We start from the raw sequence: 60,000 nt of genomic DNA on the forward strand, positions 1-60,000 counted from the left end.
TCTTGAATTCAGGATTTTGTCAGTCCAAAATCTTGAATTCAGGATTTTGTCAGTCCAAAATCTTGAATTCGGGATTTTGGCAGTCAAAATCTTGAATTCGGGATTTTGGCAGTACAAAATCTTGAATTCGGGATTTTGTCAGTCCAAAATCTTGAATTCAGGATTTTGTCAGTCCAAAATCTTGAATTCGGGATTTTGGCAGTCCAAAATCGTGAATTCAGGATTTTGGAAACCTAACTCTAACTCTACGACATAACTCTTTGAAAATAACTCTAAGAATAGCTGTCCCCCTTAAAACTGGAGATTTAACAAAGTTTAATTACTTCTTTTACCGTTTGAAGTCAACTCAGTCGTAAATAGCACGATTCCATACGTGAGCAAGTTAGAAATAACTCGTATGTTAAGGCTGGTTTACACATACGACGCAAGCTTAAGCACTAGCAACATACGCAGACGCCACAGTAGCGTTTTGATAATTGGTACCTTTCATTAGAACAAAAGACACTAATTAACAACAAGCAAGAGAAAATGATCCTAACCCTCATTTTCTCTTGACAACAAGTTAATGCGCCTGCGTATGTTGCTTATGCTTATGCTTGCGTCTCATGTGTAAACCAGCCTTTAATGAAACAAAATCAATGTAAACAAAGATGTTATCAAAGTGGAAAATATTTCTACATTCCGACACGTACACAACACGTTGAGGCTCATGGCCGCTATGTCTCCGGTGCCAAGAATGTTGCTGGGTACACATTCATATTCCCCTTTGTGTGAAGAGTTAACGTTTTGAATGACGAACACGCCATCTTTGGAATAACCGAGAAGTTCCCTCTTGAAGCGAAATTCGTATACAGCAGGTGGAACACTGTCTGCGCTGCAAAAGAATGTTATTGTCTGTCCCTCAAACACATTATCCATCTTTTCCACGTTCGATGTTAGTTTCGTCGCTCTTGGTTTGTCTGTAGAAAAACGAACAAACAATAGCTTATTTCCCCAAAAATTCGGCACCTTATACTGTTTTGTTGACTTCTTACAGATGTGGTAGGATGATTGAGAAAGTAACAACGTCAGCAGTCGCCGCGACTATTATTATGAAAACTATCTTACTAGATGAATTCATGGTAAGTTTTGTTGTTCTTGTTTCTTCAAAAATTGTGACTTACAGTTGACCATTACGGACGAGGTAGAAATTGCATCCTCTCCAATTCCATTGCTAGCCTTGCATTGGTAATATCCAGAATCGGCTTTCACCGCACCTTTCACAACAAGAACACCGTCCGTGGAGTTTAACAGGGAGGGGCTAGGTCTTTTCGTCCATGTTATCTTTGGTGGCGGATTTCCACTCGCGATGCATACAAGGCGCAGGTCGTCCGTCTCGTTCACTGTTTGACTATCTTGTCTCTTGATCATGCTTGGAGGATCTAAAAAGTTGAAGAAAACTATTGACTTTAAAAGGAAAAAAAAACGATCATTCTCGTACAGATTATCTTTCAAGAATTGTTGCCCCAGAATATTGTCTCTCTTGGGCAAATATTCGAAAGTGACATTTTTATGATCGCTTTGAGTATTCCTACAGAGTTGACCATGATAGACAACGTCTTAAAAATAAAGCTAGACCCTGAAAAAGTGTTTTGCACGCATTGATTAAATACACCCAGCCAATCATATAATAAGCTTAACTTTTGGGAATTGCTTCTTTTGTCGCCCTTCTTGTCTGTACTAATAGAATTAGAAATACATTTCTCAGGAAATCAGTATTAAATCTTATTAGCTAATGAGTAAACCTTAAAGTAAATAAACGTACAGAAAACATTGAGGTGTCTTGTAGCGTTTGCCGGTTTCCCTATGCCATTTGTGGCCGTACACACGTATGTCCCAGCATCGGTTCTGTTAGCATGCGTGATGGCAAGCCGCTGACCAGAGGGGTACGAATCGCTTGATACCTGGCTAATCTTTGTCCACGTGACTATTGGAAGAGGTGTCCCATCACTAGTACAGGCAAGGTCCACGTGGTTTCCTTCAGTGACATTATATCTCTTGGTCGGTGGATTGATGGCAGGTGCGTCTGGAGATCACTTAGAAATTCCAAGATCAAATTATTCCATATAATTAATAGAGAATAATAATTATAATAATAATAATAATACTAATCATTAGTTTAAGTCAGCGTTGATCTCTTGAATGATAAGCACCATTGCTTATTTTGGAAAGTACGAACGAAAGATTGATTTCAGTCAGTTGGGAAATGTGTTCTTTTTTTTTTTCGAAGTGGATTCGCCACTAACCGTTCACGGTCTATCGGGTTAAGCACCATGAACATCATAGAGGCTGTGCACTAGCTGTTTTGTAAATATTTTCTTTAATTGTGTAGACGTTGGTTTCACTAGTTGTCAGTTTGTGACTTACAGTTGACTATAATAGTGACAATGGAAATTGCATCGTCTCCAATTCCATTACTAGCTTTACATTGGTAGTCCCCCGAATCGTTGTTCTTCACACTTTTGACAACCAAAACATCCCCAACTGTGGTAAGCCTGGTGGAGTTTGATCTTTTCGTCCAAATTATCTCTGGCTGTGGATTTCCAGTTGGGTTGCACTTCAGTCGCAAGTCTTGTTGCTCTGTAACTGTGTGATTCCTATGTGTATTGATTATGCTTGGAGGATCTAGAAAGGTTAGACAAGGCAATTAGGCATTGCAAAATATTCGTTTTATGGCGTAACTTTACTACAAGAAGATGCTCTTAAAATCACCAAAATATTATTGTGCCATTGCGTTACACTTCAGAAGCAATATTCAAAATGTTTCTCTGTTTACTGTTGCAGTCATTTTCCTGCAAAGAATTTTATCAAATAGCGTGTCAGAAGGCGAAACGATCTGAAAGGCTTTATGTCAGAAAGTTTTCATAATGACTCCTTTTCGGCGAAGAAAGAAATTCGAAAGGGATTTCCCAAATTCTTTCCCGTTGGCTTTACTTTATCGACTTACAAAAAACATTGACGTATCTTGTAGCTGTTGCCGGTTTCCCGATGCCGTTTGTGACTGTACAGATGTATATACCAGCATCTGTTCTGGTAGCGTTGATGATGCTGATCCTCCCATTAGCCGAGTGTGAGACATTTAAGACCTTGCCAACTTTTGTCCACGTGACCACTGGAAGAGGCATTCCATCACTAATACAGTCGAGCTCAACATCGTTTCCTTCGGTGACATTAAATCTCTTTGTCAGAGGATTGATGATGGGTGCGTCTGCAGAGTTCAAAGTAGAAGAATAACTAACACGTAGCAAAATATTTTCACAAAGTGTTGGATACGAACCATCAAACAGTACATACATGGTTAGAGAGCTACTAATTTGCTTGGGTTGTTGAAACACCAAAATTATATATTTGAAGCACTTGAAAACCCGTTAAGATGTTTAGGATCATAAATTGGCAGTTTACTTACTAGCATCGCCTCCTTTTGGAGGCTGGCCTCCGCCTTTCCTCTCTTGGTATGTTCATTGAAACGGAAATATCACGTGGTCATTAGTAGTTTATTTTTTGTTAATACCAACCCATTTACTTCTTTTTTCTGATTTTTCAAATGGTGTATTTGACATTTTTATCGCGAGGATTTTTTCCTCGGCATAATAATCTCTCTTCCTATACTATTGGTATTACGAGATCAACAAGTGGCATGATTTTTATCCACATTTCTGGGCACCTCAGCGTACAAAAGTTACACATAAAGCAAACAAGGTTTCATGCTCGGCAAATTTCTTGGTCTTTGTTCGCGCTATCTTGGAGATTTAAGGACGTTCGCGCGAAAATCTTCCCACATTGATCAAGTTATTCCAAATACTTAATAAAGAATAATAATAATAATAATAATAATAGTAATAAAACAGCGTAGATCTCTAGAATGATAAGCACCATTGCTTATTTTGGAAAGTACGAACGGAAGATTGATTTCAGTCAGTTGGGAGATATGTTCTTTTTTTTAATCGAAGTGGATTCGCCACTAACCGTTTGTCTATTGGGTTAAACACCATGAACATCATAGAGGCTGTGCACTAGCTGTTTTTGTAAATATTTTCTTTAATTGTGTAGACGTTGGTTTCAATGGAAATTGCATCGTCTCCAATTCCATTACTAGCTTTACATTGGTAGTCCCCCGAATCGGTGTTCTTCACAGTTTTGACAACCAAAACACCCCCAACTGTGGTAAGCCTGGTGGAGTTTGATCTTTTCGTCCAAATTATCTCTGGCTGTGGATTTCTACTTGCGTTGCACTTCAGTCGCAAGTCTTGTTGCTCTGTAACTGTGTGATTCCTATGTGTATTGATTATGCTTGGAGGATCTAGAAAGGTTAGATGAGGGAATTAGGCATTGCAAATAATTCGTTTTATGACATTTTTGGATGAAAACCAATCACAATTTTTGCGTTCGACAGAACGCTTCCTAATCTTCTGGGTTGCCTGTTATCGTGTAGGTTCCCTGTGCAAGCAAGCGAAACCTGACCCGTCTTTTTTCGTTCCATGGCTTACCTTTTCGGCGCCATTTTGAATGACGTCACAATTTCGTTGCGCAAAACATTTTGCCTCGTGCTTCGTTGTTTGTCGGACGTGTTGGAAGGTTCAAGCTTTATCATTCTGCCTCGTGCTTCGCTGTTTGTCGGACGTGTTGGAAGGTTCAAGCTTTATTTAAACCCTTCGTCGGTTGCATTTATGAATTACAAGTAAAAGTAATGACATTCCGAGATGACGTTCCATTTCATTTTCCTTTCACCGCTCACCGCCTGTGAATGAGCGCGTCGGCAATCTATTTTAGGATCATACCTGATTTTTTGTTTGCCTTTTTCAACCGCCAACTCGATCTTAGAATAAGAGCGAATTTTATTGCGCCTACGGCGTATTACCTTTGTGGGAGAAAGGATTAGGTAATACGCCGCGATACGCGGGATGTTTCTGTTTAACCAGAGAAAGACGACGTGGTGTGAGATTTCATGTTAGATGTACGTTAGCGAATTTCGAAAAACACCCAGGGACGTAACAAGCCTTTCATATGATGAATATTGCTAACACAAATTATTTTAAAAATACAAGCTAAAATATTTCTTATTTTTACACCTTGAATTTTGATTACAGCGATGTGAAATGGCGAGGGAAAAGTTTGCTTTTCTGAAGGCCCGCGCCGGCGAGAGGGCATTGTTCAATGTCACGGCATACACGAAAAATAAAAACATATTTTCGGTTCTACCATGCTTAATTCGCTGATTCAAACGGTAAAGTGCTCTCCGTTAAAAAAACAAGACCTTCATTCAAAGTTTGTAAGATGCGCCGATAGAGAATACCTAAACTTCGAGCCAGGATTCGAGCTAGGATCCGAGCCAGGACTCGAGCTAGGATCCGAGCCAGGATTCCAGCCAGGATTCGAGCTAAGATGAGCTTTCTCCGCTATTTATTCTCGAATCTTTCGGTTAGGTTATGTCTCGAATCGGTCAGGTTAGGTTAGGTCTATTTGCGTTGGTTCTAGTCTAGTTAAGTCTAGTTAGGGTTAGGGTAGGTCTTGGTTAGGTTAGGTTAGGTATAGGTTAGTTCTAGAATCCTTGCTCAGATCCTATCTCGGATCCTGGCTCGAATCCTGGCTCGGATCCTGGCTCGTATCCTAGCTCGGATCCTGGCTCGGATTCTGGCTCGGATCCTGGCTTTATTCTTAGTTTATCTCGCGCCGATAATATTTATTTGATTTTTCTGGAAGGAATAGTTTTTATTTTTATAAAGCACGCGCCGGCGAGTCTGTGTCCGTAGCGTCACGCAAATTGTTTACGAAATTAAACACGTGCGTCTTATTACAGTAGTTCAGCTTTATTATGAGACAAACTAACTCCCGAGTTAGGATTTCGTGTTGGATTTCGAGTTAGGATTTCGAGTCGGTTTTTGGGAGATGCTCCAGCTGCAACGAATCGCCTTGGCTTTGGTACGTTAACCGTACGCGTGGGAACAGCCATATTTCATTGGCTATATTTTGATTACAAGTGAAGCTATGATCTTCGCAGTTATGAACGCAATTTTAGCAATTGATTCATTTCATATACCATTCATCATTGATTCATTCCTCACGGGATCATTAGAACCCACAAATGATGTGGTAGCATTTTCTTACTACTTCAGCTGTGGTTAAACGTCTTACGAGGAGCAATCAAAATTCGCTACAACTTCTCCTCTTTTATAAGAAAAAAACCAAAACAATAATAACAGAGAACCAGCTGACAGAGTACGACTGAAGTATCTACAATTTTTCTTTTCTTGTAAAGTTATGTACGCATGGATTGCTGATGTAAAATATATTAACCCATGTGTTTTTTTTTTCCAGAAAACATTAAAACTGAGCCAATTGTATTCTTTTTATCCTGAGAAATATCTCTTGTGTAAGTTTGTGTGGATCTTATCACACTTGGACCAAGCGTGCCCTTTTTCAGTTGATGTATATATTATCATGCAGTCAGGTTGTAGAAGAACAAACATCCTACAAAATACATCGAGGTCCCTTGTGGCCTTTGCTGCTTTCCCAATGCCATTTACAGCCGTACACATGTAGGTACCAGCCGCAGTTCTGTTAACATTCATAATGGGAAGCCGCTGATGAGCCGGATATGGTACACTGCCAATCGGCCCTCCAATCTTTGTCCATGTGGAGGTTTTCGGTCACTAATGCATTCGAGATACACATCATGTCTTTCACTTACATTGTATCTCTTTGTCGATTGAGTAATCGAGGGTGAATCTGCAAATTCCAATCAGACAGTATTAAATGAAAAACCCTGTCGTTCTTCGAAGAATGCCACTACAACTGTACAAGTACAAATCATAGTGGCGGGGTATTCTGCAGTTACGCCCAAAAACGAAAGTCTCTTCGTACTTATTTTTATCTTCCTTTAGAGGTCTAAATCTATGTCCATTGGATAAATTTCGGTCTTCGTAAACTTAAAATATTTAACAATTATTCACCGGTATTCACCGAGCCTGAGGTGGGTAATTGTTTTAGTATAATTACATCTAGGTGATTATTTGAAAAATGGGCATTTTCTTTAAAACAATTAATTTCTTCGTCCTTCCTCCTCGACAAAACCGCTTGCGGCCATTTTGAAAAAATACGCTTAGGTGATTATTGCGAAATTATCACCTCAAGTGCAACCAATCAGGGCGGAGAATTTTTCAATGATTATGTATAAAATACGGTGACCCGTATGGGCCACTACCTGTACAAACTTTATTTTCCTCGCACAAACTTTATTTTCCTCCTACAAACTTTATTTTCCTCGCACAAAGTTTATTTTCCTCGTACAAACTTTATTTTCCTCGTACAAACTTTATTTTCCTCGTACAAACTTTATTTTCCTCCTACAAACTTTATTTTCCTCGTACAAACTTTATTTTCCTCCTACAAACTTTATTTTCCTCGCACAAACTTTATTCTAATCGTACTAACTTTATTATAACCGTACAAACTTCATTATCATCGTACAAACTTTATTGTCCTCGTACAAATTTTATTGTCATCGTACAAACTTTATTTTCTCGTACAAACTTTATTGTCATCGTACAAACTTTATTGTCATCGTACAAACTTTATTGTCATCGTACAAACTTTATTTTCTCGTACAAACTTTCGCAAAGAACTAATCCGAAAGGAATCTGGGAACGAGCGTAAGTATTTCAAGATGGCGGAAGGTGAAGGTGACGAACGAGACGTGATCGAGCACTATTTTCACCTTGGATATACAAATGAAATCATTTGGATTTTCTCAAGCGCTTCCATCATATTAAAATAAGTTTGAGAACACTAAAAATGAGGCTTCGTAGCTTTGGTTTAAGGAGGAAAGGCAATATCATCGACAAAGCCAGGATACGAGCTGTAATTATAAGAGAGTTCTCTGGTCCGGGATAGTTGCAAGGGTATCGCTCAATGTGGCACACTTTACGAAACAAGTCATGTCTGGACCCTAGGGCATCAACTCCATGCCCCCCCCCCCCCCCCCCCCCACCTTCCTACTCCAATCAATGTACAGACATGACTTGTTTCGTAAAGTGTGCCACATTGAGCGATACCCTTGCAACTATCCCGGACCAGACAGAGAACTCTCTTATAATTACAGCTCGTATCCTGGCTTTGTCGATGATATTGCCTTTCCTCCTTAAACCAAAGCTACGAAGCCTCATTTTTAGTGTTCTCAAACTTATTTTAATATGATGGAAGCGCTTGAGAAAATCCAAAATGATTTCATTTGTATATCCAAGGTGAAAATAGTGCTCGATCACATCTCGTTCGTCACCTTCACCTTCCGCCATCTTGAAATACTTACGCTCGTTCCCAGATTCCTTTCGGATTAGTTCTTTACGAGAATGACAATAAAGTTTGTACGAGAAAATAAAGTTTGTACGAGAAAATAAAGTTTGTACGATGACAATTAAGTTTGTACGAGAAAATAAAGTTTGTACGATGATAATGAAGTTTGTACGGTTATAATAAAGTTTGTACGATTAGAATAAAGTTTGTGCGAGGAAAATAAAGTTTGTAGGAGGAAAATAAAGTTTGTACGAGGAAAATAAAGTTTGTACGAGGAAAATAAAGTTTGTACGAGGAAAATAAAGTTTGTAGGGGGAAAATAAAGTTTGTACGAGGAAAATAAAGTTTGTACGAGGAAAATAAAGTTTGTACAGGTAGTGGCCCTTACGGGCCACCGTAATGAAATCGCAAGCGATCGCAAGTCAGTGGAACTTGACAGACTGTATTACAGTACATCGATCCGAAAGTGATCAAAAAAGAAAGTATCGTGTTCTTTTTTTGTTTGTTTGTTTTTTCTCCTCTTTCCTCAGTGTTATGCATCTGCATACAAAATCTTCAACATTTTCTCGAAACAGATAGGCGATACTTACAATGAACTGTGACTCTGACTGAGGCAATTGCTTTGCCGGGTCCGTTATTTGCAATGCACTGATACAAACCATCCTGGTTCCTGTTTATATTTTTCAATGAAAGGACCGTGCTTGAGTTAAGGGTCTTCTCTTCGTTACTAGCTTTTGACCACGTTATTGAGGGTGGAGGAGTGCCACTTGCGTGACAAGAGAGCCTCACGTCATTACTTTCGTTGACTGTTTGGTTGGGCGAAAGCACAGTAATCGTAGGAGGCTCTATAAACAAAGAAAGAATTACTCATAGAGGTCATCTTATTTGGCACCGATTGATTTGTGAAAACAAATGTTAATTCGGGGTTTGGCTCAATTTTTCAATGGATAGCTTTTTCTGCAAATTGTGCACTTTCAGCATTAGTGATTTGTTCGTAGGCAGGATTATCACAACAGCTTCTGCCAATTACTGCACTGTTACTGGCATGCATAATAAACCACAACTCCAAAGCTTCATGGCCTTCTCATTTCAACCAATTTGTGCTTTCATATCGACGTCCGTCATGTCGGAATTTCTCTCCTGGAATTGTGACTCTTTACCATTTACCAGGGGCACCCAACGTCAATTTTCGGAACTTCAATATCTGTTCGGAAGACGATTTGAGATTTAGAATTTTCGGAACATTTGTTGTAAAATTTCTTGCTTACTTGCCTCTCCTAGGATTTTTCCAACATCTGAAAAATGGTATAATTGCCCATTCTTTACGGATTCTTACCCTAAAAAGGTCACCTAGAATTTTCGGGAGCCTTTTTTCTGGCTGAAATTTTCGAAACGGTAAGTTTTGATCCCTATAGTTTTCGGATCACTAGACTTTCAGCTAGGAAATCCGAACAGCTGAAAAATTTTTTGGGGACACAAATATGCATATATCTACCGTTTAAATACTAAAACACGATTAACGATGCTATGTCTAAGTGGTTTTGAACAATATTCTTGTTGGGTGCCCCTGATTTACGTTGATCGCGTTATATTCTAGTCAATCGAGCCGTGCTGGTGACAAACAACATGTTTTGATCCACGAAAACGAACAAAAAACAGATGTTTCATCTTTCGTGTCCCTCCTCTGAGTACGTCTGGCTTTATGCCTAATCTATAAATTTGATTAACATTAATCTCTCTTTAGAGCGACCAATTCGACCTTTATTATTCAGCCTTTTCGCCGCGAAGATGACTGGAAATTAACTGTTGCTTTACAAAGGAAACGAGTGAAGTTTAAGGTTTTAGATTCGGTTAAAATACCAAACCTAATGTCGTTGTATTGTGAATTATATAGCGTATGTATAAACACTGTAGGTTACGTAAGTATTGTCAGGAGTTTTCGTAGAAGTGTCTATTGTGAAGTAAAGTTGAGTGAATAAATAAACAAATAAATATTAAAATAGTAATAAATTAATAAATGAACTACCGAAACTGTCATCCTTTTCTCTGGTTCCCTTCTAACGATTCGTTTCAAGCGATCAGCATTAAAAGATGCAAGATGTGAGGAAAATAAGTGCTTCGACAGCTCTTAGAGGGGCTATGTCGCGCAAAATGATGTAATTAAATGACACCCAAAACGCCCAAAAAGTAAATTGAAACATTGCAATATCCCCTTTAAACTGTTGCACAACAAAAAAGAAATACAGCAAAAGGAAAGAAAGGAAAGTATGGATGGACACAAATGGGCAAGACTGAAACAGATTGCATTTTGGTAATCTTGAAAAAAGTCAGTCCGACGTTTTTGTTTTCTAAGTTGCTTAGAATCATCTTGTTTGTGATGTAACAAATAATTTTATCAGTAAAGGAATTCCACATTACCATTCTCAAGTTTTCAACACGTGATTAACTAAAAATGTTCACTTAACACCCTAAAATAACGTGACATAACCCTGTAATAAACTTAAAGAATTAATGAAATGTGTTTTCCCTGCCATCAGTCCTTCACTAAGTGGATCAACATTTAACTGTATACTATGATACTGCTTTTGCAACTGGAATAAACTTAAAAGCCCCGGCAATAAAAGATCAAAAGACAGAAATTCTACTGGCATTTTATTAGAAAAATCTGGCATGATAAGCATGGAAACGGGCAATTTGAAAGTGTAAGAAAAAACGCTTGATATATAAAGTTCAAGCGGATTAGCTGGAAATTCCTTGGGAACACGAAGGATGGAAATTAGTCAATTAACGAAATCCCGGAGCCGCCATTATTTCTATTGGGACTTTAAACACAAATAACAATGGAAAGAGAACACTTTTTGATACTTTCCTTATTTCCACTTAACAATCAATAGTCGTGTTCGTAAACTGTTCTAAATTTATGCCATCAATACGCCGAATTCCATCTAAAAATAAAAAAATCTGGTGGAGTAGACGCCATTTGATACAATAGGTCATTTTGGCTCAAGAAAGACTCTAGAAGGACGCCTTGATTCAGAATAGACCTACCTAGTATTATCAGTTGAGTGCAATTTACTTCGCTGTGTCCTTGCATTACATTGGCAGAAGGCCTCGTGTTTACTTCACAGCAGTACTCAGCTTTGTCATCCATTTTCAAGTTCAAAAGCATAAATGATGGTGTTCCTCTCTGCAGCAACACAACTTTCTCGCTAAAGGAATCATAAAACCTTATCTCACTTTTTTCATATTTCATAATTTTTGTCGAAGATCTACCCTGGAATTTAAGCAAGACGAAATAGTCCAGTACATTTGTGGAAGTAAGTGTGTAATTCCATTCTAGGGTGACGTTTTTACCAAGAGTCCCGGACACAGGGTTCGCAGGTGTTTTCGTCCAGGTAATAGCTGCAAAGAAGAACAGATCTAGATTGATTACGTTTCTACACCTGACATCTGCAATCTATGGTTAACATATGATTGCATTGTACTATCACATGAAAGCCGGAAACTACACCGAGATGGCGAAGATAAAGTTATTTCTTTGAAACCTTGGCAAAAGCAAAGCAGGAAACCATTTTACCAATTGGAACAGGGCAGAAACTACAAAACTCAATACTTTTTTCGCGAGATAAGATTTGAGCACCGTCCATTTTGTTGGCTCTGCTTGGTATGTTTGATTTTCCAATTCCCTTCTTTAAAGGGAATGAAAAGGTGCAAAATACTGAGCAAATTACCTGATGACTGGAGAAACAAAATTAATGATACCGTGATAAATAGAGATGTTTCTTTGTATGAAAAGAGCAGCAACCTAGTGGACCCACACAACGACACCATGCTTGACCGCTAGCAAGACGCTCGGGTTCAGCGAAAGAACAATAAGAGACACGTACTTTACATTATCACTATGCTTGGAATGCACCTTCACAGATCAATTGCTTTCTCCAATAACGACAAGCTCCGATTGTTTAATGCCCTAAATCTGCCAATCGAATTTAATTGGGGTTCTAATGGGTTTACTTAAAGTCACGAATGTTATTGCTTATTTTATATATAGCTATTTTATTCAGCAAGGTTCTAGTTTTGGTGCACAACTTGCCAGATGCATCGAATGCTGATTAACTACCCACATAAGCCATGTTTAGTTCTTTAAACGTTGCATTATGCCTTCATGATTCCGGTCTGGTCCATTTAAACCCTATTATAAACACTCGTCACAAATTCCTACGATGACATGTTTCGTTTAACGACAATACTAGAGTACCTTTAACTATCAATATCTTTGAGGAAAAATTCATATTCTTGGAAACCCCCAGGCTCCCCGAATCTGAATATGACAAAAAGACAAAAGATGAGAAGTCGGCTCCATCCTAAGGGGAGTAAGAGATGGCTTACGAATGCAAGAATAATCAAACTAGCTTTATTTCCTTATCGGTAACATTTGCTTTTTTTATTTCAGGGACCCCTGCAGTGATAAAACTCTTAACAAGTTTGTTAATTGGGTAGTCCTATTTTTAACTCGTTTCCGCTGTAACGGACGCACGGTCTTGATACACCTTGCTAAGTAAGGTTTATTGAAATTCATTATTAAATGTCTCTAGGCTCTACGTGATAAGAAATTTGCGGAATCCTATTTCAGATAATTAATTGAAAATTTGTGGCTATTTCTGCTTATCATAAATTTCGATTTCAGTCAGTGGCAGAAGAGACACAAGAGTCTCAAGCAAGGGTCTCTCACCTCATTATGATCATCCGACTTATCAGATTCCTCTGTCAAAAGAGGATTTGTGACTTGCTACGTCACAGGCCAACGGAAATAGAAAGTCGTATCAGAATGAATCACACACCTCTTAACAACCTCTCACTGATGTGTCTCTCTGCTCTGTTGTATCGAGAAGAATTAGGCTCGATTCTTTCTGTTTTATGTTGTCTTGTGCCTATTGTTTTCTAAACCAATAAGGAGAGCCGTTAAATAAAAGATAGTTCACGGTATCCTGATCCTCGTTTTTGGGAGACCCTGTAGCTTCCAGACGCAGTCTGTGATTGCAGAACTAAACAATAGATGATACAACAGAAAAAATGCGCCTATTGTAGTAGCTCTGATAACCGAAAGAAGCTACAGGTCATAGAGGGATTAATGAAAATAGCAGTGCGGAATAGGTGCTGCATACGCGTTTTAGGGCTGCGACTGGCATTTTACGCAAGGGATAACATTCTTTTTGGCATCAGTTTAGCAGTATCAGTTATAGGGTTGCAGCTCTCATTTTAACGTTAGTCTTCATTTTAACCTTTGTCTTCAGTCGGTATTTACACTGACCTATTTTTTAACGCTACAAAGTTCACTTGAAATGTTGCTTTCCAAACTGTTGAATTTAAAAAGTAAATTTTATTTTATTCTGGGTTTTATTCAAAACCCGCCAAACGTTACTCGATATACAAGTCAGAGAATGCGGTGTATTCTGCCGTAAATGCATACATGCATAGATAGAATTTATTTCTCAGTCGGATTTTGGATTGGTGACGGTGCTGGTATCTTCGAAAGAAAAAAATATTAAAAGAAGCAAATAAAAAACAATATATAATTTGTAAAATCACGGCAAATTTAACTGACCGTGCTCACTTACTTACAATCTCAACCAAAATCCAACATACTTACTGCTTCGGAGCGAGCGGAGCTCTAGCGAGCAATGGGAGGGAATAGCAACATCCAAAGTGCCCCTGTGATAAGAAAATCACTTCCTTTTTTTCATCAGATTTTAAAAGTGTGTTTACTTGACACCCGACTGGCAAAATTTTGAGGTTTGACTTTTATGTCACGCAAAATGAATGATGTAATTTCTTGACACCCAAAATGCCCAAAAAGTACAATGAAACATTGCAATAACCTCTAAGAACTGTTGAACAACATAAAAGAAATACAGCAAAGGGAAAGAGAAGCATAGATCGACACAAATGGACAGGATTGAAACGGACTGCAATTTGGGTAATCTTGAAAAAAGTCGGCCCGACGTTTTTCAAGTTTATGGCAAATAGCCTGGATAAAGTTATTAATTTTTGCTCACAATCATCTTGTTTGTGATAAAACGATAATTTCATCAGCAATTAAAGGGATTCCACATTACCATTTTCGAGTTTTAAACTCGAGATTAACCTAAGATCTCGCCTAAACACCCTAAAATAACGAGCCGAAACTTCTCGAATTCACCACTTTTTACAAAAGTGCACTACGTTTATCCACAATGCACTGCGCTACGAACAACCTGAAAAAGTCTTGCTGTCTTTTCTATTTGTCATCTCGCTTCTCAGCTCAATCCGAAGCTTTTTAAGCGAGTTATCGCTTTTTGGGATTGAGCTGAGAAGCGAGATGACAATAGAAAAGACAACAGGACATTGAGGGTAGTCATTTTTATTGCAAAAATATCAAAATTTAGGCTGAAATACCGATTACCGTCTTTCAAAAATTCAAACCGTTGTAACACAACACCTCCATATGCTGCATGGCGAGAGTCACGTTTAGCGTAATCAAACTCGGTACATACAGACATACATACATACATACATAACTTTATTTAGTAAAGCAGGTCAAGAGGAAAAAACAGGGGCACCCAACGTCAATTTGCGGAAAATATCTGTTCGGAAGACGATTTGAGATCTAGAATTTTGGGTACATTTGTTGTAAAATGTCTTGCTTGCCTGCCTCTCCTAGGATTATCGAACATCTACAAAATGGTATAATTGCCCCTTTTTAACGAATTTTTACCCTAAAAAGGTTACCTAGAATTTTCGGGAGCCTTTTTTCTCGCTGAAATTTTCGAAAAGGTAAGTTTTTATTCCTATAATTTTCGGATCACTAGACTTTCAGCTAGGAAATCCGAACAGATGAAAAATTTTTAGGGGTTAAAAATATATGCCCATATCTACTGTTTAAATACTAAAATACGTTTAGCAATGCTATGTTTAAGTTGTTTTGAACTATATTCTCGTTGGGTGCCCCTGAAAAAAGCAACTTTACAGCTGATGTGGACCTACTGTAATAAAATTAACAATACATACATATGGTAGTGATTATACTTTAGATAAATAAGATAAATAATCGCTAAAAATAAAATAAATAAAACATAAGTATGTATCAATAATAATAAAAATCGGAATGCTTATTATAAACTACTGAGCTGTCTTTTTCAAAAGTGATATTCATAACAGTATGTTTTAACTGCTTCAGTCCATTTTTAAAGCCTGTTTGATTAGAAAAAGATCTTACACTATCAGACAGGGAATTCCAGGCGATTGCAGCCCTGTGTACAAAGGAATTACGACCGAGCTCAGTGTTTGGTCTATTAACTAAAATATTTAAAGATTTCCTAAGATTATAGCTCTTACAGGTCCTAACAACTAATGAATGTATTTCCTCTAAACCTAAATTACTAAAAGCCTTATAAGTAATAATTAAAATACGAAATTTATAAAAATATTCAAGAGGCATCCACCCAACTCTTGCTAAGATATTTTCATCAGTCATGCCCTTTGGCAACTTATGAATCTAGCAGCTCTAATATTTATCAATTCTAATTCTTTAAATTTGGAGCCAGAGCCCCAAACCACAACCCCATAGAGGACAGTTGGGATTACAGTCTTAAAATACAGAGTTTCTAACAGAGATTTGGGTAAAAAACTTATACGTCTCAGCATTTTGACTTTGGTATTGAATGACACACAAATTGATTTAATATGTTGAGACCAAGGGCTCAGTTGGTTGAGCACGGGCTTTCACGCGGGAGGTCGTGAGTTCAACTCCGGCCAGACGGCCGGACCAACACTCAGGGTCTTTAAATAACTGAGGAGAAAGTGCTGCCTTTGTAATTACATCTGCAAATGGTTAGACTCTCTAGTCTTCTCGGATAAGGACGATAAGCCGGAGGTCCCGTCTCACAACCCTTCAATGTTCATAATCCTGTGGGACGTAAAAGAACCCGCACACTTGTCGTAAAGAGTAGGGCATGTAGTTCCCGGTGTTGTGGTCTGTCTTCTGTGATGTATCATGGTTGGGAGGGTAAATTCTCAGAGATATTAGCTACACCAAGCTACTCTAAAAATCCGAGGGTAAAAAAAATAATCGTGCTGTATTTGCGGCACGCATTTTTTGTTCATTTCTCTCGCCAACTCGTCAAAATGGCCAGTTTGCAGGTTTTGACGACAACGTGAACAAACAACAGTGAATCTTTCTTTCTCTCTCTTTGCTTCAAATCCGTACGTACCTGTCTGGTTAAAGGATACTTTGCCCATATTGTACAAGATAAACATAATGGAAACATCGTGAAACACATAGGGTAGCTAAAAGCTATATTTTTAAGTGACGTTTTCGTCGCCGTAGCCGTCGTGGTTTCCTAAGGAAGCTTAAGATTTTACGACGGCGACGGCAACAGCAACTGCGCAAAAAAAATGATATCATTGGTTAAAAGAGCATAAATAATCGTGCTGCACGTGAAGCACGGATGTTAGCATGTCTTCCTGCGGTACTCCGCATAAGGACGAGGTGAAATTACCAAATTTGAGGTTCTAACGACAACGTGAGCATGCAAAAGAGAATCTTTCATTCTCTGTTTTCACTCTGAAACCGCTCGTACCAATTTAGTTTTAGGATACTTCGCCCAAATTGTCAGAAGTGAACGACATAGAATAACAGCAAAAGAATTATGACAAAACAAAGTGATATTTTGAGGTGACGTTTTCGTTGAAGTCGCCGTCGTAGATCTTAAGGTCCCTTTAAGCTCCCTAAAAACGCGAAATCCCGGCCAAATTTCAGGATAGGACGACAACGTGAACATACAACGACGAAGCACTCATTGTCTAACTTTACCTTAAAATCGTTCGTACCCATGCATCCAGTTACAGGATAGTTGGATATATCACAACCTGAACAAAGTAGCATAATCGCCAAATATACTTACGATAGCGCAAAGTTACAAGATTTGGAGTGACGTTTTCGTTGCCTTTGTCCTCGCAAACTCTCTAAGTGATTTGGGGGAAGCCAGAGCGTAATAATCAGACTTATTTCATGTAGAAATAATTTTTAGATATGGACCGAAAGGTGAAAAGCGTCTCTGCAATTGTGCCCAGGATTGTTGAATAGCCCATTTCCGAGTTGCTGCATGCCTCAGTTTCAAAGCGAGTCCTGGTGCACAATCATTCAAACGGAAATGAGTTGCGTATTTTTATGCAAGTCAAACTTATTTCCCTTACAACAGTTGAGCACCAAGACTCAGTTCGAAACCGAAACAAACTGCAACTCGAAAATGGACTATTAGGCCCATTTTTTACGCAGGACGCTTATTAAAGCTGATTTATTTTCTCAGAACACAAGTCCTAAGCGACAATTAAAACATTGATTAAACAATGAATACACCACTTGGTGAAGAACAAATAAGCCATTTTCGATATATCAATATTCACAAATGGCTACGAGGCTTTATAGTTAAATTTAATTATTGTTTTATTTAGAAATCTCCCTTGAGACCTGTGAGACAATGAAAACAAAACTGAGCCATGAAACTTGATCATAAAGCCTCGTAGCCGTGCCTTAATGTTACGGACCTTTAGATTCTAGGACGAGGACGAGAATCAGTACGAGATTTGGCTGCCCGTTTTCAGCGAAAATACTTAGAAGATTCATAAGCCGGACGATAAATCTTATGTAGGTTGCTCAGTTATTCTTATTGCTGGTAACGTAGCCTTTGTGCTGATCGAAATATGCCAAAACTGCTACCGCATTGTTGACTTCTTTTGACACGACGACATTCTTGAAAAACCTCGTACTAAGATGACGACGGTATCACGTTTCCCCAACCCCCCACCCCCAAATGACGCTGGTTTGCGCGCGCTCACTGTTGTTCTATAAGAAAATCTCGTACTTGTAGTCGTTCTCGTCCTAGAATCTAAAGCTCTCTATTGATATATCGAACTCGGCCTATTACCTCCAAAAAGTAATGTAATGAGGCTTCACAAGAGTGTATTTGAAAAAAGTGTTGTTATGACATGGGTGGGCTCCCCAGCACGGTCACAAATGAGTCTATTTTTAGAACACCCGTTCCCGCGAAAATCATGTCCCTGAGAGAACATGGCAGAAGCAGTCACGCGTGAAATGGCTTCTTCTGATTGGTTACAATTGACGGCCCTTTGTTTGTTTCTCGCGCAAAGTGTATCTAAAAATAAATCGATTTGTGATTGTGCTGGGGAAAGACCGCAAAGTGATAGATCAACACTCTTATCTAATTCACTCTTGGGCTTGAAAATTTAAGACCAGAACAAATAGAGAATTCCAAGAGCTTTCAAAGCCTTGCGCTTTTTTCTCAAAATTCAATTTTATTTTTTCCTCGCTATAACATTATTGTTAGCGTTAATATACAAAACATTTTTTTTATAAAAATATTTAACAGTGAAAACACCTAAGCATCTCTTTTGATAGCAATGATAGTGCTGTAAATGATAGACTCACGTTAGAATTTAAAGTAATTTACCTTAAATTCCTTAAATACAATATGACTTAAGTTCCTTTAAACTAACTCGGAATTAAATAATGTTCAATATTTATAAGAAACGAGAATAGAAAACACCAAAATGCTCCTCTTAATACTTCTTCCGTTAAGGAGAATGGAAATACTAATTAATTTTACAAGAAAATCAACGTTTTCTTGAAGTCTCAAATCTTAAATTGCTTCTTCTCAAGGGAGGCTGAAATGATTCTTGTAAACAGAATATAGCGCTAAAAAAAGCCAAACAGAGTATTTTGTTCCACCGGCAGGTGTGTTTGAATAACTAATCTCTGTCAAAATGCCCGGAATCATTTCAAGTTCAGTTCAGCAACTTGTGCATTTAACTGCATTGCAGATAAATGAACTCGTGTTTTTTGAAAGAAAAACTAGAAAAAGCGGTTTCATGTAAGTATCGAAATTGTAACTAACGAACTTTTTCAGCCTTCCTTTAAACAGCTTGGAAGCATGAAAAATATTTGTTCCACACAGACCGAGAAAAACTAGTCTATTTCTTTAGCAAAATCTGTTTTTCGTCACCGTTGTGTCCTAGTATTGTTTTTCATAATTTCCTCCATCCAATTCCTGAAATAAAGAACATTCGCAAACACTCCTGGATCCCCCTGATCCATACAACCATTTTCACTCCAGCTCGTAATACCGAGTAGGAACCAACGCCCGTCGCGCTCACAGGTCAGCGGTCCTCCGCTGTCTCCTTTACATGAACCTTGACTTTGTCCTAATCTCCCAGCGCAGCGCATGTCCGTTGTTACTGGATTAATGTTACGGAAATGCGTTTTACACACGTCGTGGTCCATCAGGGGAATGTTAGTTTCCTGAAGGATGTCCACCGACGATGCGAGAGATCCTGGTTGTCCCCAACCAGTGACATAACAGCTAGTATTGGTTGGAAAGTCTGTGTTCGTGAGGCAGATGGGCGACACATACGCATTGAATAATATCGGTTCTTTGAGTCTAATGAGAGCGATGTCGTTTTGTAGCAGGGAGAAGTTAAAATTTTCATGTATAAAAATCTTGTCCACTGGAATGTTTTGTTCTCTTCCTTCTACGAGATCTCGATGGTGTTCCCCTAGTAATAGGTAATCAAAAACAGAACGTTTCACCAAACGTCTTATGCACTTTTTCAATGTGAAACCTATTAATGCTTGATACAAATTTCGGGTTTCTGTTTTCTGCTTGCCTTCTCGGTCTTACTCGACTTTGCGAGATCAGCAGAACAAAACAATCCTTCATCTTTACCCGGCTATAATGATATGATCTCATATATTACCAAACCAGAAGTCTGTAAGTTTCGATCCGCAATGGATGTCGGCCCATCAGTTTAAGGTATTATCTATTTTTACAACATCTACAGTTGTACTGCTAGATTTTTTGCTTGGAGAAAATTGTTGCATCATGGTAGCGTGGGGTTGCTTCTTAGTTATCGTAGCAATAAGAGGTGTTGTGGTCTCCAGACCAAATCGAACTGGCCATTATTTAGCGGGACACTTGATCTAGATTCTCTACTTGCACAAATCCCGTAATAAACCCCCAAAATTTTGCATAATCATTGTCTGCAATTTCTCCTGGGACATAAGGATGTTCCAAGAGAAGTCGAAAAAATGCCTATGCATTTTTTCTTGGGGGGAAGGGAGGGAGGGGGGGGGGGGATTTAAAGAGGTGTATTATGGGATATGTGTAAGTAGAGAATTTAGAAAATATCGTAAGCTGATGAGCCAAGGCAAAATGAGAGAGATCAAAACTTCTGTAATGGACGTTTGGCCTTACTACATTAAATGATCAACCATATTGATTCGAGTTGACCACACAAACGAAAAAGATATTTTTTTATTCAGTCACTACTGAATAAAATTCTCAGTTGGTGTTTAAGAAAAAATAGACCGTCCCCAAGTTGACTTACAACGAATGTATAATATAAGACTCCCAAGTTGAAAGTGCAAAAATTCTCTGAAGAGTTTGTGTCGAAAGTGGTCCATATGGTAAAGGTAAACATACACCTTATTTAACGTCGGTAATTCCTTTGCCCTCTAGAGGGTATTCTCCCAGGAAGCCGACGGAACAGTATATGTCAGTGCTAATTGCACGTGGGGAATGGTTGGTAGAATTATGCAAACGTTCTTCCTTGATAAATCATGGTGGCCCGGGGCTGATGAAGTCTTGGTGTTGATGGTGATGATGTCTTCGTGTTGATGACGATGATGGTGATGATGATGATAACGACAACTAAGCAAACAAAACTTACCAACAGTGACATTTAAATTAGTTGCCGCTAGTAACTTGTGTTGCTGTTGAATACAATGCGCTGCAGTGACAATCCAGAAGTGACCCAAGATGGCGCCGCCACAGATGTGAGGGAAGCTTTCCATGTCGTCAAAGTATCCAATTTGCACCTGCCACGGCCACTCCCCCGGCACAGCAGCCACGCCTCCCACTATCTGAGGTGACCAGGAAACGTACATTCGCTTGACACCACAGGGTCCTGCAGCAAAAGTGGTCGTAAAAGGATTCAAATCAACGAAGCCTTTAAGGATCTTTTTCAATAGGCCGCGTTGGGTCATTTCACAGTTAGGTACGAAGAAGAGGAAGCAAGAGACCGTATTCATAAATGGCGGCAAAGAAATTATTCTCTTGTCTTTGTGTTAATCAACCTCACTAGTCTTACTTTGCAGCAAAAAGTCTTTTGGATTTTGTTCGTGCTAACGAGGCTAGTGAGGATGATTAGCATAAAGACAAAAGAATAATTTCTTGGCCACCATTTATGAATACGGTCTAGTGAATGAAGAACCTAGGTGTAGAGAGAGATACTCAGCCATAGGCTATATAAACTCAACGCGTTATTTCTTAGGACAAGCAAGTTACATAATGTTCCTACTCCGCTTCGCTCACCGTCCGCACGTGAACCAACTATACCATCATGCATCACTGCATGTGACAATCAACACTAGGCCCGGGTACTCGGTGGATGATCGGATAAACGTCTAGTTTATGCCTTCAGTAAGGAATACCTTGTTGATTAGATGGAAATTTCACGTCACCTCGATTTTTCAGCAAGGAAGAAATCCCTCCAAGGATTCGGAGGATCCTTCTTCAGTTTGCTTATTTGTTGTCTAAAAGGCCGTGGTGATTCTCAATGGCCTACCTAGAAACCGGTTTAACTTTTAGCCACGATTAGCCGTTAATGCAACTATAAAGGCTTTACTTTATAGGGTTATAGGGTAAAAATAGCTTTACTTAATGAATGATTAAACGAATAAACGTAGTAACAACTGATCATTTGAATATTCTATTGAAAATAGACTGAGTAATTAGATCTACAGTTAACAGAAACTAATGACAGCTAGTCAGTAACTATAGTTAATAAGTAATTCGTTCATAACTGTGTGTCAAGTTGTAAACCACGTCGAAGCGAAATAAAATGTTGTAGTTGTTCTTGTAGTTGCTAAAAACAAGCTTGTATGGATAATTACGTATTGACATATTCACAACCACGCTGGTTTAAATTGCAGAATAATCACAGCTTCTCCGTTTTATTATTTCAGCCTGAGATTACTCAAAATTCTGGCCTTTTACGAAAACTCTATTAGCAAATGTTTACTCCGTAAGAGTGGTACTGCCTAGGTGGGAATTGAAGCAAGAAAATATGGTTTCAACTACGTCGATCAGATCAAAGAGGGTCATCAAACGTTCATGATCACGGAGGCCTAGTGTAAGACAAAAACAAAGATATTTGTGTAACTGGAGATCAACAATTGGTGGATGACTTGCTTATTACGTTCTCTAGCCCTATGGAGACAAAAACAAAAAAGTATGAACTCACCCACAAAGGATACGTTTAAGGAAGTTTTTTCTCCCCTGCCATAGGCGTTGTAAGGCACACAGACGTACAGCCCAGCATGTTCTGAAAGCGCACGTGTTATGTTCAATACACCAGACGATGAATTGGAAATCAGGCTCCCATTGTGGTAAATTTTGTACATAGTAACCGGAGGATTGGCATCTGCAGTGCATCTCAATATCACGGATGCATTGATTACTCCAATGTTATCAGGGATGGAGGCTTCTAGTCTGGTATTTAATGGTTTATCTGCAGGGATGAGAGGATTTTAAGGCAGGTTAGTACTGCTCTCAAGCGTAAAAAATAGGCCACGTATAAAACACTCGTACCTCTGCCTAATAAAGGTCTCATCCTCTATTAGTTTTGAATGTTAAGATGTCAACAACGAACTCTTACCAATAAAATAGCAAGTCTGTCCAGTCACGTGACCAAATAAAACCAACAATTCTCAGTTAATTTAGTCTACACCATAGGCCCAGTTTTAAAAATACATTTATCGCACCTTATAGCAGCTAAGCTGAAAAAGTAGATACGTGTGGTCCTTCGGAACACTGATAACTCAATTGAACCGCTCAGCCTTAATAAGTCTAAGAATTGTTTAGTGTGTGGTTACATAGTAGTGAAAAGACCGAAGAATAGTCCTGTAGAGAGATTACGACATCGTAAGTATAACGTTTTGTCACGTGATCGATCTTCAGTCAGGTTACTGCTGGTGTAAATCACTCACTACCAGTGAGACTGATAAAGCCTTAGAGAATAAGCCGAAAATATTACTTCATTATAATGTTATATTACTTTATGAGTCGTAAACGTTTATCAGTGATGCAGCTCTCTCAAATCTGAGGCATTCGCTGAGGGGAATGGTCCCTGCTAACACGTACAATTTTAACAAAAGAGTTTTAAACTTATTCGGAGTTTCGAAGCTACAATTCCAGGCAGAAGTGTTATAAAGTGCACCGTTGCTTGTTGGTTGGCAAACATATAGGGGGTATAAGGCAATTCTCACTCAAAACAAACTGCCATTGTTCCCACATGGTAGGGGAGGAGTGCTAGCCATCAGTCCCACAACCTTGAATGATGTCTGGAATGGTAGGATACTCACGCAAAATGGCCAGTACAGCAGAAGTCGTGTCAGGAAGTCCCAATCCATTATCCGCCGTACAGATGTACGTTCCCTCATCACTGTGACCAACATTTTGTAGAACCAGCTGCTCACCGGGTGGAAACACTAAACTACTGTCTTCTTGTTTACTCCAAGTGATTTGGGTTTTGAGATCCTCGTAGGGAAAAAAGGATGTTGCATTGCAGAAAAATGATGCGGTTCCAGTTTCGTTTATGGTTACGTTTTGAGGGAAAGAAATAATAGAAAAAGCACCTGGGGATAAAAAAGGTTTATTAGAAGATAAAACATTGCAAAAACTTAAGCATACTGCAAAAAAAGTATGGACTTCTCATTAAGCACCAAGTAGTATTAGTCATCCAGATATCCATGCATATGCTCAAGAACTAGAGTAACCATAGCTTGATCAAGGTCAGTCTAAGACAACAGATACGAAGGAGATCTGTTCCATAACCAAGTTATTCTTCTCAACAAATAGTTTCTAGTCAGTGGTAACATTAAACATCTTGTCATGGAAACAGCTGTTGACCGTGGAAAAACAATTTCCTGTGTTCTCAAGCGGAATTGATCTTTCCAATCTTGCAAAAACGAAACTCCCATTTATAACACTAGACGAACTAAACAAGGATAGTTCCAGATGTGAGTGGTATGTTTTATCAAGACCCTGAGATGATTCAAGCAACCGTCACCTTGTTATAATCACGAAAAAAAGTGGTTAAACCTTGCCCTTTCCTTGACAGATTGATTCCCGTTTAACTGCAAGGAGCAAATGGGAACGAACACAAAGCACATCCCAAGTGACTTGTCTAAGTGGACCTTTGGATAGGCGTCCAATTTAAATGCAACAGATGTGTGACCCCTCCGAAAGAAAAACTGTTCCGGGAATCCCCCAATTTGTATACCGACTGATTGAACGGAAAGGGGAGGGATGTGGCTAGAGGGTGTCTTTGAGAAACTTTTGTTGGTTAAGTGAACGCAAGAGGCAGGTAATACATAATTTGACATCCGATTGCTGCCTCATTTTCTGAGCCAAGTTTGTCCAACAGTGTGGCTAGGATGCTCCATCAATGCGACATCGAAGTCTCGAGGAAATAACACCATTTATCCTACCAAACGTTCGTTATAGTGTAACTGTTAAGTACTTACCAAAAACAGTGACAACCACGGAGCTGCTTGTCCCATTTCCCAGACTGTTGACTGGCAAGCAAAGGTACGTTCCAGCATCAGAATAACTAGCTTTCTGAATCACGTGCTTTCCTTTAAAACTGGTTCTAATCAGCACACCGTTTCGATAAAACCGGTATTGGCTGACAGGTGGGTTGGCGTCTGTGGTGCACGTCAGGGCAATTCGACCATTGCCTCTAACAAGGTTGTTTGGTCTATCGGTCGATAGTCTTGTCGAGGATGGAGCATCTACGAACGAAAGAGAACATGTTAAAGGTCATAATAATAAATGACAAGAATCATGACCACTTTAAATGGGATTGTTCGTGCAGAATAAGTGAAAATTGATGAAATGCTGCCTTTTCAATGAAACGCTGCGCACCCAAGAATAGACCCTTTTCATAAATGGCGCCTAAACAGTACTTTGTACATTCTTAGCCTCGTACTTATGTTTCCAGACAAAGGATTCTACACATGAATGTGAGGCTTAGGATGAACATTGCCAGTTATGCAAAGGGTCTATGAAACTTAAGGACCCATGTTGACCCAAAAGACATTGCCCGCTTGTGAAATAGTTCCAGCGTTTTGCTTGAGTACTCGTCGGGTGATTCTGTGCGAAATTCAACGCGGCGCAGAATGCTTTCGGGTAAACATGGGCTGTTAACGAACGATGGTGTATTATTCACTAAACTTGAAAAATTAATTGGGTTTTCGCCTTTGTTGTTGTCATAATACCACGAACATTCAAATTTGGAAAATACTGTTAAATGTAGCCAAAAAGCCACAATGCAAACAAACTTGGAGATTAAACTTTCCAAGCATTGCATAAATTTTATTTCAAAGCATTTTTTTGTTAACTATGAAAGCATTTTGAAAACTTTTCATCATTGAACATTCCATTGCACACCGATGGTCTAACTAGAATTTATCTGGATTAATACATTATTGATAGGAGGGCAGCATGACCCATGACCCAAATCCCGATCTCGGCTATTCCCTGGCTGGGTCAGTGTTTCCGCATTAATCTATACAACTCGCTATGCATACGCATACATACGCATACGCATACATATGCATACGCGGCCGACAGAAGGCTTGCTTTAAGAGTTGTTCTCTCTAGCGACACAAGCACAAGGATAAGTAGCTTATGCTAAGTGAAAACGAACGTCGACATAAGCGTTAAATCAACGAAGGCCCCAGCCATTTTGTTCACATGCTCAGAAGTGGGGAATCTGCAAGGAGTGTCCTTTCATTGGCAAAACACAGCCAAACGTAGTAAATTTCCGTGTGCTTGTGCCATGCTTCGTTTTCACAAGGCATACTGTAAGGCGAAGGCAAGTACCCATAAGGAAATATTTTGATCTTTGTACTTGCCCATGTGTGTATGGTTGCGAAGAGGACGTTTTCACGGTGAAACAAAAGTTGTTATGCTTGCGCGAGTGCTTGCGTCGCTAGTGAAAACCAGGCTTTAGAACACTACGGTGTATAAACAAAAGAACTTCACTTGTTAATTGATCTATTGATTAATTGAGCTGTCCTTATGTGGTACCAAAACAAAACGAGACTATTTAACTAGAATGCCAAAAACAAAACAAAACGATGTTTCCGATCATTTTTTCGCAGGTCCTTACAGTTCGTTGCTTAGTTGAACGTTCTTTCAATGTAAACAAACAAACAAACAAACGAGCAGAGCAATGACGAACTTACACAGCACATCAAGGTAAGCTGATTTAGACGCCGGCTGTCCCACTCCGTTGTTAGCTTCACATCTGTATTCCCCACGATATGATCGGTCAGCAGCTCTTATTGTTAAGAGGTTCCCATAAGCTACTATTACACCATCTTTGACTCGTATCCAGGTGAGCTGTGCTGTTGGTCTGCCTGTTGCATTGCAGAACATTGTCACGTTCTTCCTCTCAATTTCTGTGACAGTAACATTCTGTGGGCTGTGGACTATGGTTGGCGAGGCTAAAAACAAAAATATCCGCTGATTACAGGTTGGTCTAAAAACAAGGACTGATCTTAACGTACGATACGATGACAAAAATTCTCGGATTTAAAGGCCCACCTTAAACCGACAGGTTTCTCGACCGTTTCTGTTGGTTATGGAAATTAGCATTGTGGATCGTAGTGATCTGACTGGGTCAATTTCAGCTTTGGCGGGATATTTTCATATGTGAAAATTGTTCCACGGCGTTAGTTTAAATGAAACGAATTAAGTTCTGCTTTTCATCGCCAAAAGAAAACAGCTTATAAAGCACTTGAATAACAAGGAAGGGCTTTGGCAGTTTCCGTCCAAGGCATTGACTGATGAGACATTACAGAATTTAAGCAAGGACAAAGACGACGCGGCTACAAGAACGTTATCATCAGGTACTCGCATCCTCTGCATGACCTCCAATTTAGTCATGTGTCGTTGTCAAGGCGAGAAAAGCTAAGAATTGTGACAAAATGTAAAACGCACGAAAGTGGCGTACAAAGGCTTTGTTTTCGCTAATTAAGCCAAATTTTTTGTGGCGTTCTCGTAGCCTTCGTTGTTTTCCTTTCTTAAACTCCCTACTCCGCATTGACTTACAGAAGTCCAGCTCCACTGACGCTTCGGCGGTTACGTTCTCTCCACGCACGCTCACTGCTGTGCACTTGTAATTTCCAAAGTCCGATTTGGCGACGTTTTCTCTACGGAGAATATTTCCCGAGGGATAAACTTTGCTGCTGTCTCCAAACTTAGACCATGCTATTGTTGGTGGTGGGTTTCCAGTAGCATTGCAGAAAATCTCGAAGGCTCCGGTTTCGTTTACGAGCTGATGAGGTGGAAAAATGGTAGTGATACTCGGTGGCTCTAGAAATATCAAAGGAACAACATTAGGAAACATTCAAAACGTACTGACTCTAAGCACACCCGGCCCCGATCATAAAACAAATAGATACACAATGTAACCTCGATGCCCTGAACTGAAAATGTCCCGTGCCAAACATAGGTGAAGCTAGCTTGGGCACACGGGTTGGTAAAAGGAAAGGAAATGAACTTTATTTAAGTGTCTAGTCGTTCTAGCGCTGGAGCACTAATTGGAGCACCAAACGAAACCCACATATGACGCCGGATCTGGGAATCGAACCCGGGCCACAATGGTGGGAGGCGAGTGCTCTAACCACTGCGCCATCCCTGCACCCAATTCCCAAATGGTTTCCAAATAAAGCACTTATCTTCATCTGGATTTCGTATGTTGAAAGCATATTGCAGCAAAAATAGATACTCAAGTCGCTTTAAACTTAGTAAACAAGTAGCACCATTGGGATATGGGGGAAAAGTGCAGCTATCGCCAGATCGATTTCATTGCTCGACAATTAATCGGAAAAACTAAAGGAAATAAAGCAAAGGAACTTTATTTAAGTGTCTCGTCTTCTAGCGCTGGAGCACTAATTGGGAATACTGTAAACTGAAATCAACACATTAACGCAGATCAAATCAAATGTTGGTTTTTGAAAACCGGAGTACCCGGATAAAACATATCACGCCACGTCTGGGGATCGAACGTAGGCCACGTTGGTGGGGGCGAGTGCTCTCACCACTGGGCCATCCCTGCACCAAGACATTACCACATCAAAGGCATTTTTCATGCTTCACTTAAAAAAGAACTTTTTCCCTAAAGCGATGAGTTATTTTTTGAGCAGTTTTGGTGGCTAAAAATCATTACCGATTCTTTGTAAATTGTGTTTCACAATATAACGTTTTCTGGGTTACTTCTGATCTATAATCAGGTCAATGCGAAAGCATAACTTTCAGCTACAATTAAAAGCCACAGGGGCAGTTTCCTCCAAAATTTAAGATTAATTAATTCGTCTGGTTTCGAGGAGGACTTATTGTTTTACCTTTTCCCATATATCACTCACCATATAACGCCAGTATGATGCTGGCTTTGTCCACACCCGCAATATTGGAACAGTTGCAGTAGTATTCTCCTTTGTCTGCCGCCGTGAAGTTCTCAATTACATAGATGCTCTGATTGGCATTTATGAAATGTCCCTCGCGGTAGAAATGACAAAATGGCAGAGGAAATCCACTAGACAAGCAGTACAGCGCGACATTCTCGCCGAGTGCAACCGCGTTGTACGACAAGTTTGTTGTGATGACAGTGTCTGTAGGACTTCCTAAATACAAAAAAAAAAAAAAAAAAATAGCACTTAAAGTTTATTCGGTTTACACCCACCAAAAAATCCATTCCAAATGGATCACAATTTAAGAATCTCTCTCTATCGACACAGATTACGAGTGCAACGTTGCAAACAACGAACAGAGAGCATACTAATATTTGAAATTTCATCTGGAAGTTGCAGAGAGGGAAACTCAAAAGGACGCTTTCTTAAGGAATTATCATCTGGTAAAATTCAACAACCCTCCACCTCGGAGACCACCTAGTAAAGCTATTGCTACTTAAGCATAGGAAACTTCTTCATTCCTCTAACGCCATCTAAATACCTCAAGAACACGTTATCGTTCACCGTGGAAGTAAGGACGACGCCGACGGCTACGAGAACGCCACGCCGTGCGTTTTACATTTCTTTGCCGTTCTCGTCTAAACGACGACGTGAAATGATCAAATTTGAGGTCATATGGAGGACGATAGCACCTGACGATGAATTTTCAATTTTCTCTCTAAATGTCCATACCGTTCTCACCAATTTTATTCTTGGAATGTGTACTTACACTTTCCAAGCCGAGAGACTTAGAGCAATCGCAAAATTATTACAGTAACGGGAAATAATATTTTTAGACAACGTTCTCGTAGCCGTCGTCGTCGTCGTATTATTAGGGAGCTTTAGCAACGACAACGGCGACGGCAACGAGAACGTTACAAATTTGCATATTCAGTGGGCAAAAACAATAGCTTTGCGCGCCCTGCACGTGCGTTTTTCATTTTTGTCCATTTTTTTGCCGTCGTCAGCAAAGCAACAACGTGAAATAACCAAGTTTGAGGTGTTATGGAGAACGTCAGCACTTGGAGATAAATTTTCATTTTTCTCCTCTAAATTACGCGCCGCTCGTAACGGTTTCATTCCTAAGGGACTGCCACACCTTTGTCATATTAAAAAGCTTGGAAGAGTCGCGAAGTGACCGCAGTAACGTGAATTTATGTTTTCACATGACGTTCTCGTGCCGTTCCCGTCGTCGTTGCTAAAGCTCAATATTTTCTAGATGACATGACGTTGCTCATAAAGCCCAGTCTTCATCGACGATCCTATGACTAATCGCCCAGTATGGACCTTCAACAATTTCAATAATCTGGTTTTGAAGATTAAACCTTGAAGACAGATGTGCTTTCTTACCTTCAACCTGCAGCACTATTGCCAGTGTGTGGTTTGACACAACATTTACAGCTGAACACTGATAAGTTCCGCCATCAGCTGGAGAGATGCTTGATATGGTGATGTTGGCATATCCTTGTCCTTGCAGTAAAACTCGGCCATCTTTCTGCCATACGACGTGTGGGATAGGCAGACCAGTTGCTGTGCATCCTAAGATAACGCTTTCACCAAGCTTGGCCTTCCGGCTTGGGGAAATCCAAACTATCTCTGGTTTAACTGAAGGAACAAGAGACGACAGACAACGGTAAGGACCTCTCTACCAAATTCTTTTATAAGTTAAATTCGTACATTGAGCAGCTAAGCCTGAAGATTCCTAAAGCTTCTAAAGGCTCAAAGTGACCACAGCAATTTAGTTCTTCCCACACCAATAAGATAAGCAGTGTGGTTCGATACCGGGTTGAAGTCGCAAATTGATTTGCATCGCTGTTTTCAAAGAACTATCAAGATGCAAAGCAGTGTGTGACGCCAATCGAACCCATTCCCCTTCAAATCAATAAAAAAGTGAAACAACACAACGTATTTGGGAGAATTTAGGAGAATAAATAAATTGGAAAAGTTTGTTGAGGTGATAGGCACTTTAAGAATGCGACGGTTTTGAGCCCCGGAGAACAATCGGAAGTAAGCTGTTTTCCTTTTTACCTTGTCTTGACAATACCATTTTTATATTGTTAAGTATCTCTTCAAAATTAGAGATCATTAGTTTTAGAATGTGGTATAGCTTACTACCCTGGCATGCAAAATGTTCACTTCCGGTTTTCGTCCGTCGCTCAAAAACGTTGATGTGCTTAAACTCCCTAATAAGCAAACAAGTAATCTCTTTCTTGGGCGAAAACATGACAACAATGACATAACAAGCTCAGCAAGGATTTTGAGTTTTTGACTCGTTCATAACGATTGATGTGAAGGTGTAGAAAAAAACTACTCTACCTAAAGTTTCAGCTGTTTTTTCGCATACTGTGTTCTCTAGAAATTCAAGGTCGTCGATAGCGATGTCACTGAAAGCATCATTTCCAACCACGCCTTCGAATTTTACCTGTGAAAAACAAGCAAACAATGGAACAAGAACATGTGAAAAAAATAACGAATTTCGCATGTTTGAATTCAAGTTCACATTTTTGACGAGTCTTCCCTCGTGAAACTCAAATCCTAATCTTCAATCATTATAATCCATATACACGGCCACAAAATTAACTGCTCTCTTCAATACCATCACTGAGCAGACAAAATGACAAGAGCGCAGGCTTAAAATGCATCCACTTCCCTGATTCTGATTTGCTAAGAAGATTTTGTTCGTTTTCTGCGACAAGCTACTACAGAATATTGAATCGTGAATACCAAACAAGAGATATTATAATGTTGCTCACTATGAAATGCGCAGTTAACTAGTTGATAGTTGGTTTGCAGAGCCCTAATAAATCCATTCAGGTTCTCCAGTAACTTCGAGTTCATGTCACGTCTATAAGGTCTTCCATCTAGAATTGTTGCAGTTTTCGTTGTCAACAAACTCCTTGGTTGTTTAATATTATGATAAATGACAAAATATCTATAACTAAAAGGTACGGAAATACAGCTATAATTATGAAAGATAGGCATTAAACAATGGCGGGCTCCGGTATTAAAGACACAACGACGGAAAACAAGGAATTTTCGTATGCTACGAAATATCCGTCTGTGTTGGGGTGGAATACTGGTGGTAAAAAACTTGAACAGATAAAGCTGCTTCTTGAAGGAATAAGAGCTTTGGCAAAATTAGAGAACGCATAAGATAAGACTTTCTCGTTGTAATTCCTTACCACATATATTCCATCATAGTTAAGCGGAAGGGTCGCCTTGTACCAATTGTTCCCTTGACTTCCCGAAATCTCCCACAAAACTTGATCCCCAACTTTGACTCTGAGGGTTTCAATGGATTGTCCGTACATATGATAATAAAACACCATACATGTAGCATTTCCATTGCTTTGTATCTTGGGAGACTGGAGTCGAGCAACGGTACCCCTAATTCTTCCAGACGACTCTATATAAAAGTAATATCCTGCAATGCAGAAGATAGTTCTCAGTGGTGGATTAGACTAAGAATGTTTATAGGAAAAAAGCAGGGATTTCAGCAAAAGAGTCGATTACTGAAATGAAACAATGTTTTAAAGAGGGTGGCATCAGGTAGCTAACACAAAGTTAATTACTGTGGCCTTCTCCTCGTAACAATGTAAACTCAAATCAAAACAAATCAAATCAACTGTTGGTTTTTGAGGAGAAGGGAAAACCGGAGTACCCGAAGAAAAACCTCTCGGTGCAGAGTAGAGAACCAACAAACTCAACCCACATATGACGCCGAGTCTAGGAAATGACCCTGGGCCACATTGGTGGGAGGCGAGTGCTGTCACCATTACGCCATCCCTGCACCCTAGCGGTCTATTGACGTCTTTAGGGCCTGTTGCCACCGTGTATTCAACCATCAGAAACATCGCCAGCCGGTTATGGGATACGTTATTGAGACCATTTCAAAAAGAGCAGTCTGCTTACCATTGACAAACTTTTAGTTCAATGAAATGTCATAGATGAATCTAACGAAGTTTGATTCAAACGCAATTAAACAACAATAACAATAATAATTGCGTTCGACAAAGGAGAATGCACACCTAAATTTCTGGGTATCCCGTAGGTTACATAGGGTGTTCTGTGCTGCTATAGCGAAAAAATTGAGTTGCGTTTGGACACACATTTGCCTCGATTCACATGGGGTCGACACACATTTGCCTCATTTTAATGTTAAGAGTCTGTGGCAATTTCTGAGGCACGTTTTGGGATGGTTTTTGAAAGTCATTTCCTGGTAAGTAAAATCGCCTATTATTCTGCTCTCGAGCTGAGTCAGAGTCTTGGGGAAGTATATGTGAATCCTGGTAGGAATATTCCAAACAGCAATGCAGGAGTTTTGTACTCGACCGTTTCGTTTTTGATGAAGACATTATCGTCATGCCGTCAGGCTAAATCAAAGGAAATGCTAATCCAGCAGTAAATTTACTGACGTTACATCGAACCAAATGAATAAAGCTTGTGGTCACAAAATAAACGTACCGAGTTATATAGCTTCGCGTCTCAAATTGAATTACCCGAGTCGTGTCGCTGAGTGGCCAAAGCGCTATTTCATTACTGCTTGTAATTTCTGTTCAGAACAAGTTATCCTTGTGGCTCGATGTTTACAATTGAAAGACACAAGATTTGCCCAAGCGAATAGAAGCAACACACTCGGTCAATTCATTGGAATAAGCATTCGTGTTAGTCGCTCACACAGTCCATGCAAGGATTTGATAACCGATTTCTATGAAACGTGTTCAGTTGGGAGGCACTATGCCTTTGACTTCTTTATTGCTTAACTTTCTGTTTCCTCTTTCCTTAGGTGAGTGTACAGTAGCATATTGTTATATGTTAAATATTCCTCTGTTCTCCCACGAACAATCATTCATAGCACATGATTTATGTTCTTTTGTTGTAGAATTATCGAGCAAGATATGTAAATGAAGGTTACAGATGTCCTATCCATGGATCACAAGAGAATACGTTAACACTTTTGCACTTCCTCAGTGACAAAAAAAGCATGTCGAACGCACTCTGTTAATCTGCGATTACTCCTAGTAATAATAGATAGTTTGCAACCAATCCCTAGAGACACAGAAAACAGTGATGTAATGTACAATTGCTGCTGGACAAACAAAAGGAGATAATGAGAGACCTTTTGTTTTCAACCACCAACATGGCGGCGATGACGTAACGTGAAAGCCACCTATAGGATATTAATATTAATATTATTGATATTAATATGAATGATACTAATAAAAAATAAAAGAGACAATGAAGATATATCCCCCAAGCTTACCAAAGCCGGTATGGTCCTCTGAAGGCCCTGTTCCTATCGATGGTGTGGAGCCAAGTTGACGAGTCCACGTAAAGTCCGCAGTGAGGTCGTTATCCCAGCCGCAATACCAAATGTCAAAGTTGCAACTTGCATCTAAAAACGCAGTTTTAGAGATTGGAATATACTTTACCTATGCCATTAACACTCATAATAACAACTTGCAAACCTTTTTCTTAGGGTTTTGTTGTTTTCGGGCAAAAAAATAATTATATTCCGTGTTATTGACAACGCATTTGTATCTGGCGCTGGAAGTTAAGATATCAATGATAATTGTAGCTAAAAGAGACATTAAATAAAAATTTCAGTACAGATTGCGTTTTAAACATTAAAACTTCTGTCTCCATCCTTACGGCTACCTGAAGTCAATAATAGGGTAAAATACACTGCGTGAAATGAAACGTGGTCATCATTCCCACGATCGAAACGTTCATTCTCCTAAAGTACCATGGATTTCTTTGCTATGTAGTCACGAGAATGAGGTGTTATATCAACATCACACCTCTTAAGCTCTAATATTCTTCACTCCCAATACCTATGTGGCAGACATTTCATAGAAACTGTGAGGAAGATTGACGTACCGATCACTCAAGGGAATCAAGAGTATGGAACACCATAACGAGATTTAATGGTTACGTGTTGTGTTTTCATCATGATGTGTTGAATCAATTTGGCATAACAAAAAGAAGTCACCACACTCAACAATTGCGATATCAAGTAACGTCACGTGATAACCACATAAAGGGAGTAAGTCGACACGTCATAAAAGAACCTCATCACATAAAAAGTAACACGTACGTCAAAAGAAGACCTCAACACATCATAATGGAAACACAACAGGTAACCATCAAACCTCGTCACATAATGACAAAACAACACATAATAATGTTGCCACAGTACACTGGGATAAAACTCCAAAACATCAAGACAAAACTTTAAGACCAAAAGAATAAAGATTACATCAGTAAGTTATGCCTTTCCACCCTTAAGACCAAAAAGAAGAAAGATTACATAAGAAAGTTATGGCTTTCCATACAAAAGGATTGAATTTGGATCTGAAACGGTGCCATGAAAAACTAACGATTCCAGCTGGCTACTATAAAGAAGCTGTTCATCCAGTGAATGGATTTGTTCTCACCTTTTGCACTCACAGTAAAGTCGTACTGACAGACGACCCCTGCATCTTCAGTATGGTCGCAGTTGTGTATTCCCCAGCCGTCATGAGGACAGCCTGCAAGCGTTTCCTCTGTTCCTGTACAATTCACTTCATCCAACCATATCGGTCCCGATTGAGTGTCGCCAAAATAGGAATCTGTGGTAAAGCCAATGGCACTTGGGTAGCCCAACATGCGGCAGACGACATGAGCATCATTAATATCCCATGCATCATCGCATACCGTTCCCCACTGTCCATTATAGAAGAGGGAAACGAGGCCTTGATTGGCGTAATTCGGGTCACCCACAAGCTCAATGTATATAACTGTGAAAATTAAGCGAAAACAATAACTTGTGAGTTTGCATGCCATTTCTTAAGAAATCTAGGTGCCACAAAAATATATTCAACAAAGGGATATGAAAGTGCTGGGTATTTTGATTATAACGACCATAAGTCATTGTTTCCTGTGTTTCTATCTACAGAGGTTTTTCAAGGTTAAAAAGACAATAAAAGACTAGCCTCTAGGTGATCTGGTGACGTAATTTGGAGGACTGGGAGAAAAATGTTAACGCCATATTCCACAACCGCGCATGGCCTTAGGTGTCGTTTCCAAACTCCCTGCAGTAACTCAACAGATCATTCCGTGTCTACCACATTTCCTGTTACTGAATGAACACTCAAGTAGACCCGACGAGCTCTAACCTCGCCTCTGCCATGTTGAATTCGAAAATGAGGCCGCGCGCGGTTGTGGGATACGGCGTTTTTCTCCCCAGTCCTCGGAATTACGTCACCAGATCACCTGGCTACGATGAGTTGACTCTTCGCTTCTTAGGCTCCGTGCAAACGGACGCAACAACTCGAAAACATTGTTAGTTGTTGGTTCGACAGATGCTGGATGGTGTTGGCAGTGGTGCACAAACTGATGCCACAACTCCCAACAATGTTAGGATGTGCAGTGTATTATGGGAAGGTTTACGATCCACGAGACTTTGTGAATTTACAAAATTCGGCTGCCATCTTGTTTTCATGGAGATCATATCCAATACCCGTGCGTGGCCCCAAGAATGTTGAAAGAGCTGTGCAGACGGATCAACTTTGTTGAGCTTTGCTTCGGCGATCACAGAACAAAAGAAATGTCGGGAGTTGTTGGCTCAAAGTTTGACCAGTTTCAAACTTCACGCATTAACTACCAACAACACGCAACAAGGTGCAACGGGGTATGTTGGGAGTTGTTGACCAACAATGTTGCGTCCTTTTTCACGGAGTCTTACTGACGACCTCGCCCAAGAGCATTCCCACAGGCTATCTAAAGACGTTCGTGTCCTCTAGACCCTTGCAAGGATTCTCAAGGACTATCGACGAAAGAGAGATCCCTGTAATTTACCTGGAGGTATCTCTTTGCAAACTACTCCAGCGTCTTCTGAGTGGCTACAATCATGAGATCCCCATCCTCTGAAGGAACAAGATGCAACAGAAACCTCATTCCCGCTGCACCACAAATCATCCAGGAGTATTCTCTGGGTTGAGTTTCCAGGTCCAAATCTTCCATTTATCTCGGCAGACACTGCACCAGGAAAACCTAACATTCGACAAATGACATTTGCATCGAGAATGTCAAAGTCATCATCACACACTGTTCCCCATTCACCATTGTAGAGCACTTCGACGCGACCTTCCCGGTTACTTGATCCGTTAATCAGGCGCACTTGAACAGCTGCAAATTATAATTGAAAACTTATCAAAGGAGGGCACAGGCTCGAAACATAATAGCTTTCCGAAAATTTCAAATAAACACAGAGAAAGACAAACATTTCCTAGAACATTCCGAGATACCTAGTAACGGTCTCTTGCCAAACCTTAAGGACGGTGCCTACTAATTCAAAGGTATTTTTGCGCGGTTTACTGAATATGCGGGAAAAGCAGATCTTAACAAGTGTTATTGAAATCCGAAAAGAAAATTGGGGGTAACCAAGCATTTTTCGAAGATAATGAATCAACAATATTTGTAAAAAGCTTTAAAATACAAAGCCATGTATGGCGTTCTTTTCCAAATTGAAGCTTAATTATATCTGAAAAATGCGTGGTTACCCCCAGTTTTCTTTTTGGATACCAACAGCACTTGCTAAGTTCTGCTTTCTCCACATAGTTTTGAACCGCGCAAAAATATCCCTGTATTAATAAGCACCGCCGATAGGAAATCCGATTATCTCGAGATGCGCAGAACGTATGCGCAGTAACAATAGAAGGCACCGTCCTTAATAGGGACCTTTAGATTGAAGGAAGTGGACGACTACGAGCACGGGGTTTCCGTACTGAGCATGCGCACTTCGAAAAATCTCAGCCTCCAAACCTTATGTGCATACTCATTACGGAAACCTCGTACTCGTAGTCGTGATGCTACTTCAGTGGAAGAGCAAAACACGAAAATTTGGTTCCATTAAATGAGTTGATAAAGGTCCGGTTGCTACCGTGAAAAGATAAAAGAGCTGACATTTAGGGCGTTAGTGCTTCGTCAGAGCGAATTTCTTGGTTTGAAAAACCAGAGAAGTATTAAACCATAGTTAATAGATGTAGGCTGGCTATGAAACTCGACAAGTTTCTTTGTTGCATGTTTTTGCTTGCCTTTTTTGGCCTTGACCCTGCACAAAACCCGACAAAAACACGCTTTTTTCGGCAGGATAACCAATCAAAAGCTTCAACTAATTTACTCGCAATTAACTTGCGAACCAAAAGCAAAAGATTGTGCAGGGTCACGGTCGGTTCAACATCTAATTGCGACTGTATTGTTCCTGCTTTTGAAATTCCCAGGATTTCATACACCTTATTCCAAAATGGCCGCCATTTTAGTATTCTTTTGTTTCCTTGCAAATTGGCCCTCTTGACCTCGCTTTCAAACATAAAATTCAAAAGAATATTTAAACTCGAACGACGCCATAAGGGCCAATTTTCAATCAAACAAAAGAATACTAAAATGGCAGCCATTTTGGAATAAGGTGTATAACCAGTCCCTAGACTAACTATGATTAAACGGACTCAAATTGATGGAAAGTCATAACTTTCTTATGTAATCTTTTAGTGTTGAGGTTTTGTCTTGTTGTGTGGTTTGGTCATTATGTGGTGAGGTTTTGTCATTATGCACATGACGATGTTTGATGGTTACGTGTTGCGTTTAGATCATGACGTGACGAGGTCTTCTTTTGACGTGCTGTGTTTGCATTTTATTTGGTGAGGTTTATGATGTCGACTTTCTCCCTTTATGTGATAAACACAGCACGTCAAAAGAAGACCTGAACATATCATGGTGGCAACACATCACATAACCAGCAAACCTCTTCGTCACAGAATCACAAAACCACACCACATAATAATGTTGCCACAGTACACTATGACAAAACTCAAAAACGTCAAGACAAAACTTCAAGACCAAATACAAAGGTTACATAGAGCGGTTTCCAAACGAGTGTCGTAAAACCAAAACCAAAGTAATTACTTTGGCCAATCAAAAAGGACGCAGACAATCCAGTAAACCAATCAAAACTCGAAGTAATTACACGTAGCAGACAGAAAGCGAGAAAAAATGTGCACTCGCGAGCCACCATTGGTTTTGGTTTCACCTCTGCTTGGTTGAAAAAGTGGCGCGAAAACGTTGAATCAATCACTGAGTGAAGTGATGCAAAACCAAAGTACTTCGCTAATTACTTTCGACACTCAATTGAAAACCGCTCTAAGAAAGTTATGGCTTCCCGAACAAATTCAACAATATAAGCTGAATTAAAAGGGAAAAAAAGACGGAATGAACAATTACTCTATGATAAGGAAATTGTAAACCAAAATGGCGATTAGAAAGAGGCGAAGGAAGGCTGAGGAACTCACTTGGCAATTTTGTAGGTTTACCAGCATCATTAATTACTTGATTCTCTGGGAAAAAGGCTGGCCTTGGGCTATTGCCACAATAAACTCCAGCATCCTCCTGATGATCGCAGTTGTGTACTAACCAACCATTATGACCACACTCCGTTATGGAAGACTCATTTCCATTACAAGCGACATTATCGAGCCAAATCGGTCCTTTTCCAATGAGATCTGCTGATGGATCTGCTTGTAATATGTACGAAACTGCAGCCCAAGTATAATTGTATCCTAACATATTACAGACCACAGTCGCATCTCGGATATCCCATTAGTCGTCACAGATTGTGCCCCATATTCCACTGTGATAGATTTCCACGCGGCCAGAATCAGGAGAAGGGCCATCTCTTAGTCGGACAATCGGGGCTGTTCACAAAAAAAAAAAAAAAAAAAAAAGATCAGGACAATTAAAGTGCTACTGATAACACAAAATTCATCTTTTCTCTCGAAAATTATCGAAGTGTGTGTTAAATTCCACTAGGTTAATCTGATTTTACACTTCTGTTTTGAGCGGAAGACTGCTTAATTTAGGTATATATTATTACAGAGTTCCGACATTCAGACGCGACCGTTAGTAGTGCTGGTCGCCGACTGGAACTGAAAACAATCACAAACGTACGTTTTTTCATGCAAATGACTCCAGCATCTTCTTCGTGAAGGCAATTACTTGAGCTCCACCGCCTGTTAACGCAAGAAACAAGAGATGACTCGTGTCCCTGGCACCATAAGTCATCGAGCACTATGTCCTGGTTCTCATTTCCGGCACCAAAATGCGCCTCAGGGAGAGCGGATATCGCCCCAGGGAACCCAAGCATCCGACAGACCACATTAGCATCTAGAATGTCGAAGTCATCGTCACAGACTGTTCCCCATTTACCATTGTAGAAAACCTCGACACGACCTTCACGATCATTTGATCCATTGACCAGACGAACTTGAACAGCTGAAAGGCAAAGTACTAGAATAATGTGTGTGATCCTTAAAATGAGGTAACCTGCACTTAGGCTCTCGTTTGGGCGAAGTGCATCTATCAAAAATATTTTGTTACTGTGTGAACGACAGTCTCTTCTAAAAGCCTGGGCCGATTAATCAAAAAAGGGAAGAAAGAATTTGTTGAGCTGATCCACTTAGCCACACAGGTTAATTTCAATATAATCATTGACCAGAAGTGTTTTTCACGTTTGAACAAAATCAGCATCCGTCTGGTGCCAATTACTGTGAGCTTACCTAGGTTTGGGTTACTGGAAATGACTGGTAAGATCAACCTGGTAAGATTCGATTACACCTTTATTCTTATCGTCAAACGTCCATTTGCACTATGATTCAGCGGTTACCGAATTTTTTAGCACAGCCGTACCCCTAAAAGGTGCGGTACCACTTACAGCTAGGTGGTGGAAACTTGTTATTGGCATTAACCAAAGAAACAGGTTGGTTAAGTGGCCTTGGTGAATCTCCGCACCACACTCCAGCATCCTCCACATGATCACAGTTATGAACCGACCAACCACTATGCCCGCACTCGCTCAAGGAACTTTCGTTACCAATACAGTCCACATCATCAAGCCAAATACGCCCCGCTCCGAGAAGGCTATCGTCACGTGACAATACGAAATCGCCATACGAAACTGCAGTCCATGCATAGGTAAAATTAAGCATTCGGCAAACTACAGTGGTGTCCTCAATGTCCCAATCGTCGTCACAGACTGTGCCCCAATTGCCATCGTAGAAGACCTCCACTCGGCCAAAAGTATCGGTACCGTCAACCAAGCGAACGCGGATTGGTTCTATTAGTTTTAAAAAAAATCAGAAGATCAGAGGTCTCATCTGCCATTAGCCCCTTCGTTTGGCCTTCTTATTTTTTTCGAACAAAAAAAAATCACCTCACGATAAACTAACAAAATTGAAGTTATTATGGAACAGGTAGCACCATCGTTGTATGCAATAAACAGATTAAAATAATTTACGGAAACACTACTTTTAGAGTTCGAAATAGCGAAGGTTTTGTGCTCAAAACTCAAACCTTTCCATCTTCGTTCTTTTACTTAATTCCAGATTTTGGTGAATCTAAGCACAATATCATCGATTTTGTTTGTCGGAGTTTCTATGTGGACAGAGATTTCAGTTTGCTTTTCCTACGACGATGGATTCGCATTAGGTGAATAACAGCACATTTATGCTTAAACAATTTAAATTCTCACACTACCCTCTGGTGGTTCCGTAGTCACTGATGTTACCGGAGTGCTGGTGGGCGTTGTTGGTTCCTGTGTTGGCGTACCATGACATATCACACCTGCATCTTTTCCGTGATTGCAGTCGTTGACACCCCAGCCTTTGTGACCACATTGCGATAAGGTAGACTCTTGTCCGGTACAGGACATTTCGCTTAACCAAACGGGGCCAGTGCCACCCCGGTAATCATTACAACACCCCGCAGACCAGGCACTTTGGTATCCCAACATTCTACAAACAACTGACGCATCTGAAAGGTCCCAACCGTCACTGCATATGGTGCCCCAGAATCCACTGCGGTAAACTTCTACCCGACCTTTATCCGGGGTAGAGCCACCGACAAGTCGAACTTTGACATTGATATCTGAAGAAAACAGCAATCAAATGTGATAACAATACTATGATAAATTTCGTTTATTATTATTATTATTATTATTATTATTATTATTATTATTTGGTAGGTAAATTCCAAGTTATTGATGACTTCATTGACACTTACACTGCAATAAGAGTGCGTCTGATGAGTTAAACAATCAAGATGGGTTTATTCTCGTTATCAAAAGAACCAGAGTTAACAAGAATGAAGGAAGACTTCCTCCTCAAGCCATCAAAAAAGCAATTATAATCCAGTATTTGGCATTTATCGCGCTTTGGCACTACACTCGGCATGGACAGTACTCCTAGGACAGTACCGTCTTTGAAACAAAAGTGATACACTGTACATAATTTCAAAGTAAGTCGATGGTTTTCGGAGTTTGTCAGACGGGTGCAATGGAAATCTTAACCGGTTTGAGCCCAAAAGCAACACGCGCCGACGAAAAGTAAGGTGTTTTCTCCATGTGCGAATGGACCAGAAAAAAGCTGTCTTAGGTAGCGTTTACTCAGAAGCGCATCGGTTTTGATGCGGTTACACTTCTCTATTTCACGTCGCCGGTCAATTCCGTTATTAAAACCGGGTTGTTTTGAAAACGGTGTCAAAAGTGGAGCGTTTTGAAAACGGTACGGTTTCAGATATCACCGTGTAAACGACGAAACCGAATCGATTTGAATACGGTTCAGTGTTGTGGTGCCAAATTTGTCTTGCTAGCGAAGGACTTCAATTTATGGCTTGCTTCTTTTCTTTATTTCTCGTGTATTTCTTCCACCATAAAGAGGGAAATGCTTTCCAGATCCTCCATTTAACAAATTGATATCATTTTTTCATGTCTGTCTTGTTATTGATCATGAATTTCGTCATAACATTGCCAAAGTAGCTGTGAATCCGCGATAGCCGAGTGGATCCGCAGACTACTTTGACAATGTTATGACGAAATTCATTGTCAATAACAGGACAGACGCATGAAAAACTGATATCAATTTGTTTTTTACAATAACAAAAAGGAAGAGGGGTCAAAATTAAGGCAAAACACGAGAAGAACGCGAGACAAAAATGCGAGAAACTTCAATCTGAAATTATAAATTTATGTGTCTGTGCGCTTATTGACGATATAAATTAGCCAATGAGCGCGCTAGAATTTTGCAGTCATTGTAAAATTCTACCCTAAGGGGATCCATTGATGTCTGCTGAACCGATTTCCAAGCACCGTTCTCAGTCGTTTCATATTCATTAATAACTACATGTAGTAAAAGGAATTCTAGTTCACTATCCGTTCATCTGAATTGTGTCGCTTCCAACAACAAAATGGCGTTGGGCACGTTCCCAGATCTCATTCATCAGTGATGGACGCCTGAGGACGAGATTAACGCTCCGAAATGGTAACATAGGCTCCGTGTAAAAAGTTCGAAACCACATCTTTTCAACTCGGTTTCAAAGTCACGAAACCGTGTCGAATCGAAAACGTGTTCGGGTGAAAGTAGCATCAAGTGATATCTCGAATCGGAAGTCATCTTCAAAATCGAGAAATCTGCCCTTTGCCTGGTCACTGAAACGAGCACGTACTCCGCTGACTCTTGAAATGAACATCATTGGTTTTTTTTTTTTTTTCAACCCATTCTCTACCTTGAATTAACGATTATCGTTAATTTAGAAGACTGAAAGCTTGATATGGATTATGGGAAATAACCCAAGTGTATGGAGAGTCTATGGACTTGGGACTCGAACCTAGGAATGTTCATTATTAACCCGTCACATAACCACTTGACCACCACACCGCTAGCTGTTCACGGACAATATTTTAAAGCTTTGACCTAAATTATTAATCTAGCCTAGGCCTAATTACTCCACAGCATTGAGATTCTATGGGAGACTTAAAGAAATGTCTTTCTTTTTTTGAGAGTGCGGTGTCTTGTTCTTCATTGGTGAAGAGGAAAGAAGCGGTTCCTATAGAGTAGAAACTCCGGGTTGAAATCCAATCCACGGATATGATTTTTTATTCCCTTATTTTCTCATACCACAAGTCCTAGGAATCTGTGTCATAATTAACGACAATAGTAAATTCAAAGCATATTACAAATTAACGATAATCGTTAATTTAGAGAAGAGATCATGTTGTTTTTGTCCGTGTAAAGACTAGCCTGCACCAACCCGTACGATCCAACTTCATCGCGAGATCTCACCTGTGATATCCACGAGAATGTCACTCTTCGGCGCCGCAAAAGAGCTGAAAAAAGTACAGCGAAAACGAGTCAAGTCTAATTCGGTGACATTCTTCACTTTAATTGTGATATCATTCCCAGGAATGACATCAAAAGAGTCTCGCTTGTCGATCTCTTGGGTAGCGGCGCCCAAGTACTGCTTTACGACAATAATCTGCCATTGGTCGCTGTAGAGGAACAACTCACGTTCCACAAGAATGAAGGAAAAGCGATTTGCTTTCGTTTTCTCTTCTCGCGTTAGTGAAACATTCCATTCCAAAGTAACGGGTGATCCAAGCTTCACGTTTTGTGGCGAATTAATGCTCCATGATAAACAATCTGTCAAAGAATCGAATATTCCAAAACACAAATTTAGACAGGCAAGAAATTCATGGCGCTGTGATGGGTTTTTCAATGGCTGAATTTATACGAACGAGACGGGGCGTTCATGGGGACGTATACAAAACATGGACCCTAGGTCCATGGACCACCCCTGTGGACTCGGTCCATGGAACCCTTCATGGACCCGGTCCATGGACTACCCCGTGGACCACCCCCCCCCCCCCCCACTCATTTTGTAAATACAATACGTTTTACAAGCATTCGGATCGTACTAGCGTGTCTGAGAAGAGTGGCCTACCAAGAACATTGAATCTCAAACTTACCAATTGAGTTTTTCATTTACTCATACGAAATAAAATATACTTTAATGGACTGCTGACTATGTGCACAAAAAAGAAAAGACTTGTTTGGAGTATGGAGCGACTAATTTTCTTCTCGCGCTCTCTGTGGCAGTTCCGCCACAATTACTGGCTCGTTATCCTAAGCTAAGCCAGAGAGCCTGATAAACCGGGCTACGATGAATTCTGTGCTGTTACGTGACATTTCAAAGATAGGTTATCTAGTAACAACTATGTAGCCAGATATCAATCGCGTTCCCTGAGACCGCTTTTCTTTTGGTCAGCACCAAGAACACGGACTCTGGCCACTTCCAAGCCAGGAAGTCCGCAAATCACGGACTTCCGGGTCGTCTACGCACGCTCAGAAATTTGAAACAACAGTGGTTGTGAACGGTTACAAAGAGTACCTTCCGGCTACGACTGCGCATAGACCACTTTCATAAATGGCGACCATATTTACATTCCTTTGTGTTTACCGTAAAGTTCTGATAGTAACGACTCCCCGAAAATAGCACCCCTCCCCCCCCCCCCCCCGAAATTAACGTCAATTTTTTGTGACCGCTAGTAAATCACCAAAGTAGCGACACGTCCCCCGAAAGTAGCGAGACCAAGTTTTTTTAATTGGTGTACGTATAGCATTAATTTGTCAATCAATAGTCAAAATTTTAATTTACAATAGTATGCTCGTGCAGTGTCACAAATTGTTCACGATAATGCACTTAAATTTACAACAAGGGCAAGCTTTATGCCACCATTCGTCCTTGACATCAGTTTACTGATGTGGCGATGTAAGAGCCACCTTAAACCGATATAATTTCGTATTAACAACAGGAACGTTTCTTCAAATTGAAATTGAAAACTCTACATAGTTTTCTATGTAGTCTTTTGCTGTATTTGTCATTGTTATCTTCTTTTTATGAAACGCGTCTATACATATGGAATGCAAATAAAATGTTGTTCTTTTTTAAATTTTATTTTGTTCATTTTTTATTTCGGAAAAAACGCTCGCGCCAGCTCTATTTGTAAGCGATTTTTGTTCCCCGAAAGTAACGAACCCCCCGAAAGTAGCGACCCCCAAAGGCTGCTAATTTCAAAAGTAACGAGGGTCGCTACTATCGGAACTCTACGGTATGTTAATTACACCTACTGCCCTCATTTTGAAACAAATATTCTTTTGAAATTTGCTCGTCGTAGCGACGCTATAACGGTTTATTAGCACTAAATTATTTGGCCACCATTATGAAAGAGGTCTATAAAGTGGCCAAAGTCCGTGTTCTTGGTGCTGACAAAGCGGACTCTGAGGACGAGATTGGCCAGATATATATGAATCACAGCGAAAATGTTTTTTTACAACAAAATTTTAAAAATTTCGTGCTATATTGTCTGCATTCTTTTCTGCCAAGATATTAGTTATGGCAATAGCTACATCACACTTCAGATTATTCTCGCGGTTGGTCCAGTTTACCTACCTTTAAAGTTCTCTGATTTGTTTTGTTTTCTCGACCCGATGAATGTCACAAATGGATATTTTTTTGATTAACGCAAATTGGGGTAACTAAACATGGTCAGTTATGCAAATAATTCTTGCGTAAACAAAAATTAGTTTGACAATTCGTTTGAAGAAATATTCGAAATAATGGTGCGACAGAAAACGATGAAATCGAATGAATAAAATGCTAAATGCTAATTCGTGGCCAGACCAGCAAATTATTAACTTGACTTAACCAAATAACTTAATTAAAATTACGGGAAAGCTCAAGAGATTTCGAAAACAATTGTCTGTGTGTGTGAAGATGTTTATTTAAAGACGCATTAGTTCGCAATTCACTGAACTTAAGACATAGTGAAAAACTTTACGTTGCATCTATTTTCAACCACAAGTGTGTCTAAATCAAGACTAGATAATTGAGAAACTATTTGTAATGTCAAATGCACGACAAACAAAAATAATAGTAATCATTCATTAACAGTCGCTTTGCAGTACATTCGGTTAATACAACAATGGAAACCCGAAGCAAAGTCTTCTGCTTCTCAGACAAATCCTTGGCAGTAATACCTTCATTTGACATTTAAAGACTCACACCTGCGAGCTCAGTACTTAACTCACGGTATTTCTGAATTCCACTGACATAAGAGAGCTATGTTGTGTACTAGTGTAGTCGCTTACCTGAGAACTTCAAAGCGAGGAGGAGAAGTAAAAGCCTAAGTAAATTGTCCATAACACTGAGTTCGGGGTTGAAGATGTAAACCGAATTTTTAGCGACTCACGTCTTAGATGAATCTTAACATGAGCAATACGAGTTCTGAGTACTTGACGACCGAAATTAATAATTATTCCGGAAATTTCGAGTCACGCTTCCCACACAAGAACAATAGCATAACGTCAAGCTTTCTGTTTTGGTTATTTCGAGCAAGTTACGCAATTTTGACGACATTCATTATTTATCAAGAGCCTCCCGTAGGTAAGGGGGAATTCTGATCCCTAGGAGACTTCGAGAACTCGTGTAAACGGACCTGCTACTGTAGCTCTGCCGGCCGGAAACTGAGAAATGTCACAAAATAGCGAAGTTGTCTTTGTGGCGTCAAACGACATCTTGAAGTTTAAAGGGAGTAATAGAATAAATAGGAGTAACCTGTTTGTTATTGTCTTGTTGCGTTTTTTTTTTGTACTGAACCATTCCGCGGTGGGTGGAAATTGAGCGTTCGTGTGCTTTTTTGACCCAATGCCCACATTTGCCAGATTAGATTTCTAAATTTACTTCAAGGTCAAAGTTGAGGTTAAATCAAGACGAGAGGAAAATGTCACGTTTGGGTCGTGTTGTCACCTATTTCATCCAACAGACCAACCACTTAAAACGACAAATTAGAACACACTATGGAAAGAGGAAAAAAAGTATCACAACTTGCCTGCTGTAGTACCTTACTTTACAATACAAGGGAGGGGCAAGCACACCGCTAAGAGTTTTTGCACTTTGTCATTGTGCACATCGGAAGAAGTTAACTTCCTTGTTTGAACTAATTGAGTTTATTTATGAGTCAGCGATGGCGTAAACGCTTGTTTGCATCGCAGACATATTAGGATATTACGTTGTTACAAAACGGAAAGAAGGAAATGAACCATACATTTGGCGTTGTTACAAAAGAAAGAAACACATGGACCATGAATTTGGCCCATACAGCATTCATTAGCTCTTTTCATTCCCTAATAAGGAAAATATTTTTACTGAATGGTGGTAATTTACATACTTTTTTTTCCAACATCATTCATTTTTTGAAGTTCGAGGCGAAGGCGCAACTTTACTTGTATAAAGCGTTTTCACATGACGTCACGGCAGCTATGTTGACGTTCCAAAACAATGAAATGGCGGCCATGATAGTGTACCTGATCATCTAGGAATTGAACTCAATTCAGTGATCCAATATGGCTGCTGGTCACGTGAGTAAAAACGCTCCATAGCTTGAATAATCATGCTTGATATCTTGTTTCATAATATAGTTAGTTTAAATTGTAAACTAGGGACCTAAGGGAATGAAGGGGTAGTTTCTAAAGAAACTGTGGTGCTGCGTCGGTTGGGAAGTAGTATACAAAAATTTGGTTTTATCAACGGAGTTGATAATGTAAATTGGCCACCGTACAGAGATTCTGAAAGCTGACGTTTCGAGCGTTAGCCCTTCGTCAGAGCTAATCGAGGGATTATGGGTTACGTGTAGTTTTTATAATAGAGTAGGAGCTACGCTATTGGTGGTAACATGGTAACGTGAAAAATAGGAATATATTAGTTAAATGAAAAGCGTTCGTTAATACCGTGAGGATTAAGGGTGCCGATTTGAAAGATGAATTTTTGTTCCAGATTCTTGCGGCTTTCCGTCGTACCTAGATTTTATAATAGAGTAGGAGCTACGCTATTGGTGGTAACATGGTAACGTGAAAAATAGGAATATATTAGTTAAATGAAAAGCGTTCGTTAATACCGTGAGGATTAAGGGTGCCGATTTGAAAGATGAATTTTTGTTCCAGATTCTTGCGGCTTTCCGTCGTTCCTAGATGTAGGGAAAGGCCGCAGATAGCCATGTGTTGGAGTGGTTAGGCAGATTAAAATGGCGAGCGACTGGCTTAGATGCATCCTTGTCATTCTTCTCAACATCACAAAGGTGTCAAAGCGGGCCATCATTGCGCCCAACAATTTGATCGACAGTCATCACTACAAACGTCACAAAAAGATAAGAATGACAGAATTCCATTCACCCTTACTTTCCATCCTCATAATCACGCAGTCAAAAGCATCATTCTAAGTAATTTTAAATTACTCCAAAATGATCCCGAGACTGGTAGAATCTTTTCGTAACCTCCACTTATTTCATTCAAACGCGACAAAAACGTAGGCAACTTTTTAGTTAGAAGCGCGCTCAAAACTAACGAGCAACCCGGCACTTTCAAATGCGCGCGCTCACGATGCAAAACTTGTCTTTTCATTGTTAACACTAGAAGGATATCGGGACCTAAGCGATCTGTTAAGATCACCGATCGTTTCACATGTACCTCCACAAATGTCATTTATTGCATAACCTGTACGTTATGCAATAAATTATACATTGGTGAGACAGGTAGACGACTAGGTGACCGATTCCGCGAACACCTTCGCGATGTTGAGAAGAATGACAAGGATGCATCTAAGTCAGGCGCTCGCCATTTTAATCTGCCTAACCACTCCAAAAAACACATGGCTATCTGCGGCCTTTCCCTACATCTAGGTACGATGGAAAGCCGCAAGAATCTGGAACAAAAATTCATCTTTCAAATCGGCACCCTTAATCCTCACGGTATTAACGAACGCTTTTCATTTAACTAATATATTCCTATTTTTCACGTTACCATGTTACCACCAATAGCGTAGCTCCTACTCTATTATAAAAACTACACGTAACCCATAATCCCTCGATTCGCTCTGACGAAGGGCTAACGCTCGAAACGTCAGCTTTCAGAATCTCTGTACGGTGGCCAATTTACATTATCAACTCCGTTGATAAAACCAAATTTTTGTATAGGGACCTAAGGGGTTCGCTAGAGATCACGGGGTTACACTGGATCCAAACCTCACTTTTGATACTCGTATTTTAAAAAAAAAATTCATCCTGTATGTCGAACCTCGGTCGGATCAGCCGCGTCAAGCATGCGTTTAATCGAGATCTGCTTTTAATAGTCATTAATGCTTTGGTGTCCAGTAATTAACAATTATTCGCCGTGATTATCGGTGAATATTATCGGTGAATATTCACCGAGACGAAGTCGAGGTGAATATTCACCGATAATCACTGAGCCTGAGGCGAATAATTGTTTTAGTATAAATACACAGGTGATTATTTCAAAAAAAGAGAAAAAAAAAACATTTCAACGCGAAATCATCTTCAATTAAAGTGGCCAAACGACTACTGGCAGCCATTTTGTCCGTCAAGGTGATTATCGGCTGATAATCCGAGATAGCGAACCAATGAGAGCGCGCGATTTTGTATAATCACCTGTGTGCTTATACTAAGCTGCTTTACTGCTCATCTGTATGGTCTAGCACCTCAGGAAAGAATATCGTTAAATTGCGATTGGTCCAAAACGTTGCCGCGCCTATCATGACAGATACAAGGAAATTCGATCACTTACGCCAGCTTTGAAAGAGTTGCGCTGGTTGCCTGTTAATTAAACAACGTATTGAGGTTTCCCAACGCACGACCTGGAATTCACGGCTTCTGAATATTCCTTTTTTAGTATATACCAAGAGAAAATGGGGGACAGAGAGGGAGGCTCAAGGCGTTGGCCGGGATATGTTATGTGTTATGTCCACGAAAGTTATTTTTCGACGAGCGGAAGTCTGTCTTCTAAGACGTCCGCATGCAGTCTTGCCTCGCTCTCAGGTTCTTAGTGAAAAGAGAAAATGATGGCGCACGTGGAAGGCTGATGAATATATATTTTCTTTCAAACGTCGGACCGAGGTTGGCCTGCATGCGGACGTCTCGGAAGACTTCCGCTAATCTAAAAATAACTTTCGTGGACATGACATATCCCAAGGGCTGGACCGGGAGCTTCCTTCTCTGTCCCCTCATTTTCTCTTGTATATACTCACTCAGTGATCTTGATGTTTCAAGCAATCTGATTGGTTCGCTATCTCGGAGTAATTGAGCATTATTTACTTCCTAAGATGCGTGATCCAAACAAAACAGAACGGCCGGCGTAAACTTGCTTTCTGAGTCCTAAATATTGAGAATACAAGATAATGCTATGCTATAGAATACAAAGAAGACCTCAAAATTTGGCCGGAAAGTTTTCAAAGGTAAGAGCATGAAGAGTTTATACTTTTTCCAACCAGTGTTAGACTTCGTTTTTCCAGATAATTATTTCTGAAAATTAAGGAGGCTCGAAAGGGTTTTTAGCTGCGCGCATGTAACCTACACACGCCATAACTAAGAAAAACACGCGTCAGCTGAATGAATCAAATTTCTATCAAAAAGCATGCAGCGCGCGCAACACACCGGAAGAGAAAATACGGCTTAAAATCGCGCGAACCGGAAATAAAGCCCTCGGAAAAAATTGTCTTCATCTCGAAATTTTGCTCGGTGACCCATCTTGATTTTTTGCATGCACGTATCATTCACGACGGCACTTTAACCAAAAAAATTCCAGGAAAGTTATCTGGTACAATTTTCTGTAAACTATAAAACGCCCTTTTTTGATGTATTCTACAAGATAACTTGTTGTCATATTCTCTAAGAAGTTAAAGAATTTAGTGAGATTTCCAAGAAATAAAAACGGTAGGTCACCGACTTAGTTTTTCAGATAATTTTCAAAAACTGAAATTTAGAGGGCCTTTTTGTGAACCTACCGTGTTGCCATGGTAGCCGATATGACATCATAAGGGCCTTAAAGTATTACCCAACAATAGAATTCAAAAAATATTTATAGTTTGCTTAGACTATTAGACTATGAAATATCCTTCTTTGGTATCTTTCATCGTTTCACAAACACTATAGCAACGAAATAATTTGTTTCCCTCAGAGTAATTCTATTTTATAGGGCTGGTAGCCCAGCAAAACGAATTTGTTATTGAAATCGAGAAAGTTCTACATGGCTCACAGGCAGCCCAAGCTCACGATGCGAGTAGTTATTATTTTTATAATCTTTATGCAAATGTTCAGCGAGTGAAACGAAAATGACTCCCCTCAATGTCGGGTTTTCTTTTCTATTGTCATCTCGCTTCTCAGCTCAATTCCAAAAAGCGATAACTCGCTTAAAAAGCTTCGGATTGAGCTGAGAAGCGAGATGACAAATAGAAGAGACAACAAGACATTGAGGTGAGTCATCATCACAGTATGTCTTATGATTCTAGAATTCTACCCGAAGGAGGCGTAACTGCGCCAAACAATGAAATGCGAAGCTCGGAGTTCGGATGTCAGAATTTTCTGCAAGAAAAAAGCGAACGATGTAACTTAAAATCTGTCTAAATTCACAGAACTTTCACATACCGGCACGAACGTTAATTATAGCAATTTAGGTTGTTCGTAGCGCAGTGCATTGTGGATAAACGTAGTGCACGTTTGTAAAAAGTGGTGAATTCGAGAAGTTTCGGCACGTTATTTTAGGGTGTTTAGGCGAAATCTTAGGTTAATCACGAGTTTAAAACTCGAAAATGGTAATGTGGAATTCCTTTTATTACTGATGAAATTATCGTTTTATCACAAACAAGATGATTGTGAGCAAAAATTAATAACTTTATCCAGGCTATTTGCCATAAACTTGAAAAACGTCAGGCCGACGTTTTTCAAGATTACCCAAATTGCAGTCCGTTTCAATCCTGTCCATTTGTGTCGATCTATGCTTCTCTTTCCCTTTGCTGTATTTCTTTTATGTTGTTCAACAGTTCTTAGAGGTTATTGCAATGTTTCATTGTACTTTTTGGGCATTTTGGGTGTCAAGAAATTACATCATTCATTTTGCGTGCCATAAAAGTCAAAGCTCAAAATTTTGCCAGTCGGGTGTCAAGTAAACACAGTTTTAAAATCTGATGAAAAAAAGGAAGTGATTTTCTTATTCACAGGGGCACTTTGGGTGTTGCTATTCCCTCCCATTGCTCGCCAGAGCTCAGCTCGCTCCGAAGCAGTAAGTATGTTGGATTTTGGTTGAGATTGTAAGTAAGTGAGCATGGTCAGTTAAATTTGCCGTGATTTTACGAATTATATATTGTTTTTTATTTGCTTCTTTTAATATTTTTTTCTTTCGAAGATACCAGCACCGTCACCAATCCAAAATCCGACTGAGAAATAAATTCTATCTACATGCATGTATGCAATTACGGCAGAATACACCGCATTCTCTGACTTGTATATCGAGTAAGGTTTGGCGGGTTTTGAATAAAACCCAGAATAAAATAAAATTTACTTTTTAAATTCAGCAGTTTGGAAAGCAACATTTCAAGTGAACTTTGTAGCGTTAAAAAATAGGTCAGTGTAAAATACCGACTGTAGACAAAGGTTAAAATGAAGACTAACGTTAAAATGACAGCTGCAACCCTAAAACTTATACTGCTAAATTTATGCCAAGAAGAATGTTATCCCTTGCGTAAAATGCTAGTCGCAGCCCTAAAACGCGCATGCTGCACCTATTCCGCACTGATATTTTCATTAATCCCTCTATGACCTGTAGCTTCTTTCGGTTATCAGAGCTACTACAATAGGTGCATTTTTTCTGTTGTATCATCTATTGTTTCGTTCTGCAATCACAGACTGCGTCTGGAAGGTACAGGGCCTCCCCAAAACGAGGATCAGGATACCGTGAACTATCTTTTATTTAACGGCTCTCCTTATTGGTTTAGAAAACAATAGGCACAAGACAACATAAAACAGAAAGAATCGAGCCTAATTCTTCTCGATACAACAGAGCAGAGAGACACATCAGTGAGAGGTTGTTAAGAGGTGTGTGATAATGACCGAGTTGTGGTAAGTGGTGTGTTCACTCCCATATGGTCTAGTGGTTAGGATCCGGCGCTCTCACCGCCGTAGCCCCGGTTCGAATCCCAGTGTGGGAAAGACGGATGGTCGTCTGACGTTTAGTGAATAATTTGACGGGTTCCAAAGGACACCAAGACAATGGATGACGTCGTGAGAAACAACGCTATATATAAGTAAAGACCGTGAGTTGTTTTCGCAGTGTGCTTTTTTATCCTTTGTCCATTTCTGGTGTGCAGTGTGCGTTCTCTACTGACCCATTAACCGAATTGGAGGGAAGAAAGCAGTTAGCTGTTGACATAGTGTGATAGGGAATGAATTCAAAAGAACCTACAGTACAAGCGGCGGATGTAGAACTGATAGGCCCAAAGATAAATAAACAAAACCAAAAGTGTCTCTTTGCCCTAATCACTCTACAAACGTGTTGTTTCAGGTCTATGGGAAACTTTTGGCTTAGTTGTTCTCCTGACCTGTGGAGTGTGACCTGTGTTTTAGACCCATCCACATAAGTTAATCAACGCTGTGGCCCCGGTTCGATTCCCGGTGTGGGAAAGACGGATAAAAAAAACTGACGTTTAGTGAATAATTTGACAGGTTCTCTCTTTCCAAAGGACACCAAAACAATGGGTGACGTCACGAGGAACAACGCTATATATAAGTAACGGCTGTGAGTTGTTTTCGCAGTGTGCTTTTTTATCCTTTGTCCATTTCTGATGTGCATTGTGCGTTCTCTACAGACCCATTAACAGAGTTGGAGGGAAGAAACCAGTTCGCTGTTGACATAGTGTGATAGGGGATGAATTCAAAAGAACCTTCTGGAGGAGCGGCGGATGTAGCACAGGCGTAAAGATAAATAAACAAAACCAAAAGTGTCTCTTTGCCCTAATCACTCTACAAACGTGTTGTTTCAGGTCTATGGGAAACGTTTGGCTTAATTGTTCTCCTGACCCGTGGAATGTGACCTGTGTTTTAAACCCACCCACATAAGTTAATCAGAATGCAAATAAGCACCCTGTCCACTTGGTCAATGACGTAACGTTCATAGGTTTTGGGTTTTTTTCATCTTTTCTCTCACAGCCGTCATTAGTTTGAATACATCTGAGCATTTTCAAATCAGGATCATTCCTGTAGTGTCGCTTACTCCTTGATAATCGAACTGTTTCAAGAAAGAGAAGCGATCCGGGCTTGCTCTTTCAAAAAATATTAGAATGCAATAGATTTCGCAAATTTTTTCGCGATTCAAAAAGGTTTTTACTTCTTTTAAATATATCAAAAGATGTTTTTGAATTTAAATACCGTAGGACAAGCGGTATTGCGTATGGTATTAAGCCTCTTACAAAACTATACCCTACCCCCTCTTTTATTATTCTTTTGTCAATGTGCAAATTAGCCTACCAAGCCTTATTTTAGAGCAAGTATTCTTTTCAATTTACTGTATGGTATCAAGACTTAGTAGGCAAATTTGTACTTGGACAAAAGAATTATAAATTGACCGCCATTGATGAAAAAGGTCTATGTTATTTGGGATAAACAAAATGCCCATTCCATCGGACACTTTGAAAGTTGCTACCTTCAGTAAGCAAAGATGAATTCCCCTTCTTTCTCTTGAAGTAAATGCCACACAATTAATTATAACCAGCAGCCTTTGTCGCATTTAATGATTTGAAAATGGTCGCTAATAACGAAACTTCATGATGAAAACAACTTTCATTTTGATACGACATTCTATTTCCGTTGGCCTGTGACGTAGCAAGTCACAAATCCTCTTTTGACAGAGGAATCTGATAAGTCCGAGATGATCATGATGAAGTAAGAGACTCTCGTGTCTCTTCTGACACTGACTGAAATCGAAATTTAGGTTAAGCAGAAAAAGCCACAAATTTTCAATTAATTATCTGAAATAGGGTTCCGCAAATTTCTTATCGCCTAGAGCCTAGTGACATTTAATAATGAATTTCGATAAACCTTAGCAAGGTGTATCAAAACCGTGCGTCCGTTACAGCGGAAACGAGTGAAAAATTGGACTACCCAATTAACAAACTTGTTAAGAGTTTTATCACTGCAGGAGGTCGTCTTCATTGGGGTTCCTGAAAATAAATGCAAATATTACCGATAAGGAAATAAAGCTAGTTTGATTATTCTTGCATTCGTAAACCACCTCTTACTCCCCTTAGGATGGAGCCGACCTCTCATCTTTTGTCTTTTTGTCATATTCAGATTCGGGGAGCCTGGGGGTTTCCTAGAGTATGAATTTTTCCTCAAAGATATTGATAGTTAAAGATACTCTATTATTGCCGTTAAACGAAACATGTCATCGTAAGAATTTCATCGAGTGTTTATAATAGGGTTTAAATGGACCAGACCGGAATCTTGAAGGCATAATGCAACGTTTAAAGAACTTAAACATGGGTTATGTGGGTAGTTAATCAGCATTCGATGCATCTGGCAAGTTGTGCACCAACCTAGATCCTAGCTGAATAAAATAGCTATATAATTCAAAAATTATATATATAGAAGAAAAAGCTGTAAATAACATTCGTGACTTTAAGTAAACCCATTAGAACCCCAATTAAATCCGATTGGCAGATTTAGGGGATTAAACAATCGGAACTTGTCGTTACTGGAGAAAGCAATTGATCTGTGAAGGTGCATTCCAAGCATAGTGATAATGTAAAGTACGTGTCTCTTATTGTTCTTTCGCTGAACCCGAGCGTCTTGCTAGCGGTCAAGCATGGTGTCGTTGTGTGAATCCATTAGGTTGCTGCTCCTTTCACACAAAGAAACATCTCTATTTATCACGGTATCATTAATTTTGTTTCTCCAGTCATCAGGTAATTTGCTCAGTATTGCGCATCTTTTCATTTCCTTTAAAGAAGGGAATTGGAAAATCAAACATACCAAGCAGAGCCAACAAAATGGACGGTGGTCAAATCTTATCTCGCGAAAAAAGTACTGAGTTTTGTAGTTTCTGCCCTGTTCCAATTGGTAAAATGGTTTCCTGCTTTGCTTTTGCCAAGGTTTCAAAGAAATAACTTTATCTTCGCCATCTCGGTGTAGTTTCCGGCCTTCATGTGATAGTACAATGCAATCATATGTTAACCATAGATTGCAGATGTCAGGTGTAGAAACGTAATCAATATAGATCTGTTCTTCTTTGCAGCTATTACCTGGACGAAAACACCTGCGAACCCTGTGTCCGCGACTCTTGGTAAAAACGTCACCCTAGAATGGAATTACACACTTACTTCCACAAATGTACTGGACTATTTCGTCTTGCTTAAACGCCAGGGTAGCCATTTGACAAAAATTATGAAATATGATAAAAGTGGGATAGTGTTTTATGATTCCTTTAGCGAGAAAGTTGTGTTGCTGCAGAGAGGAACACCATCATTTATGCTTTTGAACTTGAAAATGGATGACAAAGCTGAGTACTGCTGTGAAGTGAACACGAGGCCTTCTGCCAATGGAATGCAAGGACACAGCGAAGTAAATTGCACTCAACTGATAATACTAGGTAGGTCTATTCTGAATCAAGACGTCCTTCTAGAGTCTTTCGTCAGCCAAAATGACCTCTACTGTATTAAATGGTGTCTACTCTACCAGATTTTTTATTCTTATATGGAAAATTCGGCGTATTGATGGCATAAATTTAAAACAGTTATACGAACACGAACCTGGAGATTGTTAAGTGGAAACAGGGAAAGTACCAAAAAGTGTTCTCTTTCCATTGTTACTTGTGTTTAAAGTCCCAATAGAAATACTGACGGCTCCGGGATTTCGTTATTTGACTAATTTCCATCCTTTGTGTTCACAAGGAATTTCCAGCTAAGCCGCTTAAACTTTATATATCAAGCGTTTTTTCTTACACTTTCAAATTACCCGTTTCCATGCTTATCATGCCAGATTTTTCTAATAAAATGCCAGTAGAATTTCTGTCTTTTGATCTTTTATTGCCGGGGCTTTTAAGTTTATTCCAGTTGCTAAAGCAGTATCATAGTATACAGTTAAATGTTGATCCTCTTAGTGAAGGACTGATCATAGCCTGGGAAAACACAATTTCATTCTTTAAGTTTATTACAGGGTTATGTCACGTTATTTTAGGGTGTTAAGTGAACATTTTTAGTTAATCACGTGTTGAAAACTCGAGAATGGTAATGTGGAATTCCTTCACTGATAAAATTATTTGTTACATCACAAACAAGATGATTCTGAGAAAAAACAAAAAACGTCGGACTGACTTTTTTCAAGATTACCAAAATGCAATCCGTTTCAGTCTTGCCCATTTGTGTCCATCCATACTTTCCTTTCTTTCCTTTTGCTGTATTTCTTTTATGTTGTTCAACAGTTTAAAGTGGATGTTGCAATGTTTCAATTTACTTTTTGGGCGTTTTGGGTGTCATTTAATGACGTCATTTTGTGCGACATATCCCCTCTAAGAGCTGTCGAAGCACTTATTTTCCTCACATATCATGGCGCATCTTTTAATGCTGAGCGCTTGAAACGAATCGTTAGAAGGGAACCAGATAAAAGGATGACAGTTTCGGTAGTTCATTTATTAATTTATTACTATTTTATATTCATTTGTTTATTTATTTACTCAACTTCACTTCACAATAGACACTTCTACGAAAACCTCTGACAATACTTACGTAACCTACAGTGTTTATACATACGCTGTATAATTCACAGTACAACCAAGTTAGGTTTGGTATTTTAACCGAATCTAAAACCTTAAACTTCACTGCTGGTTTCCTTTGTAAAGCAACAGTTAATTTCAAGTCATCTTCGCGGCGAAAAGGCTGAATAATAAAGGTCGAATTGGTCGCTCTAAAGAGAGATTAATGTTAATCAAATTTATAGATTAGGCATAAACCCAGACGTACTCAGAGGACGGACACGAAAGATGAAACATCTGTTTTTTTTTCGTTTTCGTGGATCAAAACATATTGTTTGTCACCAGCACGGCTCGCTTGACTAGAATATAAGGCGATCAACGTAAATCAGGGGCACCCATCGAGAATATTGTTCAAAACCACTTAGACATAGCATCGTTAACCGTGTTTTAGTATTTAAACGGTAGATATATGCATATTTGTGTCCCCAAAAAATTTTTCAGCTGTTCGGATTTCCTAGCTGAAAGTCTAGTGATCCGAAAACTATAGGGATCAAAACTTACCGTTTCGAAAATTTCAGCCAGAAAAAAGGCTCCCGAAAATTCTAGGTGACCTTTTTAGGGTAAAAATCCGTAAAAAATGGGCAATTATACCATTTTTCAGATGTTGGAAAATCCTAAGAGAGGCAGTTAAGCAAGAAATTTTACAACAAATGTTCCGAAAATTCTAAATCTCAAATCGTCTTCCGAACAGATATTGAAGTTCCGAAAATTGACGTTGGGTGCCCCTGGTAAATGGAAAAGAGTCACAATTCCAGGAGAGAAATTCCGACATGACGGACGTCGATATGAAAGCACAAATTGGTTGAAATGAGAAGGCCATGAAGCTTTGGAGTTGTGGTTTATTATGCATGCCAGTAACAGTGCAGTAATTGGCAGAAGCTGTTGTGATAATCCTGCCTACGAACAAATCACTAATGCTGAAAGTGCACAATTTGCAGAAAAAGCTATCCATTGAAAATTTGAGCCAAACCCCGAATCAACATTTGTTTTCACAAATCAATCGGTGCCAAATTAGATGACCTCTGTGAGTAACTCTTTCTTTGTTTATAGGGCCTCCTACGATTACTGTGATTTCGCCCAACCAAACAGTCAACGAAAGTAATGACGTGAGGCTCTCTTGTCACGCAAGTGGCACTCCTCCACCCTCAATAACGTGGTCAAAAGCTAGTAACGAAGAGAAGACCCTTAACTCAAGCACGGTCCTTTCATTGAAAAATATAAACAGGAACCAGGATGGTTTGTATCTGTGCACTGCAATTAACGGGCACGGCAAAGCAATTGACTCAGTCAGAGTCACAGTTCATTGTAAGTATCGCCTATCTGTTTCGAGAAAATGTTGAAGATTTTGTATGCAGATGAATAACACTGAGGAAAGAGCAGAAAAAACAAACAAACAAAAAAAGAGCATGATACTTTCTTTTTTGATCACTTTCGGATCGATGTACTCTAATACAGTCTTTGTCAAGTTCCACTGACTTGCGATCGCTTGCGATTTCATACGTAATCATTGAAAAATTCTCCGCCCTG

The 60,000-nt window shown here is 39.6% G+C and overlaps 4 protein-coding genes and 2 long non-coding RNA genes across 9 annotated transcripts in view; 2 read left to right on the plus strand and 4 right to left on the minus strand.

Moving 5' to 3' along the window:
- The window catches only part of LOC138029766 (neural cell adhesion molecule 2-like), a 16,513-nt gene extending 9,846 nt beyond the window's left edge, over positions 1–6,667 (minus strand). Inside the window, exons 1-6 of one of the 3 annotated variants that reach the window (XM_068877585.1) lie at positions 6,512–6,667; positions 2,987–3,247; positions 2,407–2,664; positions 1,805–2,065; positions 1,164–1,421; positions 693–959 (exon numbers count right to left, since the gene is read on the minus strand). In XM_068877585.1, coding sequence (XP_068733686.1) covers positions 693–959; positions 1,164–1,421; positions 1,805–2,065; positions 2,407–2,664; positions 2,987–3,247; positions 6,512–6,608 — 1,402 coding nt within the window. In that variant the 5' untranslated portion in view covers positions 6,609–6,667. Of the gene's footprint in view, positions 1–298; positions 960–1,163; positions 1,422–1,804; positions 2,066–2,406; positions 2,665–2,986; positions 3,248–4,005; positions 4,143–6,511 lie in introns of those variants that run through there. The other 2 variants (XM_068877583.1, XM_068877586.1) reach the window with 2 other exon arrangements.
- Positions 6,668–8,874: 2,207 nt separating this feature from the next.
- LOC138029798 (limbic system-associated membrane protein-like) lies at positions 8,875–12,200 on the minus strand. The gene is made up of 3 exons (XM_068877622.1): positions 12,060–12,200; positions 11,377–11,730; positions 8,875–9,173 (listed from the first exon to the last, which is right to left on the minus strand). Exons 1-3 carry the CDS (start codon positions 12,157–12,159, stop codon positions 8,884–8,886), a joined length of 744 nt encoding a protein of 247 aa, XP_068733723.1. The 5' UTR covers positions 12,160–12,200; the 3' UTR covers positions 8,875–8,883.
- Positions 12,201–18,661: 6,461 nt separating this feature from the next.
- On the minus strand, positions 18,662–47,340 carry LOC138029717 (uncharacterized). The gene is given in 20 exon segments (XM_068877472.1): positions 18,662–19,938; positions 21,112–21,348; positions 22,687–22,953; positions 23,807–24,079; positions 24,971–25,237; positions 26,696–26,956; positions 27,564–27,827; positions 28,880–29,137; positions 30,314–30,568; positions 31,280–31,385; positions 32,146–32,387; positions 34,227–34,358; positions 35,401–35,742; positions 36,803–37,132; positions 39,292–39,693; positions 39,947–40,270; positions 40,710–41,111; positions 41,531–41,920; positions 44,113–44,469; positions 46,978–47,340. Coding segments are annotated over 20 exon segments (5,715 nt in total). The 5' UTR covers positions 47,030–47,340; the 3' UTR covers positions 18,662–19,384.
- Positions 47,341–53,720: 6,380 nt separating this feature from the next.
- Positions 53,721–54,670, plus strand: LOC138029834 (uncharacterized). Of its 2 annotated transcripts, none has more exons than XR_011127940.1 (2): positions 53,721–54,465; positions 54,536–54,670. It is a non-coding gene; the product is annotated as an uncharacterized lncRNA (long non-coding RNA). The 2 variants fall into 2 exon arrangements; XR_011127941.1 differs by having other exon boundaries at positions 53,721–54,456.
- Positions 54,671–55,249: 579 nt separating this feature from the next.
- LOC138029838 (uncharacterized) lies at positions 55,250–57,644 on the minus strand. Its single transcript, XR_011127945.1, has 3 exons — positions 57,473–57,644; positions 56,697–57,020; positions 55,250–55,885 (listed from the first exon to the last, which is right to left on the minus strand). It is a non-coding gene; the product is annotated as an uncharacterized lncRNA (long non-coding RNA).
- LOC138029715 (hemicentin-1-like) overlaps positions 56,001–60,000 on the plus strand; it is a 28,073-nt gene continuing 24,073 nt past the window's right edge. The window contains exons 1-3 of the mRNA XM_068877470.1: positions 56,001–56,629; positions 56,959–57,312; positions 59,524–59,778. Coding sequence (XP_068733571.1) covers positions 56,530–56,629; positions 56,959–57,312; positions 59,524–59,778 — 709 coding nt within the window. The 5' untranslated portion in view covers positions 56,001–56,529. The remainder of the gene's footprint in view (positions 56,630–56,958; positions 57,313–59,523; positions 59,779–60,000) is intronic.

The sequence above is a fragment of the Montipora capricornis genome, chromosome 13 (genome assembly GCF_036669925.1).
Source record: "Montipora capricornis isolate CH-2021 chromosome 13, ASM3666992v2, whole genome shotgun sequence".
Taxonomy (NCBI): Eukaryota; Metazoa; Cnidaria; class Anthozoa; order Scleractinia; family Acroporidae; genus Montipora; species Montipora capricornis.

Coding starts and splice junctions, on each gene's coding strand:
- LOC138029798 (XM_068877622.1), bottom strand. CDS start 12,159: ATGGTGTCGTTGTGTGGGTCCACTAGGTTGCTGCTCTTTTCATACAAA. Junction 11,731..12,059: donor TTTGTTTCTCCAGTCATCAG/GTAATTTGCTCA, acceptor TCTTCTTTGCAG/CTATTACCTGGACGAAAACA. Junction 9,174..11,376: donor CACTCAACTGATAATACTAG/GTAGGTCTATTC, acceptor CTTTGTTTATAG/AGCCTCCTACGATTACTGTG.